The sequence below is a fragment of the Magallana gigas genome, chromosome 2 (genome assembly GCF_963853765.1).
Source record: "Magallana gigas chromosome 2, xbMagGiga1.1, whole genome shotgun sequence".
NCBI lineage: Eukaryota > Metazoa > Mollusca > Bivalvia > Ostreida > Ostreidae > Magallana > Magallana gigas.
In genome coordinates this window covers 61,312,493-61,381,930 of record NC_088854.1, presented here as the reverse complement: position 1 = coordinate 61,381,930, position 69,438 = coordinate 61,312,493, and the positions used below count along the sequence as shown (strand labels likewise).

Sequence of the window (69,438 nt, the reverse complement as noted above, 5' to 3'; positions counted from 1 at the left end):
AGGTAAAATGAACATTTTTCGAACGTCATTTATGTCATTCTTTTCGAGAGTTCTTCTAGCCTCTCCACGCAAAGCAAGAGCCATTAGTGTATTTTTAAATTTCTCTCTCAGCTGAAGAAATGTGGCGAGGGCTTGTTGTCTCACTTGCTGATTGGATAACGCAACTGAATGCATCTGGTGCACAGGAATTAATGCTATCCAACATTCCCACCCTCTTTCATAAAATAACTGGAACCCTAAGCTGTTTGAGAAGGTCATAAGTTCGCTTTTACTGTATTCTGTTAATCTGACATGCTTTTTCAAAATGCCTCTAACGTTCCGTAGACTTGCATTATCATTTGGAAACAGTGTGATATGTCTCACAGGCATTCTTATTGCGGCCAAAGATTTAAACTCCACAACGCATCCATCAATGTCAAAGGAATATCTCAACCATACTTCTCTTTCTACTTCATCGACTGTCAGGCATCTTCCAAAAATCCGATCATCCCTTCTTAAAAAAAGTTGTGGTGTTTCAGATACAGAATTGTACGCCTTGGCTAGGTTGAAATTCTCCAACACCGTTTCAGAAAAAGTTTGTTCCGTATCTTCCATATCCATCTAAAATTTTAAAAAAATATGACGTGTTTAGACACTAGTAATGAGCAAAGCTTAGAATTTTTTTTTATAATATCTAATTTTCAAGTCAGATGATGATAAGAAATAATTACCCGGCATTATATCTGAATTCATTTATTTCTTAACAAAAATATATATTAAACTATATTCTCAAAGATCAACCGTGGGTTAAACCCAAATATAGTCTAGGGTATATTCCGGGTTAAACCTAAATATAACTAAATATGACTTTACCATGGTTTAATCCAGGGTACACCCGGGTAAAACCCAGGGTATACACTGGGTTTAACCCAGGGTATACCCGGGTTTAACCCAGGGTATACCCGGGTTTAACCCAGGGTATACCCGGGGTAAATCCAGGGTATACCCGGGGTAAACTCAGGGTATACCCGGGGTAAACCCAGGATATACCCGGGTTTAACCCTGGGTATACCCGGGTTTTACCCAGGGTATACCCGGGGTACACCCAGGGTATACCCGGGGTAAACCCAGGGTATACCCGGGGTAAACCCAGGGTATACCCGGGGTATACCCAGGGTAAACCCAGGGTATACCCTAGTTGAACCCAGTGTATACACGGGTTTAACTCAGAGTAAAACAATGTTAGACCTTAAGCTTAATGAGCCAAAGTTCTTAACGTAATTATCTTAATTAAGTATATCAGAAAGTTTCATTAATATCAATCATTCACTACATTTGATGAATATCTTGCTACAATTGAAATTTAATTGTAAACTTTAGATCAATTCAATAGTCTATCAATTATTACCAGCAATAACTACCATTTTTATAAAATTTCACATCTATTGCTACTTAACATTTGAATGCAGGATAATGAGCTATTAAATAATGATATTAAAAGATGCAATTACCTTTAACAAGTGAAAAATCCATATAATCCCAGAGTCACAATCAAAAGAATGATAAAAAACCAAATCATCAAATATTTATGGAAAGAAATGATTGACAGTCACGTGAGTAAAGGGGCGGAGTCCCGCATTCCCGCACATGCATCTCGTCAAAGTGCCTATACCCTAACCCTAACCCTAACCCTAACCCAACCCCTAACCCCTAACCCAACCCTAACCCCAACCCTAACCCTAACCCTAACCCCTAACCCTAACCCTAACCCTAACCCAAACCCAACCCTAACCCCAACCCCAACCCTAACCCTAACCCCAACCCTAACCCAACCCTAACCCTCCGCAAACAATTTTTGATATCCATTGGTCTTCCATCTAGATTGCTCTGATAGTTGGCACAGTCTTTGAATGATAAGCATGTACAAAGTGTTCCTCTGTGGCCGATGATTTGTTGCAATCCCGCAGTAGACCAAAGAAGATCAACTTCTTCAGAGTCTGACAGTATGTTTGCAGCAACATGGATAGTTGCCTTTATAAGCGTTCAACAATTTCACCCTCTGACTTTTGAGTTCGGACCCTTGATGGTCATTAAGTTACAAAAGTGTCGCTACCGGTGTTAGCTATCTCAGAGACTATCGAAGATATTGCGACGGGACACAGAGGGTTAGAAACGGTTTTTGATGTTTTCTACAGATCCGCTAACGGTCAAAAATGAAAAACGGCAAAGTGGCCAAATCCCGAAACTTTAAGTTACGATTAACACTATTTAAGTTACGAAGCACACTTTTAAGTTACAAGGCACACTTGTTTAAGTTATGAAGCACACTTTTTTTCATTAAGTTACAAAAAGTGTGCCTTTAAGTTACGAAAAGTGTGCTTTTTGACCCATTCTCCTAACCCTAACCCTAACCCTAACCCTAACCCAACCCAACCCTAACCCTAACCCTAACCCTAACCTAACCCTAACCCTAACCCCAACCCAACCCTAACCCTAACCCTAACCTAACCCCAACCCTAACCCTAACCCTAACCCTCCGCAAACAATTTTTGATATCCATTGGTCTTCCATCTAGATTGCTCTGATAGTTGGCACAGTCTTTGAATGATAAGCATGTACAAAGTGTTCCTCTGTGGCCGATGATTTGTTGCAATCCCGCAGTAGACCAAAGAAGATCAACTTCTTCAGAGTCTGACAGTATGTTTGCAGCAACATGGATAGTTGTACGCAATGTAAATTGGGTATTGAAATCTGACAATGATAATCCACGGGTCATTTTTTCACCAAAGCGGAAGCAAAATATGATTGGTCTCAAAAGTCCAGTTTGGGTCAGTTGGTTTAAAGACGTTTGCAAAGCATCGAGTATTGCATAACAATCGTCAGGTAAAATGAACATTTTTCGAACGTCATTTATGTCATTCTTTTCGAGAGTTCTTCTAGCCTCTCCACGCAAAGCAAGAGCCATTAGTGTATTTTTAAATTTCTCTCTCAGCTGAAGAAATGTGGCGAGGGCTTGTTGTCTCACTTGCTGATTGGATAACGCAACTGAATGCATCTGGTGCACAGGAATTAATGCTATCCAACATTCCCACCCTCTTTCATAAAATAACTGGAACCCTAAGCTGTTTGAGAAGGTCATAAGTTCGCTTTTACTGTATTCTGTTAATCTGACATGCTTTTTCAAAATGCCTCTAACGTTCCGTAGACTTGCATTATCATTTGGAAACAGTGTGATATGTCTCACAGGCATTCTTATTGCGGCCAAAGATTTAAACTCCACAACGCATCCATCAATGTCAAAGGAATATCTCAACCATACTTCTCTTTCTACTTCATCGACTGTCAGGCATCTTCCAAAAATCCGATCATCCCTTCTTAAAAAAAGTTGTGGTGTTTCAGATACAGAATTGTACGCCTTGGCTAGGTTGAAATTCTCCAACACCGTTTCAGAAAAAGTTTGTTCCGTATCTTCCATATCCATCTAAAATTTTAAAAAAATATGACGTGTTTAGACACTAGTAATGAGCAAAGCTTAGAATTTTTTTTTATAATATCTAATTTTCAAGTCAGATGATGATAAGAAATAATTACCCGGCATTATATCTGAATTCATTTATTTCTTAACAAAAATATATATTAAACTATATTCTCAAAGATCAACCGTGGGTTAAACCCAAATATAGTCTAGGGTATATTCCGGGTTAAACCTAAATATAACTAAATATGACTTTACCATGGTTTAATCCAGGGTACACCCGGGTAAAACCCAGGGTATACACTGGGTTTAACCCAGGGTATACCCGGGTTTAACCCAGGGTATACCCGGGGTAAATCCAGGGTATACCCGGGGTAAACTCAGGGTATACCCGGGTTAAACCCAGGATATACCCGGGTTTAACCCTGGGTATACCCGGGTTTTACCCATGGTATACCCGGGGTACACCAAGGGTATACCCGGGGTAAACCCAGGGTATACCCGGGGTAAACCCAGGGTATACCCGGGGTATACCCAGGGTAAACCCATGGTATACCCTAGTTGAACCCAGTGTATACACGGGTTTAACTCAGAGTAAAACAATGTTAGACCTTAAGCTTAATGAGCCAAAGTTCTTAACGTAATTATCTTAATTAAGTATATCAGAAAGTTTCATTAATATCAATCATTCACTACATTTGATGAATATCTTGCTACAATTGAAATTTAATTGTAAACTTTAGATCAATTCAATAGTCTATCAATTATTACCAGCAATAACTACCATTTTTATAAAATTTCACATCTATTGCTACTTAACATTTGAATGCAGGATAATGAGCTATTAAATAATGATATTAAAAGATGCAATTACCTTTAACAAGTGAAAAATTCATATAATCCCAGAGTCACAATCAAAAGAATGATAAAAAACCAAATCATCAAATATTTATGGAAAGAAATGATTGACAGTCACGTGAGTAAAGGGGCGGAGTCCCGCATTCCCGCACACGCATCTCGTCAAAGTGCCTATACCCTAACCCTAACCCTAACCCTAACCCTCACATGAAATATCCACCAACCCTTCCCCAACCCGGAAATTTAAGGGCTAACCCCGAGCTAACCCTGATTTTTAGGGTCATCCCGGGTTTATCATCTAAAATCTAATCCCAGACCTTGATATTCGGGGATAATGTTGTACAGAGGTAGGTCACATGAAATATCCACCAACCCTTCCCCAACCCGGAAGTTTAAGGGCTAACCCCGAGCTAACCCTGATTTTTAGGGTCATCCCGGGTTTATCATCTAAAATCTAATCCCAGACCTTGATATTCGGGGATAATGTTGTACAGAGGTAGGTCACATGAAATATCCACCAACCCTTCCCCAAATCGGAAGTTTAAGGGCTAACCCCGAGTTAACCCTGATTTTTAGGGTCATCCCGGGTTTATCATCTAAAATCTAATCCCAGACCTTGATATTCGGGGATAATGTTGTACAGAGGTAGGTCACATGAAATATCCACCAACCCTTCCCCAACCCGGAAGTTTAAGGGCTAACCCCGAGTAACCCTGATTTTTAGGATCATCCTCCGTTTATCATCTAAAATCCAATCCCAGACCTTGATATTCGGGGATTATGTAGTACAGAGGCTGTTGAAATTAAACATACATTAAACTTTCCCAAACTTTGATTTTTAAAGGGATAAAGTTTTATCCACTATGTATAATTGATGTTCCGCTGGGCGGACTGTTGAAAAACTAACCAACAAATTATTTTGAAGATCATTCGTTTATTAGTTTTCATATTCATTGTTAAAACATACTCATTTTTTACTCTTATCAAAAATGACATCAACATAGATTTGATGAAGTTACTTTCCTTACATCAACATAATGTTTGATATAGTATATAGCTTCCTGCTTCTTTTATCTTTCATAACTTTTGCAAATTTCCTTGCACTAACAAAAGATTTACATAAAGGATAACATAAATGATAAGCAATACTTAGTGAACAGATGCTTTTCTTTTTACACAAACAATAAGCAAATTTCTATTGCAAATCATTCCCAACTAAGTTGTCTAGCTCTTGCTGGAGCTTTGTTCTTTCGCTGATTGCTCTTTTCTTCTTGACTATTTTCTTTACTTTGTCTTGTAAATAATTAGTGAAATCCCCGCAAACGTCTGGCTTCCATCCTTCGCTCCATATGCGATCCTCCACACCATCTTTTATCAAATTTTGGATATCTACCATTTTTGCTATTTTAACAAAACAACACTTTTTGAGTTCTCATTTTATCTCAAAGCATAAGCATTACGAATAAATGAAACTGGCATTCATTCTTTTATCTTAATTTAACTATAAACGTTTCCCCGTTGCTATACATGGAGTATATTATACTTACTTGGAGAAATGGTTTCCTGCAATCCCAGCCAGTAATGAATGTACGCTAGCTGTAACTTCGAAACTTTTTCCTGTTCTTTGCGGTAGCTCCTTTCGATGCTCTTGAACATTTCCGCGACTTCTTTTCTTATGTTTTCATTTAATTCTTCCACAGCTGTCGCGATCTTAGCTTCTGTTTTCTCTTCTTCAAATTCTTCATTGTCTATCATTTTTCTCTTTTTAGGATTTACTAGAGCCATTTCTAACTCGTCTATTCTCGAGTTCACTTTACTAATTTGGAAGGAAAGTGCGTTTTCAAATTCAGGCTTCACCTCTTTATCAATTTTCTTATGAATCTGGTCCAAATCAGCTTCTAACTTGGCACATTCTGTTCCTGAGTCCAATTTTTTTTCAAGGTTTTCAAGCTTAATACCAACTTCTCTTATTTTACGACTGAACTTCCCGAGAGTCTCAAGGACAAATTCTCTTAAGGCTTCATACTTTGGATCGTTTTCATCTATCAAATATGATTCAAAAACATGCATGTAAAGTTGTGATATGCTTGCTATATTAAACAATGTTTCAATATCTATGTTATAAAAATTACCTTCAGATAGCCAGTCATTCTCCATACTGCTATTTAATTCAAGACAAGTGAGGAATCTGTAATGCACAGGAACATCGTATAATAATTAAAATAAACGTATGTGACAAAATATTTTGTTTTATAAGAACAAAACCAATTGTGTTTGATTGAGTCATTTAAATCTTATCTATGGAAGTCTGTACATAATCGAAAATTGTAGCATGTTATATTATTATTTTTTTTATTTGAACTTCCTTTAGACAAACAAGAAATTAATTTTGCATTCTAAACATTCTTTATCATTAGGTATACTGATTACTTTCAATTAATGAATTGCTTACCTCTCCTAAGAAAATCACCGTCTGCACTGAAGGAGTGACAAGGAAACAATGACTGTGCTTTCTGTGTTAACGTTAGCAGTCGCTCTGAGTGATGGGAAAGACTAGTTAACACGCCTTGTGTATCATCAATCCATAAGCTCAACTTTCGTGTGTCGAGTAAGCATTTGCAACTGCCGACTATTAGAGTTTACTTTGTCCTGTAATTGCAAGTTATGGTAAAAGATTATCTTGCCGTTTTAAATTATAAAACAGTTCAAAAACAAGTGAAATAGTTCATACATACTTTTTTGTGCGTGATTTATTTAGTATGCTATGTTTGCGGACAAAGATCTGTCTGCGAACTTAAACCATTAATAAATTATTCACTATGATAAAAAAAATTCAAAACATTTTCAATTTTCTTATTCAACATAAATGGAGACTTTGTGAAATCATGACCTTGAAGAAAAAAACCCTTTCTCAGTATTTAATTGAAGTTCTTAGTTCATTAGGTTGATTCACAAGAAACTTTTAGCCATCTAAACAATTTTTTTATTCTTAAGTACTTCCATTCTCTACACAATACATTATCAAAAAATAGACTCGACGGAAACTATTAAAGAAGTTAAAAAAATGTTCTAAATTTCACAAACTCCCTGATAAATGTTTAATAAAGAAATAAAAGTCAAAGATTACTTTTTTCACATTTACTTCCAAATTAAATACTCAGGCAAAAATAAACTTAGACAAAATTTATTTGCTTTAGTGATTGCCGATGTAGAAATTCCGAAATCAACAATATCCTGCTTATAATCAAACATGAATTATAACTCACATAACTGTTAAATGTAAATGCAATTAAATTATGCTTCTTGCAGCATATATTACTTATTTGAAAGTCTTTGTAGTTTTGTTTCAAAAGCCCGAAATGTGCGGAAAGGAATATTTGATCTTAAACACTGTAATTTAAAGCGTTCGTATTTTTCACGAATGGTAACTTCTGCCAACCTTTGAGCATGCAGGAATTCCAACTCTTGGGCTGACCAGGGAGCTTTCAAGGATGTAGAAATCGGGAAGCAAGTGGAAGTTCTTCGATGTCCGATGTCTTTATCAAAAAGAATAGGGTCATCGTCAGCATTTTCATGATCGACGTATTTTGGGGGGAGTTCTTCGACTTTATTTTCATTGGTAGTAACCTCCTCTGATTGCTTTGTTTCTCCCTTCTTCGTACTTTTCTTTTCTGCTCCTGTCAACATTTCAAGTTTATGTGGGATGGTGAAGTGCAAGCGATTTAACTGCAAATTGCGAAATCTAAAGCTGGCCAATTGCAACTTTGACAATATCTCCAAGGCGATCAGTTTGTTTTTATCTACCGGTAGGTCGATCGTCAGTAAAGCTAACCTGTCATATTCGACATATTGGCCCTGCATCAAAAGTGCAATACAGCTGATATACGTCATTGTTATTACTAATAGTTCCATATCCATATTTTCTTTCTGGAGCCTTCGAAGGCACATTGTTAACCAAGGAAGAATCTTTGGGGTTTTCTTTATCTTACTTGGGTATATTAGCCCCCGTTTTTCCAATTCACCTCTTACTAAATCTGATATTGTGACAAGTGTGTTTTCTGTGATATCTGTAGAACGTTTGTCATATACAACCGTCCAAAATTTATCATTAAATGACCAAGTCAGTGTCATATTCCCATGCCTGTCATATGTTGTAACAGCTGGAAAATGTTTAAGGTCAAGTTCAAGAATACCAGCTTTTATGACTTCTGCCACTGATATATTACTTTTATCCAAGAGCAGGTACAAGCTGGAAAAAACCATTTGGGAATTTGTTCTTCTGTTTGTTGTTAACAGTTTGACCAGCGATCTAATTGTTACAGCACCGACTGTCTTAAATGTAGTCTTTCAAGATTTCATCTCTCGTAGGAAATCTTCAAAAAGAACGTAACTGGCAGCCTTGCCAGTTTCGTGCAGGTCATGTAGTAAGGCAACAACCAAATGTCGACCAATGACTCCATAGCTGCCATCCAAGTGATCGTGCAATCCCACTGAACGTTTTATCATCTTAGATATGACCTCAGATGTTGTCCATATTTCTTGTGGGGGAATGCTATATTCGTTTTGCATACAGGTTGAGTACACTTCTAAAGATAGAAATCCATAGTGGTCAGTTGAACTTCTACTGGGTCCAAGAGCTCCTGGTCCTAGATTGATAGAGTAAGATGTACTCCTTCCACAAAGTGGCTTTCCCCACAAAAGTTTTTCGGAGGCTAGTTCCAACTGATAGGATTGCCAGGTGGCACGCACATTTCCTGTTTTTTTATACTCGTTCAATAATTCTTTAAGTTCCTTGCAAATCCATAAACCCAAATGTCGAATGCATGTTAGAATATGCAAAGGAAAAGGCACCAACAGAGGTACAGTTTCTAAAAGTACTTCTAGATTGGTTAAATTAATAAAATCCAGAGCATTTATATGGTCAGCAACTGAATCCTGCGAAACAACAAATTCAATCCTACATGTACTTCTTCTTAGTAATGTCCAGTTGCTTTGCAATGTAGATATATAATGATCAGCGTCGCGTAGGAATGCCTCTGCTGTCGATCGTGGGAAACACATACCTCCAACAATGCAACCCGACACTGGATGATATCGACAATTGGGTTGGCGATGTGGAATGTCAGCGTAAAGTTGAACAAACTGCACCTCGTGTGGAAAACGACAAATCGTCCGCAAACAAGTTTTGATATCCATTGGTCTTCCATCTAGATTGCTCTGATAGTTGGCACAGTCTTTGAATGATAAGCATGTACAAAGTGTTCCTCTGTGGCCGATGATTTGTTGCAATCCCGCAGTAGACCAAAGAAGATCAACTTCTTCAGAGTCTGACAGTATGTTTGCAGCAACATGGATAGTTGTACGCAATGTAAATTGGGTATTGAAATCTGACAATGATAATCCACGGGTCATTTTTTCACCAAAGCGGAAGCAAAATATGATTGGTCTCAAAAGTCCAGTTTGGGTCAGTTGGTTTAAAGACGTTTGCAAAGCATCGAGTATTGCATAACAATCGTCAGGTAAAATGAACATTTTTCGAACGTCATTTATGTCATTCTTTTCGAGAGTTCTTCTAGCCTCTCCACGCAAAGCAAGAGCCATTAGTGTATTTTTAAATTTCTCTCTCAGCTGAAGAAATGTGGCGAGGGCTTGTTGTCTCACTTGCTGATTGGATAACGCAACTGAATGCATCTGGTGCACAGGAATTAATGCTATCCAACATTCCCACCCTCTTTCATAAAATAACTGGAACCCTAAGCTGTTTGAGAAGGTCATAAGTTCGCTTTTACTGTATTCTGTTAATCTGACATGCTTTTTCAAAATGCCTCTAACGTTCCGTAGACTTGCATTATCATTTGGAAACAGTGTGATATGTCTCACAGGCATTCTTATTGCGGCCAAAGATTTAAACTCCACAACGCATCCATCAATGTCAAAGGAATATCTCAACCATACTTCTCTTTCTACTTCATCGACTGTCAGGCATCTTCCAAAAATCCGATCATCCCTTCTTAAAAAAAGTTGTGGTGTTTCAGATACAGAATTGTACGCCTTGGCTAGGTTGAAATTCTCCACCACCGTTTCAGAAAAAGTTTGTTCCGTATCTTCCATATCCATCTAAAATTTTAAAAAAATATGACGTGTTTAGACACTAGTAATGAGCAAAGCTTAGAATTTTTTTTATAATATCTAATTTTCAAGTCAGATGATGATAAGAAATAATTACCCGGCATTATATCTGAATTCATTTATTTCTTAACAAAAATATATATTAAACTATATTCTCAAAGATCAACCGTGGGTTAAACCCAAATATAGTCTAGGGTATATTCCGGGTTAAACCTAAATATAACTAAATATGACTTTACCATGGTTTAATCCAGGGTACACCCGGGTAAAACCCAGGGTATACACTGGGTTTAACCCAGGGTATACCCGGGTTTAACCCAGGGTATACCCGGGGTAAATCCAGGGTATACCCGGGGTAAACTCAGGGTATACCCGGGTTAAACCCAGGATATACCCGGGTTTAACCCTGGGTATACCCGGGTTTTACCCAGGGTATACCCGGGGTACACCCAGGGTATACCCGGGGTAAACCCAGGGTATACCCGGGGTAAACCCAGGGTATACCCGGGGTATACCCAGGGTAAACCCAGGGTATACCCTAGTTGAACCCAGTGTATACACGGGTTTAACTCAGAGTAAAACAATGTTAGACCTTAAGCTTAATGAGCCAAAGTTCTTAACGTAATTATCTTAATTAAGTATATCAGAAAGTTTCATTAATATCAATCATTCACTACATTTGATGAATATCTTGCTATAATTGAAATTTAATTGTAAACTTTAGATCAATTCAATAGTCTATCAATTATTACCAGCAATAACTACCATTTTTATAAAATTTCACATCTATTGCTACTTAACATTTGAATGCAGGATAATGAGCTATTAAATAATGATATAAAAAGATGCAATTACCTTTAACAAGTGAAAAATCCATATAATCCCAGAGTCACAATCAAAAGAATGATAAAAAACCAAATCATCAGATATTTATGGAAAGAAATGATTGAAAGTCGCGTGAGTAAAGGGGCGGAGTCCCGCATTCCCGCACACGCATCTCGTCAAAGTGCCTATACCCTAACCCTAACCCTAACCCATTAGAATGCAGGATAATCAGCAATTAAATAATGATATTAAAAATGCAGTTACCTTTAACAAGTAAACAACCCATATAACCCAACAGAGTCACAATCAAAAGAATGATAAAAAACTAAATCATCAGATATTTATAGAAGGAAATGATTGACAGTCACGTGGATAAATAGGCGGAGTCCAGCATTCCCGCACACGCATCTCGTCAAAGTGTCTATACCCTAACCCTAACCCTAACCCTAACCCATTAGAATGCAGGATAATCAGCAATTAAATAATGATATTAAAAAATGCAGTTACCTTTAACAAGTAAACAACCCATATAACCCAACAGTCACAATCAAAAGAATGATAAAAAAACTAAATCATCAGATATTTATAGAAGGAAGTGGTTGAAAGTCACGTGAGTAAAGGGGCGGAGTCCCGCATTCCCGCACACGCATCTCGTCAAAGTGCCTATACCCTAACCCTAACCCTAACCCTAACCCTTACCCATTAGAATGCAGGATAATCAGCAATTAAATAATGATATTAAAAAATGCAGTTACCTTTAACAAGTAAACAACCCATATAACCCAACAGAGTCACAATCAAAAGAATGATAAAAAACTAAATCATCAGATATTTATAGAAGGAAATGATTGACAGTCACGTGGATAAATAGGCGGAGTCCCGCATTCCCGCACACGCATCTCGTCAAAGTGCCTATACCCTAACCCTAACCCTAACCCTAACCCATTAGAATGCAGGATAATCAGCAATTAAATAATGATATTAAAAAATGCAGTTACCTTTAACAAGTAAACAACCCATATAACCCAACAGAGTCACAATCAAAAGAATGATAAAAAAACTAAATCATCAGATATTTATAGAAGGAAATGATTGACAGTCACGTGGATAAATAGGCGGAGTCCCGCATTCCCGCACACGCATCTCGTCAAAGTGCCTATACCCTAACCCTTACCCTAACCCAAAACTTAACCCCTATACAGGGTTCAACAACAAGTTTATGGTTTCAGGTTTAAATGTGAGGTAAAACAACAACCACTATATATATCAATCCAGCTTTGACTCCGCCCTTCAAAGATCACGTAACATTTCGGTGACATTGACGAGTTGATACAGCAAATGATTTCGTAAATATGCCTTTACTCTAACCCTAACCCTAACCCTAACCCTTACCCAACCCTAACCCTAATCCAACCCTAACCCTAACCCTAATCCAACCCTAACCCTAACCCTAACCCAACCCCAAACCCAACCCTAACCCTAACCCCAACCTTAACCCTAACCCTAACCCTAACCAAACCCTAACCCAACCTTAACCCTAACCCTAACCCTAACCCTAACCCAACCCTAACCCTAATCCAACCCTTACCCTAACGCTGAACGAGAGCACAGGAATAAATGAGCAAATCTAAAATAAAACAAAGGCTACGATCACGATTTAAAACTCGTACCACATTATAACAGTATCAAGAAAACTCCAAATATAAACAAATAGTACTCCTAATATATGAGTTGCAACATCGCAAATACCCCTATACCCTAACCCTAACCCAGAGAGAGAGAGAGAGAGAGAGAGAGAGAGAGAGAGAGAGAGAGAGAGAGAGAGAGAGAGAGAGAGAGAGAGAGAGAGAGAGAGAGAGAGAGAGAGGAGGGAGGGAGAGAGAGAGAGAAAGAGAGAGAGAGAGAGATTTATTTCATAAGGTTTTATAGAGTTCAGGAAATATATAAGCAACATTTGTCAATAAACGCATGTATAAATGCATGCGTGTATCTATATAATTATGTAAATAAATACTAATCAGTCCTCCTTTTAAAGCCATGGAAAAAAACGTTTGTGCATTGCTAAATGTTGTGTGCATACAGTCATGGAGATGGCAGCATTTCTTTGATGCCGACAAAGCGACCAAGTGAACTCTAATGCGGTCGTACTGCAGGGGCGATTCGGCGGCATGTCTTTGATGCCGGCGATAAAACGAGCGTCTGAATTAAGCAAACTGCTGACAGAAACGAGCACTATATTTGTACTAAGAAAGCTGTTATTATTTTTATTTATGATAAAAATAAAACGGAAAACAATAAAAACCATCATTTTAAAGATAAAATCGTTAAACAAAACAAAATTAGAGAAGAAAAAAATAATCGGCACTCGGGGACGGAACCCGGGTCGCCTGGGCACAAGTCCAACATTCTAACGACTGAGCTACGCAGATTCTCGCTTCAGAAATTTGGAGCTCAAAATCTTGGGAATGCTCGAATAATTTTCTTACAAATTTTGTCATAAAAAAGATCTGAAAGTTTTATGAAAATCGGCTGAAGCATTTTTGAGAAAACGTGACTGAAAAAAAATTAATAATAATAATAATAATAGGGAAAAAGAAACAAATAAAAAACAATAAGGTCTTCCGTTGGAAACGTAATACCTTAATAATAATAGAGGAAAAGAATCAAAGCAATAACAATAATGACTTCCGTTGGAAACGGAATACCTTAATAAGAAACTGTACGAAAACAATAAGGTCTTTCGTTGGAAACAGAAGACGTTAATAATATGTATGACATTAGAATGACAGTTGAAAGATAAGGGTTCCTTTGAGAATAAGTCATTTAAGGTCATCGCTATTTACAATATTTACGTCAACAATATTGACATGTCCAGCAGGACTATAGTTGAAGGCTGAAAAAGAACAAGACAAGAACATGTTGGAGGACTATCTTTAAGATGCTTGATGTCGAGATGTTTATGTCGAGTTGTTGTTTTCTTTTTCTTTATTGTAATTAAAAGGCTAGATGCATTGTCCATATATGATTGTAAGAAATACAAGGAGTAGACTTAAACTTAAAATATGGTAATATACAAGACCGGGCCCTTTTTAGTGATTGGAGATATTGCGAATATTTACCGCGTTAATGTATTTGTTGGTACTTTTAAGTTTAAAGAACAGACGTGATTGTTGATTAGTTTCTTCTTTACGTACGGTTTAAACAAACCTATGGTTGGCAATTTCCATAACCACCGAACCAAGTCTGTATTCGGTGTTGAATAATCAAAATTTGGCATTTCTTCTACTTTTTCCAGCACATCATTTAAAAGTTTTGAACAGACAGAGTTAAGTTTGGTTTAAATGTGATGGAGACTTAACTTTACGTAAAGTGGATGTGAATATACAAACAAACAAAAATCAACCAAGTATTTATATAATTACAGTAAAACTCGTTTAGTGCGAACACGGATATTGCGAATTCACGGATATAGCGAAGTCATCTTGGATCCCCAGCTATGTAAATTAAATGAATATCTTATACGGTTATAACGAATTACGGATATAACGAAGTAATTTCTTAGGTCCCAGTGACTTCGTTATAACCGAGTTTTGCTGTACTTGTTTTTGCGATCAACATATATCAGATATATATTTTTTTGTTTAATAAATCGCACATTTTTGTACATTAATCTAAAACAACAGATTCTTCTTTACTACGTCATACAAGTCACTCAAGCCTAAAGTGTACATTCATTGTTTGATGTTCAAAATCTATATGCCGTTGTTCCCAACCATGTCAATATGGCATACTTTTATATGCAATTTTATTTTTTTATTTCAAACGGTATTGGTTTTTTTCTAAATCATTCTAAAGATATTCTACCTAATTCATAATACATTGCACTATAACAGGTATTTTTTAGTACACCAAGTATTCTCTTACAAAAATCAATATGTAAGTATCGACAGCTACACCTTTATGAGAATCCCATATATCAACACCTTAAACTGCACACTTTTTACATAAGTATCAATCACGTTTATCTGGTTAACTCTTTCATTTTACTTAGTACACTGAACAACTTTGTTTCCTTCTGTTTCACGGTGTTTCTGCGCAGATAAAAATTTATCATTATAATTAAACATTTCAAAATAGTTAAACTAGATCACAACTTTAACAATTTTACTATTGTATTCCCTTTTTCAGGTCACTGAGTCACGCACGTAACCTATTGCAATTGGTCTTCGTCCGCGGTCGTGTGTCGTCCGTTGTCCATCGTGCATCGTGCTTTAACAATTTTACAGTTTTGACTATTTCTTAAAAACTACAGGGCCAATTGTTACCAATTTTGGTTTGAAGCATCTCTAGGGTAAGAAAAATCTAAATTGTGAAATTCATGGTTCTATCACCCCTTGGGCGACACAGGTGGGCCACATATGTAAAAAAAAAAAAAAAGCCAAATTTTCAAAAATCTTCTTCTCTACTTTCACACATGTGAGGGAAAACCTGAATGCATAGTTATGATGTCCATGAAGTGCTCAACCAAAATTGTGAAATTTATGGTCCCTGGGAAATGAGTTTAGGCCCTAGGGCGGGGCCAATATAGCCATATAGTGAAAATGTATTAAATCTTTAAAAATCTTCTTTACGTCTACACATGTGTTAAAAAAACTTAATAGTGATGTCCATAAACTCCTCTACCTACATTGTGAAATTCATGGCCCATGGGTCAGGGGTTCAGGCCGTAAGTGAGGCAATATGGCCATACAGTGTTAATGCATATAATGTTTAAAAATCTTCTTTTCTACTAACACACATCTGTGGAAAGTAATTAATTAAATTACAATTACTTGCTTTAATCCTTCAATTGAATTACCATTACCATTACAAGAGTTCTCAAATGTAATTAATTAAATTACAATTACTTTGCAGATATAATAAATTAAATTACAAATTACATTTGTCATCAAAATTTACCAAATCCATGATTTAGCTACAACACATAAACATTTAAGGAGATATGTCCATAATGTGAATACAAGTTTGTCATAATCAAAATACCTCACTGTTTTAGAATTTGCTAAAATTGTAACTACTCTGATGTATAACAATTTTTGGAAAGACAAAAATATGTTGGTTTTACTGTTTATTTCAAAACGAAGGTAGTCACAATATGGAAGTGTCCCATTCCACTTTGATATTCAACTAGCATTGAAAGTCATTTCCCCTAATTTACACCTCTCATGTCTAAATTATTATCTGAAAATTTTCTCATTTGCATTTATATTCTGCCTAGACAGATAACCATGCACAACGCAAACAAAAGTCACACGGGTTTCATAATTTATTTTATGTGGAAAACGTTGCCGTCGTGAGTAATATTGGTAAAAAACTACAACAAATAGAAACTAGATGCTGTCATTAGACAGTAATACCCGCACCAAGTGTTTGCCCGTAAATAACACTGTTTTACACCAGTTTAATTAAAAATGAATGTCACATCCAAGCTCCGGTAATACATTTAAAAATTATAATTTTCATAACTGAAGGATGAGATCCCTTCCCATATGATAATACACATGAGCACCACTTTATGTGCATTTGGGGTTGAACTATTTGCAGTGAATTTTCAGTTAATCAATATAATCTTAACATTTTAATGTCATAGAAAGTATAATGGTCTATATAATTATTACCAACAAAATTAAATTATGCCCCCTCCCCGTGGCGGTTGCCGGTTTTAGATTTGCTTCTGTGTGCCTACATGTACATCATCGTGTCCACAGATTTAGAGAAGGGGTGGGAGTGAAGGTTCCAGACCCCCCCCCCCCACAATGAAAATTCTTTTATATCAATTGTAAAATTACCAAAAATACACATTGGACCCCAATGCTCTTACAGACATGTAAACACTCTCATCCATTGCACTTCAATGTTAGGTAACATTATTTGGGGGGTAAATATTTAATTAATTATAATTTAATATACTTTATTGTTTATCTCAATAGGAAGTATACATCACAATATGCAGGTGTCCTGCACCACCTTAAAACTGTTATTTACCTAATAAAATAGTGCATGTGGATTTGAAGAATAGGTCATAAAAATACACGCATGTTACAAATAACTGATCTTTGTCTGAAGTTACGTACACAACACAGGTCTGCAGGTCTCATTTACGGGTACTAGTTTTACCCAGCTCTTCGGATGTATACATACATGTCTGTGTTTTCCATAAGCAGAAAAGGATCAGTTAAGATCAGCTAAAGGAATTCATTATTGTGTTTTAATTGGATTATCATTATGATGTTGACCAATATAGGTAAGCATAATACATGTAGTAGCAGTAGCACAATATAATGAGATGCCAGCATACATAAGTTCTACTTTCACTTTCTAAATGTGATCTCCCTTTCAGCATACTGTATCATCATCTTTTAATAGTTAAATATTAAGCTTATCATCGTTACCTATCCTATCTCATTTGTAAAGTTTCTGTCATTTTAGTCGCAAAAGTTATTTTTTTCATTTGTCAGACTTGCACTATTGAGTTGACCCCATATTGACCCTGTATAAACAATTTCTTATTAAATTTGTGTATTACATTTTTATATGAGTTATAATAGGAAGGAAGGAGTATTTCTTTCTTTATGTATTATAATGCATCAAATACAATGTAGGTCATGACCTTATGGGACTGTTCTGACCCCCACGAAACAGAAAAATACAAAATATCTTCTAATGTCATTATGATGCATCAAATGGTGTAAAGTACATTAATGACCCCCAGGTGTTGTCTTTAACCCCCCCCCCCCCGCCTTTATGAAATAGGAAATGATGATACAGTCTGTATATTTTGTTAACTTCTGAGATCTGAGATCCACATCCCTATAAAACCATATAATTTATTCTTGCTCTGTGTCATTGCGCGTAAAATTGTATATAGATTATGCCCCCTTGGAGACACCCTGACATTCTAGAACTAAAAATAATAAAGTATTTTATCTTATTCATATGTTACAGTAGTGTTTGATCCATGTGGGTAATTCCTAGCCTAATGATGTCACTGCTTTGTTTAGGAGACTTTACAATTGCCCCAATAGGTGAATACACATGCATATAACATTTTGTTTATAAATCTATTAAAAATTGAATTAAGCAATTTCCAAAATGTCAACGTGCATCACGAGAGAAAAAGCAATCAAGAAATGCATGATTTAAAATTTGCTACTGTACACATGTAAGAATGTATTAAGAAGACTGAATCTTTAGAACCAGGTTAGATTGGGGTGGGTGGGGGGGGGGTGAATGTGGAGTATAAACATTTATAATTTGAATCATTTTTTGTTATTAATTTTAACTTGTCAATGAATACTAGTTATTGATCCCAAGGTAGAAATATGACCTCTGATCAAATCTCAATAGATCATTTGTCAAATATGCAAGGTGTAATGTAATTTTTTTGTAGAATAACATTTTTTACCAGTTTATAAAAGTTTTTAGACACCCAAATTATATTTTGATTTTAATAGATCATTCGACAATTAAGGGGGGGGGAGAGAGAACAGTTTATTATTGAGTTTGTTTAGGGGTGGGGGTTCCAAGTCATATATATTTGACAATTTTTTAATGTAATATAAAATAAGACTAAGCCATACTACAGTCATGAACATGAATAGTATATAGAACAAAACACAAACTAATACATGTATATATATACAAAGGAAGTTTACAAAACATAGATGATTGATCTATTATAAACAATCTGGGTCCTTAAATTGAATCATATATCATGTACATATTATATTATTGTTTCTTTGTTCAAAGAATTTCAGATGGTATGTAGGTCAGGATCCCAAGTGCTCTTCCTGAAATTATCAAATATCATAAAAACCATTGAGATCCCCACCTTAATCCAAAGATATTCCTTCTTAGGTCATGGTGCATCAGATCATTATGGCGTGTAAGTCATGACCCTAAGAGGTCATCCTGACCCCCTTAGAATCAGAAATTGTCAATTATCTTTAAATTATTGATGTTTGATGATCCTATCTCTATTTAATCTTTATTATTAAGTCTCCCGAATGAAATTTGGAGACTTATTGTTTTTGTACGGTTCTTAATACATGTATAATTATTCTTCGTCTTCTTCGTTTTCTTCTTTCCCGCTCTGATTTTGTTTCTCAGAGATGGCTGAACAGAATTGTACAAAACTCTAGGATATGATAGGCATGCATATCTAGTTGTGCACCCTGGTATGATTTTTCTCATTTTGGGTGAGACAACCACTTTTCGGGGGGGGTTAAAGGGTATGGGATCTAACATTGAACCTAAATGTAGAAAGAATCGTAGACTCTATTGTAAATGGTAACTTGAAAACGGACAAAGATAATAATATAGGGTTTTCATAATCATATATTGACTGTTACTGGCAATATATAGGGTTTATTAGATCAGACCCCTGTGGTCATCCCCACCCTCAGGAATTTGAAATTACCATATATCTCAGAAACTGTTATAATCATGACCCCTAAACCATATATATTCATGTTTCTGATGTCAAGGGGCATCAAATGTTATGTAGGTCATGGGCCCTGTGGGTGGTCCTGACCCCCTCAAACAGCAAGTCCCTGAATATCTTCAAAACAGTTGAGATCCCCACCCTTAAACCATATATATTCTTGTTCCTTGTGTCAAGGGGCATCAAACTGTATGTAGGTCACGGGCCCCGGGGGTGGTCATGACCCACCTCGAACAGGAAGTGCACGAATATCTCGAAAACGGTTGAGATCCCCACCCCTTACCCATATATATTCGTGATCCTTAAAGGGCATCAAAATTAAGGTATGTGGGTAATGGGCCTCAGGGTTAAATTAAATTTTTCAAAACCGTAATGCACATCTATAGTCATTAGAACAGTCCCTATCACATCCCAAGATATGATGTGTCTATCCATTAAATCATAAAAGGAGTTCTAGGATCTATGGGTTTTTTTAGTGATAAACGTCAATTTTCTGCTACTTTATGACTCCCTGGATGAAATTTAAATTTTTAAAACCTTAATGCACATCTATAGGACAGTCCCTATCATATCCCAAGATATGATGTGTCTATCCATTAAATCATAAGAGTAGTTCTGGGATCTATGGTTTTTTTAGTGATAAACGTCAATTTTCTGCTACTATTTGACTCCCTGGATGAAATTTAGATTTTTAAAATCTTATTGCACATCTATAGGACAGCCCCAGTTAAATCCCAAGAGATGACGTAGTTACCCTAAAAGTTGTAAGAGGAGTTCTGGGAACCATACTTTTTTTGCAAAAAAACGTCATTTTTTGCTGCTCACTGAGCAAAAAAAAAAGACTTACTTAGTGGCTCGAGGCACGCATCTAACAAGATTGAAGACGATAGACAAAGTGAGACCGGACTGGTCAGTAAGGCTGACAGGAAGTGAGTGATTGACCAGATATAGTTAACTTGTACCAAAAATGATTACCGGATATACTTGACTCAGAGTGGTTAATTTGTACAAAAATATTTATGAAGAATTTTAAAATTTAACAATAGACAACACACACCCCGTCTGATATGAAAATATCACAAAATTGCATATACCGTACTCTGTTCACAAAAATGTTATTCATGAAACTGTTTTTCTAAATTGTCACAACACAATAAGCATTAAATGGAATGACACAAAAATATAATTTCAGAAATCGGACGCACATATATATGCGACTGTCCATCTTTGATAACACGAACTTCAAGTTTACGCACAAGTCCATCTTTGCTAATGTATTCATTTTTCCAACGACACCAAAATTTCTCCGCTAGAGACTGAACAAATTTCCATTGAATGTTATAAACTTCGCTGACACTAAGATTTTTAAAATCCTCGATTGAATCAACGGTTTTTTGAGTGAGCAAAACAGCTGGAGACAAAACGCAAGGTGCTTCAGGGTCGGTGGATACAGGTACCAGTGGACGGGCGTTGACTGTCGATGTCGCTTCAGCCATAAACGTGCTAAGGACTTCATGAGTAATTCTTGTGTGCTTAGAATCCAGTAAGATTGAATCAATGATTTGTCTGATTACACCAATTAAGCGCTCCCAAGCGCGTCCCATGTGAGAAGAGAACGGAGTGTTAAATTTCCAAACTGCTACTTGCAACTGTAAGAAGGATTTAATCGAGGGGTGTTCTACAAAAACAGCATTTATTCCAAGTTCACGAGTTCCACCAATGAAATTTGTCCCTCTGTCTAAATAAAACTCTTTCACTTTTCCTCTAATTGATGTAAAGCGACGTAAGGCGTTGATGAATGACGAAGTAGTCATCTCCTCAATTACTTCTATGTGGACACCATGGCATGATAAACATGCAAACAATACGGTCCATCGTTTAGAGTTGCCACGTGTTCGACGCGTGACAACATCCCAAGGTCCAAAACAGTCGACACCAACGTAGGTAAATGAATGGTTAGTCGTTCCTCAGGTAAGTCTGCCATTTTTTTTAGAAGCAAGTCTACCACGAAGTCGACGACACTTTACACAATCGGATAGAATGGAATATACAAGTCTTTTACAGCCCGTTATTCAATATCCTGCTGATCTAATGGCCCCGGCGGTTAGATGGCGTTCTTGATGACGAATAACTTGAATGAGGATTAGATTCTTCTCTCCCAGAGATAACTCTGAGCTTAGTTTAAGTCTCCCTCCAACACGCAGAACTCCAAATGAATCAAGGAATGGGTCAAGTCGCGACACTTTGCTGTTTCTGGGAATTGGTTGGCCACTATTCAGGTTTTCTATTTCCTTACTGTACGACTCCTGTTGAATTTGTTTAATGATGAACATTTCGGTTTTTCTGTAGATATCTGGTTCGTCTTCACTTTTACTGCTCACTTGAAATTTATCTCTGACAAAACGTTTCAAAGTCTTAAAGGCCACAACGAGATTTTTCCAGGTCGAGAATCGAGCAAAACGACGGGAGTCAAAGACGATCTCAGTTTTAATTTGAGTTTTGCAGTTATGATCATATCCGATGAAATTTCAACCATTGGGGTTCAGTTATCCAGCACTGTAGAGATGTAGTAATTGCTGTATGTGAATATCTTGTTGCAACATCAGCTGGATTTTTGTCAAATGAGACGTAAGACCACTGAGACGGAGACGAGACTTTGTGAATTTTTTCCACACGGTTTGTAACATACACAAAAAATCTACGGATTTTGTTACAAATGTAAACCATTCTACTGTCAGTAAAGTAATGAAATCGTTCTTGATGAATCAATCTTCAAGTAGTCACAAACTGCTTCTCCTAACTCTGTGGCAAGAACTGCTGCCCATTAGAAATCCAAGAGAAGTTTCTCCAAATTCGTCCGTCACTTGAAGATATGCCACCGCAGCTATTGCGTGTTCTGATGCGTCTGAAAAGACATGAACATCCCCGTGACGAGCCAAAGAAATGGAAGTGGCACCAATCATCCGGGGAACTCTAAAGTTATTAACAGATTGTAATGAATTAATCCAGATTTGCCATCTTTTCAAATGTTCCTCCGTAAGTGGTTCATCCCAGTGACATCCAGGAGATACAAGTTCACGGTGTAGAAGTTTTCCACTGATAGTGACTGGAGAAATAAATCCCATTGGATCAAATATACTGTTCAATGTCGATAGAAGGCCTCTGCGGGTCTAAGGTTTTTCAGCATTAGAGATTTTGAACACAAACATATCACAGTTCAAGTCCCACTGCATTCCTAAACTGTGTCGTACAGGTAAGTTGCATATTTCTGCACAATGATTTAGTTCCTTCAAATCGCTTCCTAGGTCATCTATAGGCAACAGCTGGAGATGGTGTGTTTCCGAAAACGTGAGCTTTTATTCGGTATTGTATTTTTCAAAGTTGTTATCCTGGTACTAAAGGAATCTGAGGTAATCACGATGATCGTCATGAACACGAAATGCATAAAACATTTGCTGAATGTCACCACTGATCGCAATTGCATTTTCACGGAAACGCATAAGGATCCCAACAAGGTTGTTCATTAAATCTGGTCCAGACATTAAAACACTGCTCAATGAAACGTCGTGAAACACAGCCGACGAGTCGAATACTCCTCGGATTTGATCCGGTTTTTTCGAATTGTACACCCCAAAAAGAGGTAAATGCCAGCATTCCCCAGGTATGTCGGAAGGACCAACTTCTGCTGCCCCACTAGCTAAGACTTTTGACATGAATGCAAAGAAGTGTTGTCGTTTGTGATGATCTTTTTTTTTAAACTTGTGTTGAGAATCAAAGCACGTTTCCAGGCCTGTGAATAATTGTTAGGCATCACTGGTTTTGACTCCTTGAAAGGTAATGGTGCGGACCAAAAACCATCAGTGTCTTTGTGGAACTCTGCGTCCATAAGAGCTACAAACTTGCGGTCCTCAACAGAAGGTCCAATCTTGTTGTCAAATGGTGTTCGTATGAATATGTCATCATCATTGTCCTTGACATTGATATTGTTGTGACACACTGGAAAGGTGGTGCACCTTCCGTCATTAAGAATATGCGTTTTGTTGACATTCACTTCCTTTGGAGGATGAACTTTACCAATACAAATTTCACTAATGACGACCCATCCTAGTGGAAGACGTTGAGCAAAGGGTAGACCTTGGCTGCCAGTAATTTGGTCAAGCACATGATGTACATCAGGTAAGTCACGTCCTATGAGCAGTTCAACATTCACATTGCGATCTAGGGGTGGTATGAAAGGTGCAATGCATTGTAGATGCGGTTGTGATTGAGCGACTTTGGGAGTAGGTATTTCAAGTTGTTCACTAGGAATAGAATCACATTCAATGACTTCCGGTAAGTTGAATGTAGTTGTACCATCCAAGGCTTTGACACATAATCCGTTCACACGGCGTCCAGCGACTGTCGTTACACCGGAGCATGACGTAAGAGTGTAGGGTGTACATTCTCCTGTAACTCCGAGTCGATCTATCAAATAAGGGGACACCAACGTCCGGTTGATCTGGTCATCGATTGTCGCATAAACACGGGTAACTTTCGCAGGATTTGATTGACAAAACACGTCCACTAAAACGATCTTCCCGCATGAACGACTCCCATGTTTTCCTTCTTCATACTCCCCGCCATTGCTTAAGGCAGTTTTCGCTGTTGAGACTGGTGTAGGGGATTCTGGTTTTGAAGGACGACGATCAATGTGCATCGCTGTGACATGATAAGGATTACTACAAATATCACATTTAATGTCCGCTGTACAATTTTTGGACACATGGCTTTGTGAGGCACAACATCGGAAACATAATTTCTTATCACGTAGAATGTTTTGACGCTCACGTAGCGATTTTCTTTTGAAGCCACGGCATTCGTTCAAAGAATGTCCAGCATTGTGTATGGGACAACGTGTTAACGGAGTTGATGATACAATTTCAACTTTACGAGAAGTGACTGCGCCAGTAGGTCTAGGTTTGCTGTATGCCATGTTTGTGTTTGTGGACGGTTGACATACACGTCCAGGATCGTTACGGATTTCACACATTTCACGGATGAACTCGACAAAAAAGGAAAATGGAGGGAATGCTACATCATTCCGTTTTTTATATCCAGCTGCTTGAGAGGTCTTCTTGTCTTGTAGAGATATGGGTAGTTTGGCAACTATGGGTAGTACTCCAGTAGATGAATTGAAGTAGCTCAAACAAATTTCGTATTTTGGATTAGTCATCGCCGTTTCAATTTCGGTGAGAATGTCCACGAGATCGTACAATTTGGCATGATCTTTATTAGAGAGGGTTGGGAACGAGTGTAGTTTCTGTTTTAGAGCATGTTCCACCATCTCAGGTCTCCCATATTTATCGTTCAGTCTGTCCCAAATAAGCTTTACACCTAGGCTAGGATTGTGGGTGTTTGCGGAGCGCAGTGTGCGTGCAAACTTTGATGACTCTGGACCCAACCATTTCACAAGTAAATCCATTTCCTCAAACTCTGTGACTAGTATAACACTCCGGAATGAAGAACTTCAAGAATTGAAATTTTCTGGACGATCATCAAAGTTGGTGAATCTTGTGAGTAGAAAATCCTTGAGTAGCAAAAACTTTGAAAAGTCGGCCATTGTCGAAGTGTTGCGGGCCGTTGTGGTACTAGATTTGGAGCAGTAATCATATGAGGCAATGGATTTGTAGTAACACAAACTTGACGCATTGAATGCGAGGGAACGAACACTTGCGAAGCTGCATTCAATGGAGCACTCCGTTGATCAACTGAATTTGGAACACGCATCTGAGGCACTGAATTTGAAGGAACACTCACTTGAGACACTGAATTTAAAGGGACATTCACTTGAGATACTGAATTTAAACAGACATTCACTTGAGACACTGAATTTTGAGAAGCACAAACTTGAGGCACTGAAATCGAGGTAGAACAAACTGGATTCACTGAATTAGAAGGCGGACACAATTAATGCATTTGATGAATTGGAATTGAAGGAACACAATTTTGATTAACTGTATTTAGATATACCAAATGTCGGTCATCCTCCTCTGGATGTTGAACACTGATTGGTGGATTCTGTTCCAAATATGGTAGATTTTGTTGAATGTGGCCATCCTCGGTATTTGATGGGTTATGGTCGTGATTGAGAATAAACGCACTCGTCATCTGTTCCCTTGAGTAGATCGGAAGATCAATCTTTTCTTCTTCTGTGAAGTCCGCTTCTGCTGAGATGATTTCTTTCTCCTGTCTGACGATACTAATTTTTGCTTCGATATCAGTTTTTTGTATAAAAAGCTCACCTTCTTTCTTGATCAGTTATAGTTTCGCCCTTTCAGCTTGCGTTTTAGCTCTTTGAAAACTTGATACATTTGACGACACATGACTTAGTGTTTCAAGGAGTTCAAATTTGGTCTCCTTCAACTCATCACTTGTTCTTTTTACAATTGAAAAACTTTTGTTCATTGAAACTTCTAATTCCTTTAACAAGTTGAATGCCTCCTCTGTATTTTGAGACAGTAGATATTTCTTATAGTCTTCACTAGATATACAGAAATCTTTGAATTTCACAGAAATTAAACGTTCTACTTCTCTTATTTTTGGAAGTCCTTTACGAATGTTCCAGATGTTACAAGAGCATCCTCTACTTCCGCCCAGGTTTCCTCGGTTTTACTTTTCAGCTTTTCACACTGTTCGGTACTGTGAGTTCAGTAAGGCTGACAGGAAGTGAGTGATTGACCAGATATAGTTAACTTGTACCAAAAAAGATTACCGGATATACTAAACTGTACTGTACAGAAATATTTCTGAAGAATTTTAAAATTTAACAATAGACAACACAATTTATGTCCACTATTTTTTTTCTTCATGAACACAACCTAAATACAGATTAGTCTTAGGTAGACGGGAGACTATAATTGTTATCAAAACACAATTAACAACCGTTGTTTCATACCTTATTCTTAAAGTTTTGCAATAAGGGAACCACCCTGTGGACATGTTTAATATCCAAAACTTAAAACCCATTTGAAGCCACACACTTAGGCTCTAGGTATTATAGGCAATTAATTACAAAGCATGACTTAATAGTTTATAAATTAAATAGTGATTTTTTAAAAACTAATTCAATGATAATTTACACATCAATTATTACAATACGAAGGGAAATAAGTATTTTTTTTTAAAAAAAAGAGATCAAGGAAATAATCAAATACAGGTACTTCATGAAATTTGCGAAACTTATGACTAAATATTTAACCACTGAAAAAGTTTATTTTGTAAAATATTTGATACGGTAAATAAAATAATAGTTCAATGGTTTTTAACAACCTTTCCTTAAACCATTGATATAGTTGGCGTATAAATGTACATCTTAGTTTAATAGAAAAGTTATTAAAAAGTTGAAAAGTATTTGGAATTACATGCCTTTTTAAAAAGTAATTAAATTACCATTAAATGTAATTGAAAATTTGGTCAGTTACACATTACTTTCAATTACATCAAAATTTGTAATTAATTACACTAAATTACCATTATAAATTACCATTACCCCATCCCTTAATTAGGAGGTCCTCTACTAAATTTGTAAACTTCATGTCCCCCGGAGTATAGGTTTTGACTCTAGGGCGGGGCCAAAACGGATCATTACATTCACGCTACATCAATGGATGATCTTTATTTTATGTTTCCACAATATCACATTTACATGGATAAACTCAGAAACGATAAAACAAATGCGTGTAAATTTTCATTGGAAATTTATTCTGTTCATCAAAGAAAATAAACTCCAACACACATTGCATTTTGAATGTCAACATGGTGTGTAAAACACGTTGTTGAAAAAATGTTAAATACTGCAATTATAGAATTAATCTTTTCGAAGAATGGTATTTACAGCTTCAAATTGGATTGTTATGAACAATTTGACTGTTATTTTCAATGCAACTTTATTTATGATCTCCAAAACCGTTTTTGGAGCGTTTCTGCAGTGAATTTTCTGCTACATTACGGGTATATGGGAGGCATTTTATTTGTGGTGAAGGCCTTTCCCGAGACACAGTTAGATTATTCCAGCTCAGCAGAGTGTAATGAAATTAATAGCAGTATTGTAGGCTTAAATCTTGATTATACAAAATGTCAACAATATACGTTTTGTCGATGTATCAATTTCATAAATGTCCGATGTCATATAGAATGTCAATGTCTAGTAGTGATGATGCATATAATGTTTAAAAATTATCTTCTCTGCTCCCACACACCTGTTAAGGAATCTGAATTATGTAGACCAAGAAGTCATCTACCAGACTTATAAATTTCATGTCCTCAAGGTAAGGGTTCTGACTGTAGGGCGGGACCTAAAATAATCATATAGTGTTAATGCATTTAATGTTCAAAAAATTGTCTTCTTTACTTCTGCTCATACTGAATAAAAACTGACTGCGTAAAAAGGAACAATAATAAAGCTATCTATCAAAATTTATTAAATTTCATGTCTCCCAATGTGGAGATTTGTATCTCGGGTGGGCACTGTATAGGGTAGGGGTTTATATGTAGTGTGTAGCCAAAATGGTCATTTAGTATTAATGTACATTAATGTTTATTTTAAAAAAGTCTACTGACACAGAATAAAACCTGACTGCATATAACAACATTAAGTTGTCATCTTCTGTAACATTCCATGTCAACTACATGTAAGGCAAGGGTTATGGCTGGGAGAGGGGGTATATATTTGTCTTATTATTTTAATCTGCACTGGAATTTCAATGAATGATTAAATTCACATATTAAGAACAGAGAAAATGAAGCTGTCTATCAAAGTTAAGATATTGTGAAACCACTTCGAAAGAATTCAGGGGGAGTTGATGGAATTCTTCCCTTGTTTCTTCATAATGGAGTTACTTGTATCTTCATTTGCTTGTACATATTTAGTAATTAATCATTGAATATAATATAATTAAGAAGTTGAATGATCAAAAGAGTTATAAGTATTTTTATCATCTGAAACAAAAACAGTTTTTGAACTTTCTATAATTATAAACCAATCAACTTGTTTATAGTAAAGAAATAATTGGCCAACCGAAATCACTGATAAGCTGTACTTGTAAACTGATTTTGGAATAAACACCAGATGGTGATGAAATGTTAATGACGGGTGAATATCCAAAAGCTGGAACAAGAGTACATAATAGTTTTTTATATTTCTTTTTATTTGTTTACATGCTCACAGAGAGAGCGTCTGTCTGTCCCTGGTTATGGGAAATTGGAGGTTGTTTTAAAAAACATGTATATACATTAGCCACCTTATTTTAGTTTATCTATGAAATATACACACATAAAACCTATATTGAAAGTTAACAAATATGGGAAAATTATTTTCTATCAGTTTCTAGCACCTCTTTAATATAAGGTCATGCACTCTGTTATAGTCTTTAAGTTTTCGCTAAAATTATAGGTTTCATAGTCCTATCTGAAAGATTTTAGGCGGGAAAGTGTTCGTCATTATTGTATCATACTTTTTCTATTCCAGAACGAAACTTAAATGCATATATGAGACTCCTTAATAAGTTTGTGTAGAGGCTATGGTACTCATGTTACCGTTAAGGCCTATTGGTCTCTTGTTTCATTATTATTCCATTTTCTATTTTTCAAAACTACAATTTTTGGGGGGTTTTGTACATTTACAGTTAAATTCAAATTTCTGTGTATATACGGAATGCATTAAGCATCATCATATTATAAACTTTCAGCCGAGTCTGCTATAATAACAGAGTAATCCGCATATATTATTAAAACATATTTATCATTTGTTTTTCAATTGATGTAAAATTACAACTTAAAAATATTTTTCAAAACCATTTAGATGCATATAGACAAATATAGATGACAATATTTTACCTTGAAGTCACCTGCTGAGACATTAATGCATCTTACCCTATCCTCAGTGTTTAATACCCTCCCGCATTCAGATCATGTTTAAGTTTTGGGCATAAAACCTTTGCAAGGATTTAAATCTGAATGTAGGACGATATTATGCATTGCATCTTTTGCATTTTTTTAATATAGATCATTTCATAGTATATATGTACACTACATGCAAATAGATGCATACCATATGCCAATTTCATATCAACATACTTTACCCCCTTTTGACTTCTACAGAGAGTAGGTGAGTAGGTAGACACAGTTTTACAAAGATAATCCTTATAAATTCCTCACTCCATCCTCTGTATACATATCTACAAACCAGGCATGGATGTCTAAAGAATGAATTATTCGTCACATGTAGTTCCGCTTCGGTATTAACCAATGAGGCTCTTACCCTATCCTCAGTGTTTAATACCCTCCCGCATTCAGATCATGTTTAAGTTTTGGGCATAAAACCTTTGCAGTTCATCAATCATACATGCCCCTTCAGTTCAGTAGCCTAAAAAAAAATAATAACCTTCTTCCAATACTCAAAAGAAAACAAACATTTTTATGAACATAACAAATTTTAATTTTTATCACCACATCAACATAGATGAAATATAATAAATCATCTAATAAAATATAATATATATATGATTAAGTAAAACATATTATTTCCCAATGTTCATTTATGTTTCAAATATGCTTTTTAAATAGACATAATTTTAGTTTCATATATGAGTATGTCCTTCAATTATGGTCACAAAGGAAGACAAATAACATCCTCTATCAGCATTAATCACACTCACATACATTATCATTAAATGTTCCATTCTTCACTGAAAGGCTTTACTCAAAGAATCATAATCTGCCTTTCCTTTATACTAAGATTCAATCCCATTTCCCTGAAATACAGATTCTGCTAACTTTGTAGCAACAACACCTGAATCAATCATTGTATGCATTTTACTATAATACTCTGTGCTTGACTTGCCAAACCAACCAGTGTATCTCATCACCTGATCTACATTTTCAGCAGATCCTGACGAAGCCATTGTAATTGCACAACCAGCTCTGAAACTATGAGGTGTTTCGCCCTCGTAAATACCTAAAGTTGAAAGATAATATAACAGTTTTTCATAAACTACAGAGTAACTAACATTTGTATCTAAAACTCTTCCATTGTCTGACACAATCCAAACAAATATCCCTTTGAAAGATCCTCCTTCAATTTGTTGGCTAATATAAAATAATCTAACAAACCCTTGACCGGACATACCACTATGTCTTCACACCTTTTTATTACAAAAGAATTGTTTTTTCCCTTTTCACCCCTCAATGTTTTACCAAATGTATGCTGGAATACCAAACCAGAACCATTCTCTAGAATCTTGACCTCCTGAGAAACTACATTGGACAAATCACCAGCCCTGTCACCTGCAAAGAACTGAACTTTTATCCATGCTTGATCTCGAATCAAAACAATTTTTTCTTTGAGAGTCAAATCACATCTATCTAATTCTCTATTTATAAATAAAGTCATTGCCTTAACTTTTGATTAGAAAATTGGTTTTGCTTGTTTTGTTAATACGTGTGCTTTTGCTTGCTCCTCCCTAATTAACTTGAGGTATTCTTTCACCATAGGTGTAGCTGCCGGGTTTCCCTTTGAAAGCAATACATCCCATATCTTTCCACGCCCAAATTCATACAAAATGTTATTCAACTTGTGAATTAAATTTTTCACTGTTCCTGAAGCAAGTCTCTTAGGACAACCACAATCAAAATCACCTTTCAAACCTTACTTTTCACAATATATCTTATGGATTGTAGTCTTTCCCTTTAGATCTTTCCAAACTAAAAACCTCCGGATATCAATTGTAGTGCATGACAATAAAGTTGGAGACCCAGGAGATGCTTTTAAAAATCCAAGAAAAGATTCTACAAGACTGTTCCTTTTTTTACACTTTAAAGAGGTGACAATTTTCCCGTCCACTTCCAAAAGCCTCCTATCTATTACGTCCCAGTCAATCTCAATGTGTCCTGGATTATCCTGCAATAAAAACCAGATGCAGAAATAACTTCAAATAAGTCACACAAGTAAAACCCTAGAAGCAAACAACGGCCACCTCAAACCTACATTATCCAACACAAAACTGTTCTTAGATGGAATCTTAACCATTTCTTTTCACCGTTTACACCAATACAAAATGACCCTATAGAATAAGCTAACAACTTTGGCCACCATATAGGTAAGGGTTCCATCATAGGAACTATTATCGTACACATGACCTTTTGCTGCTCGAGTAAACAAATAATAGGAAAGATCAATCCGAAGGAAGGAAAATCATAGGGGTTGATTTCCTTTCTAATATCTTGACAAAAGACAATAATACCTGCTGATAGAGGAGTTGCACAAGGTGTAAACTGTTTTAAAGGCATACCCTCTTTTGAACTCATTGTATTTGAATCTATTGCCATTAAATCTATTGAATGTGGACCATATGCTGTCTCCGCCAACCTCCATGCCTTTTGGCTAAGCATAGTGTCTGCTGCACTTAAGGGTATTGTTTACTCATGGTTTGAGTTCTCAAATTCGAATTGTTATAAAGTTCAATGTCATGATTAAAATTTGTTCTAAACACAAAAAGTATCTGCGAAATGAATTATTTTTGACATAACATTCGATATTTCTACTATATTATGGAATTATGCCAAAACAAAAATAGACTTATAGCCAAACAGAGGAAATTCGGACTAAATTTTGCAGATTTTGTTTTCCGCTTAGATATTTATGGAAGTACTCTAATATTAAAAGATTTTATATTTAAGTCTATATAGTTTTGCATATTTTCTGTTAGTTTTACCTCATTTATTCATTATAATAACCATATGGACCGAATTTAAAAAATATTGAAATATGCTTAAAAACGAGAAAAGACACCATATCTCAAAATTTTGATCATTAACCTCATATAAATTATATGCCAACAGAATAAGATCGATATAAGTAGTTTAATACTATAAATGTTTTTGTATTATTATCATTCAATTTTTTGTAAAATTGGATCAAATATGGGTAGGAATTTAAAAAGTGATAGAGGTAATTCGGACTGGAATATTTATAAAAATTGTGAACAAAAACTTAATGTTTTGTATGTATTTAATATCACTGCCATTCATAAATTGTATTTCATTTTCAAAAGTGTTGAGCAATTTGTATCATTTTCATAATTAAGAAAATCTGAATCATAGTGTAAAATTTTAAGGGATTTTCCTTTAATTTTCCAAAAATATACAATGGCCATTAACTCAAAAAGTAGGTCATTGACCTACTTTTTTGAAAATGAAAATTAACACTACAATAAAAGGTCTATAACGCACAATAGTTGGTTTTTCATTGTCATCAGTGGAATTTTTTTTCGTTCTGAGTAAACGTCATCCTTAAGATTCTAAAAGGTTTATCTGCCTCATTCAACTTTGAGGACACAAATGTTAAGCGTAAATCAATATTTTTGTAACAATAAACTGAAAAACATCTTTTATGATATATTGCAACATTACACAAAATTAAAGGTGATATTTAATATTAACTTTTTTCAGTTTCTCGACACCTGGTTGGTTAAATGTTTTATACTAAACTTCACTGCATGTAAGGTTAATTTTCAGTACATAACTTCTACTTAAAAACAAAGAAACAAACCGTTATATCATCTTTACCTCTCTTTATGTCTCAATTATAAGTGAACTTTATTTAGCTCAGTACTGTATATAATTTACGTTTAAATGCATCTTTTTATTAAAAAAAGCAAAATAAATTTCTTATTATAAAAATTTATTGTACAAAATAAAACTCAAGTATATATAACCTGCATAATGTTTTGCTGAATATAAAATAATTGTGGTGATAAATAAAAGAAATCATGCAGTTCACATCTGTTGTTTGCTTTAATTAATTAATAAAATGCATATACGAATACACACTATAAAAAAAATGTTTAAAAATGTTAAAAAGAAATAATGATACACACAAAAACGTGTGCTCGACTTCACGAAAATATGAATATGAATGCAGTATGTATTTTTCATGTGTCCAGCTTCACACGAAAACATGTGTGCTCGACTTCACGAAAATGTGAATATGAATGCAGTATGTATTTTTCATGTGTCCAGCTTCACACGAAAACATGTGTGCTCTACTTCACGAAAATATGAATATGAATGCAGTATTTTTTTCATGTGTCCAGCTTCACACGAAAACATGTGTGCTCGACTTCACGAAAATGTGAATATGAATGCAGTATGTATTTTTCATGTGTCCAGCTTCACACGAAAACATATGTGCTCAACTTCACGAAAATGTGAATATGAATGCAGTATGTATTTTTCATGTGTCCAGCATCACACGAAAACATGTGTGCTCGACTTCACGAAAATGTGAATATGAATGCAGTATGTATTTTTCATGTGTCCAGCTTCACACGAAAAAACATGTGTGCTCGACTGCATTTGCCTGACAAAAAATACATATACAATTATTTGATACTCAATATAATTATGCAACCACATAAACTTAAGACTTTTTTACTTAATTCAATCACAGATCAGCTAAGAAATCGTTCTCTTGGTACAATTACAATAACATTTCTTTCACCACAAACAATGTCAAAAGCATACACTGCTTTACACCTTATTCTCTGAACAGGAATAAATGATGCTAGACCTTCTTGTTCAAAAATATTGTTCCTCCACACAGTCACTGGGTTTCCATAATAAAATTTCATACCTTCCTCTAACTTTCCATACCACTGAACTTTCGCTATTACATGGACAGAAGATTTACCATTAATAATAACATTATGCAAATAAATTTTTAATATTTGACCTGGTCTTGAATCAAGTTCCATATCATCAAAATCTGCAATTTTGCCATCTTCAGCACACCAATTTGCTACAACAATAGATGAACGGCTACTCCGTCCATTCTTAACTCCTAGCACTGAACCAAAAATAGATACATCTTTTACTGATCTGCATGACATACATACAACCATTGAACTATGTGGCACATTTGGGTATAATTTTAAGTACATCTGTTGAAGGTATTCAGTCTCTTTTTCACTTAACGTACAGTTTTTTTTAGAAGAAAATGACAAACATTTATCTGTATCAAATGTCCAGTCCCATACATCATAGTGTGTGTGCCTTGATGACATTTCATATATAAAAACAAAATTTGAAGCACTTTTCATCTGTAGCAAAGAACCCCTGTCTTTTGCATCATACAATGATAACATTTTCAAAAAATCTGGACCGAAGTCATCATTTACGTTTTCGTTACAAGAAATATCAAAAACATGCATACTTTTTTCAAACTTTCGCATCAACTGCATTTCTATACATCTTTTATTGGTTGGAAATGATCCAAGAATGCCATTTTCTCTTTCAAAACTAAATAACAAAAATGAGTACACCGGTCCAAATCAAAAATACACCTTTGTAAGTGTGCATGTAAATGCATGTTCATGGTAAGACCTTTAAAAAAAAATTATACATCTTGAAATATTAATATTAAAACACAGTCTTCATGAACATTCATGAATATTCATGCAAACACCTATATAAATGTGGCATCTTTAATTTTGAAAAAGAAAGATGTGATATATTATAGTTTCATTATTTATTCAATTCTAAGAAACATGTAAATTCATTGACAACAACGAAGGTCTCAGACATCATGATCAAATGGTCATTACTAGATCCTTAATTTGACACTTAATTTCTTCATTGTTCAATTTATATTTAAAAAAAAAAATGACATAATTTATCGGTGAAAAATCAATCTTTGCAGTTGATACATTATTGCTGTTTTATGTTGTTAAAAATCTTGTAAACTAAAATGAAAAAGTGAAATAATTTAAAAATTTGCATATTTCTTTGGAAAAAGGATTGTATACGTTGATTTCCAACTTGTTTGAAGTATATCAAGTTTATTAAAGACATGGTCGGTTGTCAGTCTATCATAGAAGCATATATACACACAAGACGAAGTGCGTATGATCCTGGGAGAACGACAGAGAAAATGTTCCGAGCACATTCGGTTGAAATTTGGACCCCGTCGAGTTTAGAACCTCTGAGGTTTCTTTGTAAAAGGCATTACTGTTGCACATATTTGAAAGCGATTCATTGTAAGAAGTTACAAATCCGTAAAATATTCCGTTGAGAACTTCCAACAATGCATTTATGATTAGCTGTTTAAAGTCAGACAACTACCGTTACTGCACTCCGAGTTTCGAGGAGTCCGCCATTGTTTATGAGGTGTTATGTCGATTCGCCTCCGTTACAAAAACACACTGAACTTCAATTTGTCAATTAACTTAATGTTAAGCAATAATGAAACTATTACTTTAAAACATTAATGCAAAATTAAAGAAATAAAGTATGAAACAATATTTAATTGAGTGTAAATTATTTTTTAAGTTCCGAAACCTTGAGGGTTCAAAAACGGAGGGGGTTGAAATTTAACAGACACAACTTGTGTAAACTGAACGATATTAAATCGTACGTTTCTTCAATCTCTTAAAAATATAACAAAAAAAACTTAAGCATTTTATAATTAGTTTCATTTAAAGATATTTTTTGATTATTATTAACTGATGTTCAAAAAAAATATTTAACGAAATGAAAGAGTCTCAGAATACACTGTCAGCGAGTTGTTTTGATTTTATTACGTCACTTCCGCCCAGTGATTACGAATTTTGAATGAAAGCAGACGGATCTTCAACATGAGCGATGGATTATTAAGCATGGAACATGCAAGAAGATAATGCAGCAGATGTAGTTCAAAGTAATGGTATTAAAGGTAATATAGTATGTATATATTGATATAAATTTTATGTAATAAGGGAGTCAAAATGTAAGATTCGTTTTTTTCAAACATTTCAAAATGGCGGTTTTTAATTTGTAGTGAAATTCTTTTTTGACTAACTTATAAGTTTTAACTACATAATTGATAATAACTTACACATTTGATATACCTCAATCGGTTCAATTATAAGGTAAAGTTATATGCTGATGTCATTTGAGTTAATACAATTATTTTTTTTACTCTAGACTTGTGCAGTGAAACCAGAATATTGGACAGCCCTAAAGATAGTGATAATGGAACATAAATTTCAGTAAGTAATAAATAAATTCTATTGTAAGTAATTGAAAATTTCTAATAGAACGGCCAGTATCATTTAGAAATTTGAAAACAGTTATAGTTTCATCGTAATAGTCCAATCCACACTTTGCAAAAGTTGTTCCCCTTTGCGGGGTCAACCCAAAGGTCAAAAGGAAAAAAAAAACAACTTTTCCCTTCTTTATGCAACCAACTATTTAGGCGTCCTGTGAAGAAACCTCTTTGAATTTAATTTATTTATTCGATGTGTGGGTTTTTCATCTTGTTTCATCTTGTTTTATTTTTCTGCGATATCACTTTTTCTAGAGTAAGCACTCTCATTCTTAAGCTCTAGTGCAATTTCAGCATTATCTTACTTGATAAATATATTTGAAATAAAAATAAAATGAGATGATTGAATGATTAGTTGATGTTCCAAATGTTTTAAACAACATGTCATAATTATACTGCTATTTGTCATATTATTTTTGTACAGTGCAGAGGTACAACTCTTCTGCCACCGAAGGGGCTATATGTGAAGCCTGAAGAATTGCCACCAAGAAGTATTGTCACCAAGACACTCTGGGTTTGTAGAAAATAATCATTTAAAGGATGGAGCATTTTACCTACCATGCAGTAAATGCACATTGCAATATATGGAATACAAGTGAAATCAACATGAGCAAAGGCAAGGACGATGCAAAAAAGGAAGATTTCATAAAGAACATATTGATAGTTTTCAACTAGTTATCATATTCTGATGTCGCTTATATTTCAAATCATTGCATATTGGTATGTCAATTCTAATATTGTAACATTCCTTTAAAGCTAATGAGTTAGTATTGATATCATTACCTGTTGTTTTGCAAACTTTATTAAACTTGCTGATTATTTAAAGTGAAAGTCAGTACATAAGAATTATGTGATACTAATGATATTGTCTCATTATTCTTCAATTTATTATAATAAAGTATTTTATATTTGATTTTTTAAGAGATTTTACCTTTTTATATACAAAGTGTAGAAGGTAAGAATGTTCATGAATAGTTCATGAATTTTATTTATGAATTATTCATGAATAAAATTCATAATGATATTCATGAACAGTTCATGAAGATTCATTAAACTTATTCATGAACAGTTCATGAAGATCCGATGAACTTATTATTGGACATTCATCAAATGATGAAGCTTCATGAATATAATTGTTCATGAATTATTCATGAAAAAGTATGTTCATGAATATTCATCAACATTTTCTCATGAACAAAAATAATAAGTTCATGGGATCCTCGTGAACTTTTCATGAACATTTCATGAATATAAATCATGAATCATTCAAGGGAAAATCATGAATTGTTCATGATCATCTCGCAGGGGTATAGCTCAAGAGAGCTCTTGTCTGGCATCTGTCCGTCGCTCCTTTTATATATTAAACAATTGTTATTGAATTTATGTTTGTTTCGTTTTATTTTATAACCATATGCACATTTCTTTAAGTCTGGAATTCGGAAATCGCCAACTAGAAAGTCCCCAAGAAAAAGGACAACGTTAACTCCTGCTTCAAATCAAAGTCAAACAGGCAGAAATTTGGTAGGTATCCTTTCAGCTAAAACCAGGATACCCAATAAATGGAGAAAGTATCATAATTCATTATTGTGGTGGTACAAGCATTCTTATCGAAAATGTATTTATGTGGGGTTTTTTTTTATATAAATGCAGGGTTCAAGAACCCAAAGAAATGATATGACTCAACAACCAAATGTGCATGTAACACCTGGTGATGAAATATCCAGTGGTAATATTCGTACTTTCATTTTTTTTAAAGGGACAGGGGCTTAGGGGTAAAGTTGCTTTAATTTTACAAGATATCAAAATCCATTAGTGGATACTTTCATTACACTTAATATTATTGTTTATAGTCTGTGTAAAAAACAACTTTCTTTGTTAAAGGAAAATCACTTAAGCAACAACTTCAAGAAATCATTGGAAACCAAAAGGAAATGATGCAGGGGATCACAAGCTTGAAAAAAGACCTTTCAACCATTAAAGGAGAGATGGAAATAAGAAAAGCAAATGAACCTGTAGAGATTCCAAGTAAAATAAGAGTAAGTCATACTATTTTTTATAGATTTTATATATGATAATTTCAATTAATGTTTTTGTAACAGAAGTTTCAAAAAGTTTATCACAGAGTTAGAAGTTTCAATTTTGGTACAAAACCTGACATCACAATACTCTAAGAATGACGTCATCATGCTCAAGGGGAGATATATTACGAACTGACTGTGTATGGAATATACACGGTCTTCATGTGACTGCTATTAACCGATTTCCTTACAATTTAGTAGGAGGTAAGATATATACAGTCAAACTTTGTTATCATTTAAAAACTTTGTGATATCCGAGTATTTGAGGGTAAAATACTTGAAAAATAAGTGGTTGGGACTTAAAAATCACTTCGATAAGTTCATGTATTCCAGATATCAGTGTTCGAGATATCGAAGTTCAACTGTACATGCACACTGAAGAGCATGACCAAGTATCTTAAGTATTCTGAATGCTTTCAGGTTGCAGTTAAAGATTTTTACACAAGTGGCCTTGAGAGAGACATGACATGGAATTTGAAAAAGAGGTATTACTAGATTAACTCTTGCAAGAATCCAAATGAAATTAAATGAAAATCTAAAAATCAGTTTCCTAAATGTTTTGATATTTGCTCACAGGTATACAGATGAAGACAACTTTGAACTTACCAATTACATTAAAACAAGTGTGCAAGGAATTGCCCCAGATACCTCAGAGGAAGTTATACATGGTAAATTTTAAATGTCATTTATACATTTTTTTAAAGTAAAATATCTATGATCTGTGAACACAACTGTTATATTAACAGGCAGTTGATATAAAATTAAAACCATAGACGAATTTGCAAAGTTGGTAGTGTAACCACAACTGTAAATATGAATGAGGTTATGTGCATGTATATGCATTTCGTGATACAGTTATTTAATACGATTTATTTCTCAGTCAACTGAGAAGGTGAACCAGCTTACTGTGGCCTGATAACAATATTGATTCAAAACTACTTGATTTTTTATATTGAGAACATTTCTTATTGATTGATTTCTTTTGCAGGTGCCATCAAAAGATATTTCACCTCAAAGAAGGAGGCAGAAAACAGAGTGTCAAAAACAAGGCAGAAATTCACAAAAAGAGGCAGGCAACCTATGAGAGAAAAAAGGAGGTAATATTAGATTGAGAATGGTTTTAACATGTCATATTTCAACAGTTCAGATATTTCTAAATAATTAAGGTCTTCCGTTTCCAACGGAAGACCTTATAGTGATTGTAATGTTTCCTATTATCATTTTTTTTGTCCGTTTTTTGTCCACAAGATTTCTCAGAGATGGCTGGATAGATTCTCTTGAAATTTTCAGGACTGATAGAAAATGATAATATCTCTAGGCGTTTTTTTCATTTTTTCAAAGTTCACTTCCTGTCGTCCGTTTCCTGTCCCGCAACAAAAAGCTATGTACAATGAGATCTCAGAAACGATAAAGACTTGAACCTCCAAACTTTGAGGGATGATAGACCTATAGTTGTAGATGTGTTTAAACTATTTTGTTTTGTTCGTCGTAACTTCCGGTCGTTACCGGAAGCACTTAAAAAATAACTACTTTTTCCCATAAAATTCCTTTTCCATAAAATAAATATAAAAGTATAAATACATACATAGGTTATCTATGCGATGTTAACTCAACAAAAAAATTCTACTTCCGGTGAGATATCTCAAACATCTCAGGTAGCTTTTTTGAAACACATTTTGTACAAACGAGATCTCAGAAACTATAAGTGATCAAAGCACAAAACTTCCATGGATGATAGGCATTTGATTGAAAATGTGTTTAACCGGTTTCGTTTTTTCTTCCGTCACTTCCGGTCCACACAGGAAGAGTTCAAACAAATCGAACTGTTTATCAATTTAACTTTTTCCATTGATATGTGTAGTGTGCTGGATGAGAAATAAAGTACAAAGGGCAAGTATACAATAAATATTAAATACAATCTAGATTGAGCACTTCCGTTTGTCCGTTTCCTGTCCCGCGTTGAAAAAGCTTGTATCAACGAGATCTCAGAAACAGTTAAGACTTGAACATCCAAACTTTGTGGGATGATAAACATATAGCTGTAGATGTGTTCACACTATTTTGTTTTGTTCGTCGTAACTTCCGGTCGTCACCGGAAGCACTTCAAAAATAACTACTTTTTCGCATAAAACTCCTTTTTCATAAAATAGATATATAAGTATAAATGTATGCATAGGTTGTCTATGAACAATTATGTTCAAAAGGCAAGTATACAAAAAATATTTAATACAATTTACATTGAGCACTTCCGTTTGTCCGTTTCCTGTCCCGAGACAAAAAACCTTATTTCGACGAGATCTCAAAAACAGTGTCGACATGAACAATCAAACTTTGTGGGATGATAGACCTATTAATGTACATGTTTTTACGCTCTTTTATTTTGTTCGGCGTAACTTCCGGTCATCACCGGAAGCAATACAACAATTTTGTTTTTCTTTATTTATTTCGTTTACATGGAATGAATATATCGGTATACAATCTTAGATGTGTCATCCTTATAATGTTAAATATTCAAATAACTGTTACTTCCGGTGATATATCTCAAATATCTTTATGTAGCTTTCCTTTTTACAAATTTGATGCCCGCAAGAATTTTGTCACTGTAAGTGATTGAGACACGAAGCTTTCATGAATAATAGACATTTGATTGATGATATGTTTAGAGGGTTTTATTTTGTCAACTGTCATTTCCGGTTTTCACCGGAGGGATTCAAATAAATCATGTTTTGAACAAGTTTAACTGACTTTCTTGGGTGTTTCATCTAGCCTGATAAACAGTGATGTACGCTAAGCAAATGTATGAGAAATACTAGCTTTTGTTGTTATTATTCACTTACGATTGTCCGTTTCCGGTCCCGAGACAAAAATATTGTTTCATAGAGATCTTAGATTTGGCAGAGACATGAACAACCAAACTTTGAGGAAAGATTGACTTGTGATTGTACATATGATTAACATTGATGTTAAGTTCGGTGTTACTTTCGGTCGTCACAGAAAGTACTTAAAAAATTTGTTTCTTTTTTATTCTCGTTGTTTTTATTGGAAGTAACGTCTGGATATATCATTCACAATAATTATCATATCCACTTTTTTTTATGTGAGAGAAGCAATGTCTTACAGTTAAATTGATACATGTATATCAAAACGGAAGACCTTTTTGTTGCTTTTGCAACAAGAGTCTAGTTTTTATTCTAATTATTGGGATTCTACCTTTATCATGATTGTGTGATACGAGAAGCTGATTTAAGAGGCATATCAAGCTTTTTGTTCTTTTTTTTTTTCAAAAGAATTTAAACTATTTTAAAATTCATTATCTTTGTTCATCATTGCAGAAACTTAGACGTCGGCTGTCTGCCTTGGACAAGAAAACAAAATGGTCCAAGGACAAGAAGGAGCTTGTGCGTGGATTACTTTCCAGCAAGTCAGCACATAAGTACATGAGTAGCGACGAGGAAGGGGATGATGGCTTTATTTCCCACCCTTTTTCCTGGGAAAGTGAAAGCTTCCGGAGTGTTAAAGACAGTCTGGACAAAAAGATCCTGGAGACTTGTCCAGTCAGGAGTAAAAGACTGCTTTCCAAAAGGACTCGTGGAAGTCTTAAGGATGAAGAACGCTTCCTGAACAGTTCATGTGGATTGTCTCCTTAAGGTTGACATCTATAATTCAGGACTGGGAAAATTGTTCTAAACAGTCTAAATATTCAAATAGCCATCAGTTTGTTTGTTTTTTTGCATTGAATAAATGTCATCCTTTATGAACTATATATATATATATATATATATATATATATATATATATATATATATATATATATATAACCGAATCTCGTCACATAGTGGCAAACCGTCTGAGGTGTCACATACAGGCAAAGGGTTGATTTTATGGGGAAAAAGCATCTTTTAAGAAATAATTCATGATGACATCGGAAGTTAAGAAGAATTTAAGCAATGATCATATAATTTTTGGTAAGGAAGAAAATTAATTAAAAAATTATTTAACTTAAACAATTTTTTTTGCCACTATGTGATAAGAAGTTTTTACGGAATTTTTGCCATTAAGTTTAAGTGTCACATAATGGCAAACGAAGGGAGAAAACCACTCCGGCCTTATTCTTGACTGACCATTTTTTTTCATTTACATATCGGAGGGGGGGGGGGATAAATCTATTTTAAGTAGGAATTTTCACTTGTTTAAAATAAACTAAAATAGTTTCTAAACGATAAGTATTTATTCATTTATTGAATGATTATTATTACCAGCAATTAATGTCAATACTAATTGAAATCTTTGTTTTGGTCAACTTATAATCATTGTTGGCCTTTTTAAACAATGTGTTGAATGACCACTGTGTGCCTAATGTAACTATTTGTTTAAATTTAAACGTATGTCGAACGCTGAACTATAGCATAAATATCGCAATATGCATGATCGATTTGATTGTATCCTGCGATGACCAGCATCGACAGATTTAATTAGGAGCACACAGAAAAAAATAATTATGCTAATATGTCATGTATTCTAATTTTTTCTATTTAGTTTCTATATAAATGCATCAGTTTATTCGGCTCCAAGACTTCTTCGATAGATCTATTTGTGATCATCATTGTTTGCTAAATATACTTCAAAACAAAACACGTCATTTCCGACTTGAATGTGGGTCAGATCTAAAAGGCTGCGTCGGGAGCGGATCGAGTGTGCTTTAATGCAAAGAAGATATCTAAGCACATTTATTAAGTGATATTTTTTTTCAAACAGATGAGTTAACTATTGTTATTAACTTATATAATTGGTTAATAAATTAATTCATTAATCAATGATTTTTTTTATTGATAACTAATTAATTGATTGATTAAAATATTTTGATGAATAATTGTTTTAGGAATTATAATATTAAGATATCATATTTTTTCTACTATTTTTGCGAAAAGATTCGTGCCTTTTTTTATTTCTTCAATATTTTTCAAAGCAGAAGAAAGATTATATTTTATTCGTTTTTTAAAATCAATTTGATAAGATACAAATGATTTTTGGAAATGCAGAAATGTTTTACATTCTTACAATATCTTGCTGCTTTCAAAGCAGCTGATATAATGCTGGAAAATAAATAATCTGTTTTTCAAGGAATGTGTTTAGATTTAACTTTTTTAATAACATTAAGGTCATTTATTTTTCAAATAAGAAAGTTTTTTAACCCTTGCAATAAATTGTTTTATTTACCCGAATATTCGAGTTTGTGATTATCTGAAACAAACAAAATTTTCTACACAAAAAGTTTACTGTGTTTATTTTTTTTCCTTTAATTATTCAAAGCCTGCATTTGTTTCTTAAAAAATTCAAATTATAAAGTTAAACTGGCTAAATGTCTAGAGTAGTGGACAGAAAAAGAAGACTTGCAGCTGATTGAATAAAATGCAATTTATTTTCGACGTTTGATTGTTTGTTACGTATGCAGTTAATAGATGCAGTTAAGAAATTTTCACTTTTTGAATATTTTTTTGTTAAATGTAAACCATCAGGCGCATATTAGTCTTATTTCCCGAACGGATTCTCGCAAAAACAAACACTTATATATTTTACTGGGCAATTATGAGATCCTCTTAAGGGACACATGTAGAATTTACCCGTGTTTACCTGGATATCAATATGCAGTAAAAATACTGTGAATTCAAATTAAAAATTCATGAAAGTTTCTATTTTAATGAAGGGTTTTAAGCAAAAAACAAATGGAGTTTTCAGTCATTTTTTTTTAAGTTGAAAAAACATTGTTTTACACGTGTATACAATGTCAAGTAGTAACTTTACTAAAACATTTTTAAATTCAAAATGCTCTGATCTAATTCCTGGTTTTTATAGATATTTTATAATATATTTTAAAACTGCACCAGATATATTTCGTCCAATTTCGTAAGCCATATACACGTATACATCTTTGAAACTGTATGGAATCATTTGCTTCTCTTTTACAGATTACCACTCTGGAATATCTGGAGGAAAAACAATCTGTAAAATTTACTTTAGATGGATAACATACGTAATTCGGTATATACACAGAGAGAATGATACCACCTAGTCAGTCTTTCCCTTTAATTTTAAAAGCGGGGAGATAATAATTGTCTGGAAATTCCCAGATATCCAATGAACATACTTTTAATTATTATTGTCAAATTAAAAAGATAGGGGGAAAGATTGCGCAAATGCCCATTAAGTATTGCCGTAAAATGCAATTTAATTTTTCTCTCAATTAAATATATGTAATAATATTTGCAAAAGAAAAATTTCTAATTATATTCAGTTGTTAATATTTTATCAAAGGATTAAAAAAAGTTGCCAAAAATTTTGGCGTTATCGAACCCACAAGATAGAAAGCTTAGATATGTAAGAATATCTTGTGTCTCCTTTTCTAACCACTTAGCCATTCAGCCAAAACAAAGTGAGATAATTAAATGCTATGTCTGACTTTGTCCACGAATTTAGGGACTTTTATTTTTGACTTTTGACGAGTATTTGGATACAAAATGATGTATTTATTGTATAGTTGGTCATTTCTCCCCATTTTTGTTGATTGAAATTGGTTTGTGGTCTATTTGTCCTTATTTAGACTACATTTATCAGAAAAATATGGAACACAGACAAACTGTATTAAAATAGGCATTCATGTTTTGAAAAACGTCGTTAGTTAGATGTTTTGATACCTACTCGCCAGTTTGAATCATATTTCAATCAATGGCCATATCTCAGGGCTACAGATCGATGATATGTTAAACATATCTTGTGGTGAATAATTTTTTGAATTATCAGATTTGTTAATAATTTAATTTTTAGCATCTTATCCGTCCTAGTACAGGCATTTTACATCTTCTTTGCTTTAAATACTGTATATACTACCAGTACACGTTTTTTTTTCAACTGGTCTCACCGTTTTTGACAATTTAACAAAGTTACACGAGACCATCACAGTATTTATAGGCTATAGCTTTTGTACTATCTTATAGAATCGGGGATTTTTTTCTTCTAAAAACTGCATAAGCCTTCTGGAAATCAATCACAACATTACATTGAAAAGATCACAACATATACACATTAAAGACCTTAGCTTTTTGAGGTCACATCATTTAAACATTTGATTTGTAAGTCTTATGATACAGTTACATATAACTGAGAGGATCACAACAGTTATTAGTTACTTTCCAATAAAGATATACATATAAATCTTGCCTTTAAATAAGTCATCCGAGAGAAATACCAGTGTTAAACATTAGTATCTTTGGTTTTTGATACAATCAAGGAGATCACAACCTCACCTTGTACAGTAGGAGCCAGATAACCATTACACCTAAGTGTCCTAGACTACTGATAGAGTCAACTAAAAAGAGCATAATAAATACATGTTAGTACAAAATAAGTTTGATAAATTTCACTTTAAGGATCACAACACTTACATATCAGTTCTCTATAGTATTGATAGAATGCATTAAAAGAGTCATAACAGTTACTGACAAGTACCTGTCCTATTGACTGAATTCTCTTAGAGGAATAAAACAGTTATTCATTAAGTTTACTTGGCTATTGAACCGTTCCACTGAGATACTCACAACAGCTTCAACTTAGTACACGTATCAAAAGCTATTAATGTAGTCTTCCGAAAGAATCACAACATTTACACATTAGTATCAGCTATACATTGCTACCTAAACTAAAAACAAAGTCCACTTAAATGATCACAACAGCTGCACATTTGTACACTAATTTATTGAAACAGTCTACAAAGATGATCACAACGGTAATATATTAGTATCCTAATCTATTGATAGATAATCATAAATGTTTTTACATAATAACTTTTGCTATTGGTACAAGATACTTAGTAAATCACAGCATTTTTTCATGATAACGATTACGTTCGGTTAGAGGATCACATCAAGTAATTACTTTTAGATATTAATAGAGTCCATTGTGAGAAACACAACATTTTAATTAGTACCTTATGCATTTAGTACATTCTAAAGAGAGGATCACATAGGTTACACATGAGTACCCCAGAATAATAATAAGGTCTATTGACGGGATTACAACATAATAACATTGCGCCCTAAGCTATTGATACAGATTACCAAGAGTTGCACCACATTAATAACTAAGTCTAATGATATAGTCATCTTAGAGGATATTCTTGCACTGTAATTTATTGATATATGCACAGTCAAGTCAAAGGATAACAGCAGTTTTTTAATTAATGCTAGCTATTGACACCGTCAACAAACTGAGGGATCATGTCATTTCTACAGTAGTACATTCGTACTTTAGAATAATGATAATGATACAGTCTATTGTCAGGATCACAACACATACAAAATGCCTTTAACTTTTCATACATATAACTGAAAAGATAACTACAGTAACACATAAGTATCTGAAGGATCCAAAACAACTGGTACAGTCCACTGATAGGATTACAGCAGTTAAAAATACTCTATACTATGAGCATATTGATAAATTGAACCGAGAGGATTACAACACTTTCACATTAGATTCCTAGATATTTTTAATGTGTTTTGAGAGAATCACAATTAGTACACATTGGTATCCTTTACTATGGATTCAATCAAATGAAAGGCAAACCAAAGCAATTGATATCTGCCATTGAGTTTTGTATTAGTACAGTTTACTTAGGGGATCAACATATTTACACATTTGCTCATTATGTTATTCATTGATTTAACTGAAATAATCACAAGCCTTATACATTAGTACTCTAGGCCATTGAAACAATCTAATGAGAATATCATAACCGTTATACACCAGTAATAGGTTATTGATATTGTCCACTGAGAAGACCACAGCAGCTTCACAGTGTTACTATTGATGAAGTCTACTGAAAGGATAACAACAGCTACAGATTGGTACTCTGTGCCATTGTAACCGTCCAAAGACGATTAAAAAGGTTATACATTACGACGCTGTAATAATAATAATAATAATAATAATAATAATGAAGTCTTTTATCTAAACAAGATAGCCCAATTAGTAACAGTGCACTAGTCTTCTTTGTGATCCTGTAAAAAACATTTGTATAAAAAGAAGTATAAGACACATAAATAAACAGTATACATCAAATATACACTCACAGCAATAGATATATATATATATACAGTGATTTGATATCATAATCTGTAAAATGTAAGTAAATAGTAAAATAGTACTGTTTTAGATACTTTCTTTTAAAAGAAGCAATGCTGTTACACGTCCGAACGCCATATGGCTGTCGATTCCCTAAAATAGCTGTTGATATTCTAAACGAGCGCTTCTAATGTTAAGTCCTTGATTTTGATACATATAACAAACCACTTACACTACTTCTTGTTTCTCTATTACTTACTTAGTTTACTTGGTTATGCTATTGTTAGAGTCCACTGAGAGGACCATAAACGTTTTAAATAGTATCATATGCTATTAATACAGTGTACTGAGAGGATAACAATAGTATCCCAGTGTAATGCTAAATGTCCGTTGACATGATCACTAAACCTACATATTGGTTCCGTATATGCTAATGATACAAATTACAAAGAAAATCACACATACATTTCATGACCAAATGGATAAGTACAATTAGAGGATCACAACAGTAACGCAGTGTTGCAGTAAATATTACTACAGTCTACTGAGAAGATAACAACAATAACAAACTAGTAGATTGTTCTCAAACAATTAACTGTCTTTCCGCCTCATTATTTTTTATGTTTGAAATATTTTAGTTTCAATAGAATTAAGAAACCATTTTCTTTGCGTTTCGTCATTAAAACGTAAAAAATTAAATATGCATATTTCTAAGTTTGATATTTTTCCATCTAGGTTAGGTCACATTTAGGTGCAACTTTTTAGCAACTCAAAAATCAATTTAATCCTAAAGATAGATGTAACATTCAACGAATGCTTGTTGTATGTTGAATAAAACCTCTAATGTATACATCCAAAGATGAGACTCTTCAAATGACAATCAGCTATAAAAATTGTTTTGTAAAGTCTGGGACTTCGTATCCCAATAGAAAACGCTTATTAGTATTTCTATTGATCAATTTTAGAGTAAAAACATGAGAGTAAGATAGTTTGAACCTTGCAGTCATCATAACTTAAAATGTGATTACTTTTGAGTCTCTTAGATTTTTAAATATTTCCTTAGTCAATATATGGAAATTACACTACTGAACCAAGAATTATATACATAATTGAAAGATGTCAGATGATAGTAAGATAAAATTAATAGAACACGTTTTAAATGATATTTCATACCATGTTGTAAAGTGTGATTTTTCACAGTTTTGCAGGCGTCTGAAGTAGGTAAAGTCCCGTGCTTGCAGGCTGCTTTACATGCTCAGGCCAGAAAGCTACAAACCTGCCACAGACAGACAAATTTTTCACACGGTAGCGCCTTTCTGATAAAGTTGTTGTTGCTTCTTTGAATATCTGCCCAGCTTGGATGCTGCACATGACATTTTTCGTCATAAGCATACTCTAGAATCTCTAAACTTGTTGTAATACTGGTTGAATCTTTATATTGAAATCGTACTATTAAACCAAGGATTTTGAACATAATTGAAAGAACATGTCAGCTGACAGTAGGATAAACGTAATGCAATATAAAATTTGTTTTGTAAAGTCTCGGACCTCGTCTTCTTATAGAAAGCCCTAATTTCTATCGTTCAATTTTAGAGTTAAAATATTGAGAGTGAAATAGTTTGAACCTGGCAGACTAGTCATCATAACTCAAACTAATCTCTAAATTTTTTTTTATACTACTTGAGTCTATATTTTAAAATTACACTTTTGAACCAAGAATCATACACATAATTGAAAGATGTCAGCTGACAATCAGAAAAAGTTTGTGCGACTCGTTTTAAACAATAATTCATACCATTTTGTAAAGTGTAATTTTTCACAGTCTTGCAGGCGTCTGATGTATGTAAAATCCCGGACTTACAGGCTGTTTTACTTGTTCAGACCAGATCGCTAAAAATTGCCACAAGCAAACAGATTTCCAACACATTGGCGCCTAAATGATAGATCTGCTGGTAGCTTCTCTGAACAACAACTAAGCATGAATGCAACACCTGAAATTTTTACTGTAAATTTACTAAAGCATAAATTTAATTTGAAATAAGAATGTACACTCAAACGTAAGCGCTTTTGTAACAATTATCTCTATCAAGCTGGATCCAGATACAAATATGTTAATATGTTCCCATTACAGACGATATGTCAGACGAGTCATTATAACTCAAATGTTATAACTTCCGAGTCTCTATCAATTTTCAAATAAAACTTTAGTCTATGTCTGCAAATTACACTTGAAAGATGTCAGCTGACAGTAAGATAAAGCTAATGGAACAGGTTTTAAACAATATTTCATACCATGTTGTAAAGTGTGATTTTTCAGTCTTGCAGGCGTCGTCTGAGGTATGTAAAATCCCGTACTTGCAGGCTGCTTTACATATTCAGGCCAGATTGCCACAAAACTGCCACAGGCATACACATTTTCAACACAGTAGCGCCTTTATGATAAAGTTGTTGTTGCTTCTTTGAATAACTGCCCAGCTTGGATGCTGCACTTGGCATATTTCGTTTTAAACATACTGTAGAATCTCTAAACTTTTTGTAATTTTGGTTGATTCATTATATAGAAATAATATTATTGAAATAAGGATTTTGAACATAATTGAAGAAACATGTCAGTTGACAGTAGCATAATAGTAATGCAATAAAAAATTTGTTTTGTAAAGTCTCGGACCTCGTCTCCTTATAGAGGACACTAATTTCTATCGTTCAATTTCAGAGTTAAGATATGAAAACAAGATAGTTTGAACCTGGCAGACGAGTCATCATAACTCAAACTGTAATTAATTCCAATATCTCTAAAAATTTGGTTAACACTGCTTGAGTCTATGTTTGGAAATTACACTTTTGAACCAAGAATCATAAACATAATTGAAAGATGTCGGCTGACAGTAAGATAAAATTTGTGCGACTCGTTTTAAACAATAACTCAAATCAGTTTGTAAACTGTGAATTTTCACAGTCTTGCAGGCGTCTGAAGTAGGTAAATTCCTGGACTTGCAGGCTGTTTTACTTGTTCAGACCAGATCGCTACGAATTAGCACAGGAAAACAGATTTCCCACACAGTGGTGCCAAAATGACAAATCTGCTGGTATCTTCTCTGAACAACAACCAAGCATGAATGCTACACCTGGAATTTTTAGTTTAATTTGAAATAAGAATGTACACTCAAACGTAGGCGCTTTTGTAACATTTATCTTTATCAAGCTGGATCCAGATACAAATATTTTAATATGTTCCCATTACAGACGATATGGCCAACGAGTCATCATAACTTAAACTGTTATTACTTCCGAGTCTCTAACATTATTCTAATATAACTTTCGTCTTTATCTGCAAATTACACTTGAAAGGTACATGTATCAGCTGACAATAAGATAAAAAAAAATGGAACAGGTCTTAAACAATATTTCATAGCATGTTGTAAAGTGTGATTTTTCACAGTATTGCAGGCGTCTGAAGTATGTAAAATCCCGTACTTGCAGGCTGCTTTACATATTCAGGCCAGATTGTTACGAAACTGCCACAGGCATACACATTTTCAACACAGTAGCGCCTTTATAATAAAGTTGTTGTTGCTTCTTTGAATAACTGCCCAGCTTGGATGCTGCACTTGGCATATTTCGTTTTAAACATACTGTAGAATCTCTAAACTTTTTGTAATTTTGGTTGATTCATTATATAGAAATAATATTATTGAACTAAGGATTTTGAACATAATTGAAGAAACATGTCAGTTGACAGTAGCATAATAGTAATGCAATATAAAATTTGTTTTGTAAAGTCTCGGACCTCGTCTCCTTATAGAGGACACTAATTTCTATCGTTCAATTTCAGAGTTAAGACATGAAAACAAGATAGTTTGAACCTGGCAGACGAGTCATCATAACTCAAACTGTTATTAATTCCAATATCTCTAAAAATTTTGTTAACATTGTTGAGTCTATGTTTGGAAATCACACTTTGGAACCAAGAATCATAAACATAATTGAAAGATGTCAGCTGACAGTAAGATAAAATTTGTGCGACTCGTTTTAAACAATAACTCAAATCATTTTGTAAAGTGTGATTTTTCATAGTCTTGCAGGTGTCTTATGTAGGTTAAATCCCTGACTTGCAGGCTGTTTTACTTGTTCAGACCAGATCGCTACAAATTAGCACAGGTAAACAGATTTCCCACACAGTGGTGCCAAAATGATAAATCTGCTGGAAGCTTCTCTGAACAACAACCAAGCATGAATGCTACACCTGAAATGTTTAATCTAATTTGAAATAAAAATGTACACTCAAACGTAAGCGCTTTTGTAACAATCATCTTTATCAAGCTGGATCCAGATACAAATATTTAATATGTTCCCATTACAGACGATATGGCCAACGAGTCATCATAACTTAAACTGTTATTACTTCCGAGTCTCTAACATTATTCTAATATAACTTTCGTCTATATCTGCAAATTACACTTGAAAGGTATCAGCTGACAATAAGATAAAATTAATGGAGCAGGTCTTAAACAATATTTCATACCATGTTGTAAAGTGTGATTTTTCACAGTATTGCAGGCGTCTGAAGTATGTAAAATCCCGTACTTGCAGGCTGCTTTACATATTCAGGCCAGATTGTTACGAAACTGCCACAGGCATACACATTTTCAACACAGTAGCGCCTTTATGATAAAGTTGTTGTTGCTTCTTTGAATAACTGCCCAGCTTGGATGCTGCACTTGGCATATTTCGTTTTAAACATACTGTAGAATCTCTAAACTTTTTGTAATTTTGGTTGAATCATTATATAGAAATAATACTATTCATCTAAGGATTTTGAACATAATTGAAGAAACATGTCAGTTGACAGTAGCATAATAGTAATGCAATATAAAATTTGTTTTGTAAAGTCTCGGACCTCGTCTCATTATAGAGGACGCTAATTTCTATCGTTCAATTTCAGAGTTAAGATATGAAAACAAGATAGTTTGAACTTGGCAGACGAGTCATTATAATTCAAACTGTTATTAAATCCAATATCTCTAAAAAATGTGTTAACACTGCTTGAGTCTATGTTTGGAAATTACACTTTTGAACCAAGAATCATAAACATAATTGAAAGATGTCATCTGACGGTAAGATAAAATTTGTGCGACTCGTTTTAATCAATAATTCAAACCATTTTGTAAAGTGTAATTTTTCACAGTCTTGCGGGCGTCTGAAGTAGGTAAAATCCCGGACTTGCAGGCTGTTTTACTTGTTCAGACCAGATCGCTACAAATTGCCACAAGCAGACAGATTTCCAACACGGTGGTGCCTAAATGATAGATCTACTGGTAGCTTCTCTGAACAACAACCAAGCATGAATGCTACACTTGGAATTTTTAATTTAATTTGAAATAAGAATGTACACTCAAACGTAAGCGCTTTTGTAACAATTATCTTTATCAAGCTGGATCCAGATACAAATATTTTAATATGTTCCCATTACGGACGATATGGCGAACGAGTCATCATAACTTAAACTGTTATTACTTCCGAGTCTCTAACATTTTTCAAATAAAACTTAGTCTATGTCTGCAAATTACACTTGAAAGATGTCAGCCGACAGTAAGATAAAGCTAATGGAACAGGTTTTAAACAATATTTCATAGCATGTTGTAAAGTGTGATTTTTCACAGTATTGCAGGCGTCTGAAGTATGTAAAATCCCGTACTTGCAGGCTGCTTTACATATTCAGGCCAGATTGTTACGAAACTGCCACAGGCATACACATTTTCAACACAGTAGCGCCTTTATGATAAAGTTGTTGTTGCTTCTTTGAATAACTGCCCAGCTTGGATGCTGCACTTGGCATATTTCGTTTTAAACATACTGTTGAATCTCGCAGTACAGTTAAGGCGGTCAATAAAAATATGGACAATATTTTGTGATGAAAACACGTATACTTTAGTTAAACTGGCATGTCCTTTTTAAAATCAATAACAGTCACTCAAATGCAATATATTTCTAAAATATATATATAACAGTACAATATTTTATGTTGATAGTGGTCACGTGATATGGCAGTCGCATGGTACAAGCAGATGTATTTGTGGTTTTGAGGTCATTTAAAAAATTCAATATTGCAAGGGCATAATCATGTCAAAATTCACAACTGAATTATGAAATAACTTGATGTTATATCATAGATTTTAAAAAACGGTGCAAACTTTTTAAGATAAGAATATTAGTTAATAGAAACCGTAATTTATAATGCATATGTTGAATATTTTTGAAGGTCACAGGGTTAATTTCATTAAAAAATAATTAATTTGTAAGATTTTACAAGGATCGTAGAAGTTTTTAAGTTACATAGCATATTTCAAATTCACATGTAAAAGTTTGTCGGGATCAGGTAAGTGTATGCCCTTGCAATTAAGTGATTTATTTAGGTACTCAGATTTTAGATATACGATATTTTATACAAAACTGAGATGGCTTCTTTATACGATGCATACTTTTAACAAAATGAAAATAAGACTATATAGGTAGCATTCTACTAATAATAATTTTAAACAAAATATTCATTTATACTTTTCCGTTAATGTATGACATTTATTTTTCTTCGCTATAAAACTGCACGATAGCCTTCAATGATTTAACTTAATGCGTCATTTTGAAGCATATGACTTCATATTTTGTAGTACAGCGAGAACGACATCTCGCTTATTTTTCAGTGTGTACGATATAACGGACATCAAAATTGTAAGTAATAGCATTTGTTGTTTTTAATTAAAAGATTAGTATAAGTTAATTTTTCTAATAAATAGATTAATAAGTACTTTCGAGGTTTGTAATATACTGTGATGTCATAATGCACATTTCTCGTACTTTTTATCTGAACGGAGTTTTTGACAGCCTTAACTGTGCTGCGCTCTAAACTTTTTGTAATTTTGGTTGAATCATTATATAAAAATAATACTATTGAACTAGAGATTTTGAACATAATTGAAGAAACATGTCAGTTGACAGTAGCATAATAGTAATGCAATAAAAAATTTGTTTTATAAAGTCCTGGACCTCGTCTCCTTATAGAGGACACTAATTTCTATCGTTCAATTTCAGAGTTAAGATATGAAAACAAGATAGTTTGAACCTGGCAGACGAGTCATCATAACTCAAACTGTTATTAATTCCAATATCTCTAAAAATTTTGTTAACATTGTTGAGTCTATGTTTGGAAATAACACTTTGGAACCAAGAATCATAAACATAATTGAAAGATGTCAGCTGACAGTAAGATAAAATTTGTGCCACTCGTTTTAAACAATAACTCAAATCAGTTTGTAAAGTTTGAATTTTCATAGTCTTGCAGGCGTCTCATGTAGGTTAAATCCCTGACTTGCAGGCTGTTTTACTTGTTCAGACCAGATCGCTACAAATTAGCACAGGTAAACAGATTTCCCACACAGTGGTGCCAAAATGATAAATCTGCTGGAAGCTTCTCTGAACAACAACCAAGCATGAATGCTACACCTGAAATGTTTAATCTAATTTGAAATAAAAATGTACACTCAAACGTAAGCGCTTTTGTAACAATCATCTTTATCAAGCTGGATCCACATACAAATATGTTAATATGTTCCCATTACAGACGATAAGGCGAACGAGTCATCGTAACTTTAACTGTTATTACTTCCGAGTCTCCAACATTATTCTATTATAACTTTCGTCTATATCTGCAAATTACACTTGAAAGGTATCAGCTGACAATAAGATAAAATTAATGGAACAGGTCTTAAACAATATTTCATAGCATGTTGTAAAGTGTGATTTTTCACAGTATTGCAGGCGTCTGAAGTATGTAAAATCCCGTACTTGCAGGCTGCTTTACATATTCAGGCCATATTGCTACAAAACTGCCACAGGCATACACATTTTCAACACAGTAGCGCCTTTATGATAAAGTTGTTGTTGCTTCTTTGAATAACTGCCCAGCTTGGATGCTGCACTTGGCATATTTCGTTTTATACATACTGTAGAATCTCTAAACTTTTTGTAATTTTGGTTGAATCATTATATAGAAATAATATTTTTGAACTAAGGATTTTGAACATAATTGAAGAAACATGTCAGTTGACAGTAGCATAATTGTAATGCAAAATAAAATTTGTTTTGTAAAGTCTAGGACCTCGTCTCCTTATAGAGGACGCTAATTTCTATCGTTCAATTTCAGAGTTAAGATATGAAAACAAGATAGTTTGAACCTGGCAGACGAGTCATCATAACTCAAACTGTTATTAATTCCAATATCTCTAAAAAATGTGTTAACACTGCTTGAGTCTATGTTTGGAAATTACACTTTTGAACCAAGAATCATAAACATAATTGAAAGATGTCATCTGACGGTAAGATAAAATTTGTGCGACTCGTTTTAATCAATAATTCAAACCATTTTGTTAAGTGTGATTTTTCACAGTCTTGCAGACTTCTGAAGTAGGTAAAATCCCGGACTTGCAGGCTGTTTTACTTGTTCAGACCAGATCGCTACAAATTGCCACAAGCAGACAGATTTCCAACACGGTGGTGCCAAAATGATAGATCTGCTGGTAGACTCTCTGAACAACAACCAAGCATGAATGCTACACCTGGAATTTTTAGTTTAATTTGAAATAAGAATGCACACTCAAACGTAAGCGCTTTTGTAACAATTATCTTTATCAAGCTGGATCCAGATACAAATATTTTAATATGTTCCCATTACGGACGATATGGCGAACGAGTCATCATAACTTAAACTGTTATTACTTCCGAGTCTCTAACAATTTTCAAATAAAACTTTAGTCTATGTCTGCAAATTACACTTGAAAGATGTCAGCCGACAGTAAGATAAAGCTAATGGAACAGGTTTTAAACAATATTTCATAGCATGTTGTAAAGTGTGATTTTTTACAGCATTGCAGGCGTCTGAAGTATGTAAAATCCCGTACTTGCAGGCTGCTTTACATAGTCAGGCCAGATTGCTACAAAATTGCCACAGGCATACACATTTTCAACACAGTAGCGCCTTTATGATATAGCTGTTGTTGCTTCTTTGAATAACTGCCCAGCTTGGATGCTGCACTTGGCATATTTCGTTTTAAACATAATGTAGAATCTCTAAACTTTTTGTAATTTTGGTTGAATCATTATATAGAAATAATATTATTGAACTAAGGATTTTGAACATAATTGAAGAAACATGTCAGTTGACAGTAGCATAATTGTAATGCAAAATAAAATTTGTTTTGTAAAGTCTCGGACCTCGTCTCCTTATAGAGGACGCTAATTTCTATCGTTCAATTTCAGAGTTAAGATATGAAAACAAGATAGTTTGAACCTGGCAGACGAGTCATCATAACTCAAACTGTTATTAATTCCAATATCTCTAAAAAATGTATTAACACTGCTTGAGTCTATGTTTGGAAATTACACTTTTGAACCAAGAATCATAAACATAATTGAAAGATGTCGGCTGACAGTAAGATAAAATTTGTGCGACTCGTTTTAAACAATAACTCAAATCGGTTTGTAAAGTGTGAATTTTCACAGTCTTGCAGGCGTGCGAAGTAGGTAAAATCCCAGACTTGCAGGCTGTTTTACTTGTTTAGACCAGATCGCTACAAATTAGCACAGGAAAACAGATTTCCCACACAGTGGCGCCAAAATGATCTGCTGGTAGCTTCGCTGAACAACAACCAAGCATGAATGCTACACCTGGAATTTTTAGTTTAATTTGAAATAAGAATGTACACTCAAACGTAAGCGCTTTTGTAACAATTATCTTTATCAAGCTGGATCCAGATACAAATATTTTAATATGTTCCCATTACGGACGATATGGCGAACGAGTCATCATAACTTAAACTGTTATTACTTCCGAGTCTCTAACATTTTTCAAATAAAACTTTAGTCTATGTCTGCAAATTACACTTGAAAGATGACAGCCGACAGTAAGATAAAGCTAATGGAACAGGTTTTAAACGATATTTCATACAATGTTGTAAAGTGTGATTTTTCACAGTATTGCAGGCGTCTGAAGTATGTAAAATCCCGTACTTGCAGGCTGCTTTACATAGTCAGGCCAGATTGCTACAAAACTGCCACAGGCATACACATTTTCAACACAGTAGCGCCTTTATGATAAAGTTGTTGTTGCTTTTTTGAATAACTGCCCAGCTTGGATGCTGCACTTGGCATATTTCGTTTTAAACATACTGTTGAATCTCGCAGTACAGTTAAGGCGGTCAGTAAAAATATGGACAATTTTTTGTGATGAAAACACGTATACTTTAGTTAAACTGGCATGTCCTTTTTAAAATCAATAACAGTCACTCAAATGCAATATATTTCTAAAATATATATATATATAACAGTACAATATTTTATGTTCATAGTGGTCACGTGATATGGCAGTCGCATGGTACAAGCAGATGTATTTGTGGTTTTGAGGCCATTTAAAAAATTCAATATTGCAAGGGCATAATAATGTCAAAATTCACAACTGAATTATGAAATAACTTGATGTTATATCATAGATTTTAAAAAACGGTGCAAACTTTTTAAGATAAGAATATTTGTTAGTAGAAACCGTAATGTATAATGCATATGTTGAATAATTTTGAAGGTCACAGGGTTAATTTCATTAAAAAATAATTAATTTGTAAAATTTACAAGGATCGTAAAAGTTTTTAAGTTACATAGCATATTTCAAATTCACATGTAAAAGTTTGTCGGGATCAGGTAAGTGTATGCCCTTGCAATTAAGTGATTTATTTAGGTACTCAGATTTCAGATATACGATATTTTATACAAAACGAGATGGCTTCTTTATACGATGCATACTTTTAACAAAATGAAAATAAGACTATATAGGTAGCATTCTACTAATAATAATTTTAAACAAAATATTCATTTATACTTTTCCGTTAATGTATGACATTTTTTTTTCTTCGCTATAAAACTGCACGATAGCCTTCAATGATTTAACTTAATGCGTCATTTTGAAGCATATGACTTCATATGTTGTAGTACAGCGAGAACGATATCTCGCTTATTTTTCAGTGTGTACGATATTACGGACATCAAAATTGTAAGTAATAGCATTTGTTGTTTTTAATTAAAAGATTAGTATATGTTAATTTTACTAATAAATAGATTAATAAGTACTTTCGAGGTTTGTAATATACTGTGATGTCATAATGCACATTTCCCGTACTTATTGTCTGAACGGAGTTTATTGACAGCCTTAACTGTGCTGCGCTCTAAACTTTTTGTAATTTTGGTTGAATCAGTATATAGAAATAATACTATTGAACTAGGGATTTTGAACATAATTGAAGAAACATGTCAGTTGACAGTAGCATAATAGTAATGCAATAAAAAATTTGTTTTGTAAAGTCTCGGACCTCGTCTCCTTATAGAGGACACTAATTTCTATCGTTCAATTTCAGAGTTAAGATATGAAAACAAGATAGTTTGAACCTGGCAGACGAGTCATCATAACTCAAACTGTTATTAATTCCAATATCTCTAAAAAATGTGTTAACACTGCTTGAGTCTATGTTTGGAAATTACACTTTTGAACCAAGAATCATAAACATAATTGAAAGATGTCATCTGACGGTAAGATAAAATTTGTGCGACTCGTTTTATACAGTCATTCAAACCATTTTGTAAAGTGTGATTTTTCACAGTCTTGCAGACGTCTGAAGTAGGTAAAATCCCGGACTTGCAGGCTGTTTTACTTGTTCAGACCAGATCGCTACAAATTGCCACAAGCAGACAGATTTCCAACACGGTGGTGCCAAAATGATAGATCTGCTGGTAGACTCTCTGAACAACAACCAAGCATGAATGCTACACCTGGAATTTTTAGTTTAATTTGAAATAAGAATGCACACTCAAACGTAAGCGCTTTTGTAACAATTATCTTTATCAAGCTGGATCCAGATACAAATATTTTAATATGTTCCCATTACGGACGATATGGCGAACGAGTCATCATAACTTAAACTGTTATTACTTCCGAGTCTCTAACATTTTTCAAATAAAACTTTAGTCTATGTCTGCAAATTACACTTGAAAGATGACAGCCGACAGTAAGATAACGCTAATGGAACAGGTTTTAAACGATATTTCATACAATGTTGTAAAGTGTGATTTTTCACAGTATTGCAGGCGTCTGAAGTATGTAAAATCCCGTACTTGCAGGCTGCTTTATATAGTCAGGCCAGATTGCTACAAAATTGCCACAGGCATACACATTTTCAACACAGTAGCGCTTTTATGATAAAGTTGTTGTTGCTTCTTTGAATAACTGCCCAGCTTGGATGCTGCACTTGGCATATTACGTTTTAAACATACTGTAGAATCTCTAAACTTTTTGTAATTTTGGTTGAATCATTATATAGAAATAATATTTTTGAACTAAGGATTTTGAACATAATTGAAGAAACATGTCAGTTGACAGTAGCATAATTGTAATGCAAAATAAAATTTGTTTTGTAAAGTCTAGGACCTCGTCTCCTTATAGAGGACGCTAATTTCTATCGTTCAATTTCAGAGTTAAGATATGAAAACAAGATAGTTTGAACCTGGCAGACGAGTCATCATAACTCAAACTGTTATTAATTCCAATATCTCTAAAAAATGTGTTAACACTGCTTGAGTCTATGTTTGGAAATTACACTTTTGAACCAAGAATCATAAACATAATTGAAAGATGTCATCTGACGGTAAGATAAAATTTGTGCGACTCGTTTTAATCAATAATTCAAACCATTTTGTAAAGTGTGATTTTTCACAGTCTTGCAGGCGTCTGAAGTAGGTAAAATCCCGGACTTGCAGGCTGTTTTACTTGTTCAGACCAGATCGCTACAAATTGCCACAAGCAGACAGATTTCCAACACGGTGGTGCCTAAATGATAGATCTACTGGTAGCTTCTCTGAACAACAACCAAGCATGAATGCTACACTTGGAATTTTTAATTTAATTTGAAATAAGAATGTACACTCAAACGTAAGCGCTTTTGTAACAATTATCTTTATCAAGCTGGATCCAGATACAAATATTTTAATATGTTCCCATTACGGACGATATGGCGAACGAGTCATCATAACTTAAACTGTTATTACTTCCGAGTCTCTAACATTTTTCAAATAAAACTTTAGTCTATGTCTGCAAATTACACTTGAAAGATGTCAGCCGACAGTAAGATAAAGCTAATGGAACAGGTTTTAAACGATATTTCATAGCATGTTGTAAAGTGTGATTTTTCACAGTATTGCAGGCGTCTGAAGTATGTAAAATCCCGTACTTGCAGGCTGCTTTACATAGTCAGGCCAGATTGCTACAAAACTGCCACAGGCATACACATTTTCAACACAGTAGCGCCTTTATGATAAAGTTGTTGTTGCTTTTTTGAATAACTGCCCAGCTTGGATGCTGCACTTTGCATATTTCGTTTTAAACATACTGTTGAATCTCGCAGTACAGTTAAGGCGGTCAGTAAAAATATGGACAATTTTTTGTGATGAAAACACGTATACTTTAGTTAAACTGGCATGTCCTTTTTAAAATCAATAACAGTCACTCAAATGCAATATATTTCTAAAATATATATATATATAACAGTACAATATTTTATGTCCATAGTGGTCACGTGATATGGCAGTCGCATGGTACAAGCAGATGTATTTGTGGTTTTGAGGCCATTTAAAAAATTCAATATTGCAAGGGCATAATAATGTCAAAATTCACAACTGAATTATGAAATAACTTGATGTTATATCATAGATTTTAAAAAACGGTGCAAACTTTTTAAGATAAGAATATTTGTTAGTAGAAACCGTAATTTATAATGCATATGTTGAATAATTTTGAAGGTCACAGGGTTAATTTCATTAAAAAATAATTAATTTGTAAAATTTACAAGGATCGTAAAAGTTTTTAAGTTACATAGCATATTTCAAATTCACATGTAAAAGTTTGTCGGGATCAGGTAAGTGTATGCCCTTGCAATTAAGTGATTTATTTAGGTACTCAGATTTTAGATATACGATATCTTATACAAAACGAGATGGCTTCTTTATACGATGCATACTTTTAATAAAATGAAAATAAGACTATATAGGTAGCATTCTACTAATAATAATTTTAAACAAAATATTCATTTATACTTTTCCGTTAATGTATGACATTTTTTTTTCTTCGCTATAAAACTGCACGATAGCCTTCAATGATTTAACTTAATGCGTCATTTTGAAGCATATGACTTCATATGTTGTAGTACAGCGAGAACGATATCTCGCTTATTTTTCAGTGTGTACGATATTACGGACATCAAAATTGTAAGTAATAGCATTTGTTGTTTTTAATTAAAAGATTAGTATATGTTAATTTTACTAATAAATAGATTAATAAGTACTTTCGAGGTTTGTAATATACTGTGATGTCATAATGCACATTTCCCGTACTTATTGTCTGAACGGAGTTTATTGACAGCCTTAACTGTGCTGCGCTCTAAACTTTTTGTAATTTTGGTTGAATCAGTATATAGAAATAATACTATTGAACTAGGGATTTTGAACATAATTGAAGAAACATGTCAGTTGACAGTAGCATAATAGTAATGCAATAAAAAATTTGTTTTGTAAAGTCTCGGACCTCGTCTCCTTATAGAGGACACTAATTTCTATCGTTCAATTTCAGAGTTAAGATATGAAAACAAGATAGTTTGAACCTGGCAGACGAGTCATCATAACTCAAACTGTTATTAATTCCAATATCTCTAAAAAATGTGTTAACACTGCTTGAGTCTATGTTTGGAAATTACACTTTTGAACCAAGAATCATAAACATAATTGAAAGATGTCATCTGACGGTAAGATAAAATTTGTGCGACTCGTTTTATACAGTCATTCAAACCATTTTGTAAAGTGTGATTTTTCACAGTCTTGCAGACGTCTGAAGTAGGTAAAATCCCGGACTTGCAGGCTGTTTTACTTGTTCAGACCAGATCGCTACAAATTGCCACAAGCAGACAGATTTCCAACACGGTGGTGCCAAAATGATAGATCTGCTGGTAGACTCTCTGAACAACAACCAAGCATGAATGCTACACCTGGAATTTTTAGTTTAATTTGAAATAAGAATGCACACTCAAACGTAAGCGCTTTTGTAACAATTATCTTTATCAAGCTGGATCCAGATACAAATATTTTAATATGTTCCCATTACGGACGATATGGCGAACGAGTCATCATAACTTAAACTGTTATTACTTCCGAGTCTCTAACATTTTTCAAATAAAACTTTAGTCTATGTCTGCAAATTACACTTGAAAGATGACAGCCGACAGTAAGATAACGCTAATGGAACAGGTTTTAAACGATATTTCATACAATGTTGTAAAGTGTGATTTTTCACAGTATTGCAGGCGTCTGAAGTATGTAAAATCCCGTACTTGCAGGCTGCTTTATATAGTCAGGCCAGATTGCTACAAAATTGCCACAGGCATACACATTTTCAACACAGTAGCGCTTTTATGATAAAGTTGTTGTTGCTTCTTTGAATAACTGCCCAGCTTGGATGCTGCACTTGGCATATTACGTTTTAAACATACTGTAGAATCTCTAAACTTTTTGTAATTTTGGTTGAATCATTATATAGAAATAATATTTTTGAACTAAGGATTTTGAACATAATTGAAGAAACATGTCAGTTGACAGTAGCATAATTGTAATGCAAAATAAAATTTGTTTTGTAAAGTCTAGGACCTCGTCTCCTTATAGAGGACGCTAATTTCTATCGTTCAATTTCAGAGTTAAGATATGAAAACAAGATAGTTTGAACCTGGCAGACGAGTCATCATAACTCAAACTGTTATTAATTCCAATATCTCTAAAAAATGTGTTAACACTGCTTGAGTCTATGTTTGGAAATTACACTTTTGAACCAAGAATCATAAACATAATTGAAAGATGTCATCTGACGGTAAGATAAAATTTGTGCGACTCGTTTTAATCAATAATTCAAACCATTTTGTAAAGTGTGATTTTTCACAGTCTTGCAGGCGTCTGAAGTAGGTAAAATCCCGGACTTGCAGGCTGTTTTACTTGTTCAGACCAGATCGCTACAAATTGCCACAAGCAGACAGATTTCCAACACGGTGGTGCCTAAATGATAGATCTACTGGTAGCTTCTCTGAACAACAACCAAGCATGAATGCTACACTTGGAATTTTTAATTTAATTTGAAATAAGAATGTACACTCAAACGTAAGCGCTTTTGTAACAATTATCTTTATCAAGCTGGATCCAGATACAAATATTTTAATATGTTCCCATTACGGACGATATGGCGAACGAGTCATCATAACTTAAACTGTTATTACTTCCGAGTCTCTAACATTTTTCAAATAAAACTTTAGTCTATGTCTGCAAATTACACTTGAAAGATGTCAGCCGACAGTAAGATAAAGCTAATGGAACAGGTTTTAAACGATATTTCATAGCATGTTGTAAAGTGTGATTTTTCACAGTATTGCAGGCGTCTGAAGTATGTAAAATCCCGTACTTGCAGGCTGCTTTACATAGTCAGGCCAGATTGCTACAAAACTGCCACAGGCATACACATTTTCAACACAGTAGCGCCTTTATGATAAAGTTGTTGTTGCTTTTTTGAATAACTGCCCAGCTTGGATGCTGCACTTTGCATATTTCGTTTTAAACATACTGTTGAATCTCGCAGTACAGTTAAGGCGGTCAGTAAAAATATGGACAATTTTTTGTGATGAAAACACGTATACTTTAGTTAAACTGGCATGTCCTTTTTAAAATCAATAACAGTCACTCAAATGCAATATATTTCTAAAATATATATATATATAACAGTACAATATTTTATGTCCATAGTGGTCACGTGATATGGCAGTCGCATGGTACAAGCAGATGTATTTGTGGTTTTGAGGCCATTTAAAAAATTCAATATTGCAAGGGCATAATAATGTCAAAATTCACAACTGAATTATGAAATAACTTGATGTTATATCATAGATTTTAAAAAACGGTGCAAACTTTTTAAGATAAGAATATTTGTTAGTAGAAACCGTAATTTATAATGCATATGTTGAATAATTTTGAAGGTCACAGGGTTAATTTCATTAAAAAATAATTAATTTGTAAAATTTACAAGGATCGTAAAAGTTTTTAAGTTACATAGCATATTTCAAATTCACATGTAAAAGTTTGTCGGGATCAGGTAAGTGTATGCCCTTGCAATTAAGTGATTTATTTAGGTACTCAGATTTTAGATATACGATATCTTATACAAAACGAGATGGCTTCTTTATACGATGCATACTTTTAATAAAATGAAAATAAGACTATATAGGTAGCATTCTACTAATAATAATTTTAAACAAAATATTCATTTATACTTTTCCGTTAATGTATGACATTTTTTTTTCTTCGCTATAAAACTGCACGATAGCCTTCAATGATTTAACTTAATGCGTCATTTTGAAGCATATGACTTCATATGTTGTAGTACAGCGAGAACGATATCTCGCTTATTTTTCAGTGTGTACGATATTACGGACATCAAAATTGTAAGTAATAGCATTTGTTGTTTTTAATTAAAAGATTAGTATATGTTAATTTTACTAATAAATAGATTAATAAGTACTTTCGAGGTTTGTAATATACTGTGATGTCATAATGCACATTTCCCGTACTTATTGTCTGAACGGAGTTTATTGACAGCCTTAACTGTGCTGCGCTCTAAACTTTTTGTAATTTTGGTTGAATCAGTATATAGAAATAATACTATTGAACTAGGGATTTTGAACATAATTGAAGAAACATGTCAGTTGACAGTAGCATAATAGTAATGCAATAAAAAATTTGTTTTGTAAAGTCTCGGACCTCGTCTCCTTATAGAGGACACTAATTTCTATCGTTCAATTTCAGAGTTAAGATATGAAAACAAGATAGTTTGAACCTGGCAGACGAGTCATCATAACTCAAACTGTTATTAATTCCAATATCTCTAAAAAATGTGTTAACACTGCTTGAGTCTATGTTTGGAAATTACACTTTTGAACCAAGAATCATAAACATAATTGAAAGATGTCATCTGACGGTAAGATAAAATTTGTGCGACTCGTTTTATACAGTCATTCAAACCATTTTGTAAAGTGTGATTTTTCACAGTCTTGCAGACGTCTGAAGTAGGTAAAATCCCGGACTTGCAGGCTGTTTTACTTGTTCAGACCAGATCGCTACAAATTGCCACAAGCAGACAGATTTCCAACACGGTGGTGCCAAAATGATAGATCTGCTGGTAGACTCTCTGAACAACAACCAAGCATGAATGCTACACCTGGAATTTTTAGTTTAATTTGAAATAAGAATGCACACTCAAACGTAAGCGCTTTTGTAACAATTATCTTTATCAAGCTGGATCCAGATACAAATATTTTAATATGTTCCCATTACGGACGATATGGCGAACGAGTCATCATAACTTAAACTGTTATTACTTCCGAGTCTCTAACATTTTTCAAATAAAACTTTAGTCTATGTCTGCAAATTACACTTGAAAGATGACAGCCGACAGTAAGATAACGCTAATGGAACAGGTTTTAAACGATATTTCATACAATGTTGTAAAGTGTGATTTTTCACAGTATTGCAGGCGTCTGAAGTATGTAAAATCCCGTACTTGCAGGCTGCTTTATATAGTCAGGCCAGATTGCTACAAAATTGCCACAGGCATACACATTTTCAACACAGTAGCGCTTTTATGATAAAGTTGTTGTTGCTTCTTTGAATAACTGCCCAGCTTGGATGCTGCACTTGGCATATTACGTTTTAAACATACTGTAGAATCTCTAAACTTTTTGTAATTTTGGTTGAATCATTATATAGAAATAATATTTTTGAACTAAGGATTTTGAACATAATTGAAGAAACATGTCAGTTGACAGTAGCATAATTGTAATGCAAAATAAAATTTGTTTTGTAAAGTCTAGGACCTCGTCTCCTTATAGAGGACGCTAATTTCTATCGTTCAATTTCAGAGTTAAGATATGAAAACAAGATAGTTTGAACCTGGCAGACGAGTCATCATAACTCAAACTGTTATTAATTCCAATATCTCTAAAAAATGTGTTAACACTGCTTGAGTCTATGTTTGGAAATTACACTTTTGAACCAAGAATCATAAACATAATTGAAAGATGTCATCTGACGGTAAGATAAAATTTGTGCGACTCGTTTTAATCAATAATTCAAACCATTTTGTAAAGTGTGATTTTTCACAGTCTTGCAGGCGTCTGAAGTAGGTAAAATCCCGGACTTGCAGGCTGTTTTACTTGTTCAGACCAGATCGCTACAAATTGCCACAAGCAGACAGATTTCCAACACGGTGGTGCCTAAATGATAGATCTACTGGTAGCTTCTCTGAACAACAACCAAGCATGAATGCTACACTTGGAATTTTTAATTTAATTTGAAATAAGAATGTACACTCAAACGTAAGCGCTTTTGTAACAATTATCTTTATCAAGCTGGATCCAGATACAAATATTTTAATATGTTCCCATTACGGACGATATGGCGAACGAGTCATCATAACTTAAACTGTTATTACTTCCGAGTCTCTAACATTTTTCAAATAAAACTTTAGTCTATGTCTGCAAATTACACTTGAAAGATGTCAGCCGACAGTAAGATAAAGCTAATGGAACAGGTTTTAAACGATATTTCATAGCATGTTGTAAAGTGTGATTTTTCACAGTATTGCAGGCGTCTGAAGTATGTAAAATCCCGTACTTGCAGGCTGCTTTACATAGTCAGGCCAGATTGCTACAAAACTGCCACAGGCATACACATTTTCAACACAGTAGCGCCTTTATGATAAAGTTGTTGTTGCTTTTTTGAATAACTGCCCAGCTTGGATGCTGCACTTTGCATATTTCGTTTTAAACATACTGTTGAATCTCGCAGTACAGTTAAGGCGGTCAGTAAAAATATGGACAATTTTTTGTGATGAAAACACGTATACTTTAGTTAAACTGGCATGTCCTTTTTAAAATCAATAACAGTCACTCAAATGCAATATATTTCTAAAATATATATATATATAACAGTACAATATTTTATGTCCATAGTGGTCACGTGATATGGCAGTCGCATGGTACAAGCAGATGTATTTGTGGTTTTGAGGCCATTTAAAAAATTCAATATTGCAAGGGCATAATAATGTCAAAATTCACAACTGAATTATGAAATAACTTGATGTTATATCATAGATTTTAAAAAACGGTGCAAACTTTTTAAGATAAGAATATTTGTTAGTAGAAACCGTAATTTATAATGCATATGTTGAATAATTTTGAAGGTCACAGGGTTAATTTCATTAAAAAATAATTAATTTGTAAAATTTACAAGGATCGTAAAAGTTTTTAAGTTACATAGCATATTTCAAATTCACATGTAAAAGTTTGTCGGGATCAGGTAAGTGTATGCCCTTGCAATTAAGTGATTTATTTAGGTACTCAGATTTTAGATATACGATATCTTATACAAAACGAGATGGCTTCTTTATACGATGCATACTTTTAATAAAATGAAAATAAGACTATATAGGTAGCATTCTACTAATAATAATTTTAAACAAAATATTCATTTATACTTTTCCGTTAATGTATGACATTTTTTTTTCTTCGCTATAAAACTGCACGATAGCCTTCAATGATTTAACTTAATGCGTCATTTTGAAGCATATGACTTCATATGTTGTAGTACAGCGAGAACGATATCTCGCTTATTTTTCAGTGTGTACGATATTACGGACATCAAAATTGTAAGTAATAGCATTTGTTGTTTTTAATTAAAAGATTAGTATATGTTAATTTTACTAATAAATAGATTAATAAGTACTTTCGAGGTTTGTAATATACTGTGATGTCATAATGCACATTTCCCGTACTTATTGTCTGAACGGAGTTTATTGACAGCCTTAACTGTGCTGCGCTCTAAACTTTTTGTAATTTTGGTTGAATCAGTATATAGAAATAATACTATTGAACTAGGGATTTTGAACATAATTGAAGAAACATGTCAGTTGACAGTAGCATAATAGTAATGCAATAAAAAATTTGTTTTGTAAAGTCTCGGACCTCGTCTCCTTATAGAGGACACTAATTTCTATCGTTCAATTTCAGAGTTAAGATATGAAAACAAGATAGTTTGAACCTGGCAGACGAGTCATCATAACTCAAACTGTTATTAATTCCAATATCTCTAAAAAATGTGTTAACACTGCTTGAGTCTATGTTTGGAAATTACA

The 69,438-nt window shown here is 33.9% G+C and overlaps 2 protein-coding genes and 1 pseudogene across 2 annotated transcripts; 1 reads left to right on the top strand and 2 right to left on the bottom strand.

The window, feature by feature from the left end:
* Positions 1-23,466: 23,466 nt before the first annotated feature.
* LOC136271823 (uncharacterized) lies at positions 23,467-25,230 on the bottom strand. The gene has a single exon (XM_066072358.1). The coding sequence runs from the start codon at positions 25,228-25,230 to the stop codon at positions 23,467-23,469; it is 1,764 nt and encodes a 587-aa protein (XP_065928430.1).
* A 5,162-nt stretch (positions 25,231-30,392) lies between these two features.
* LOC136272574 (uncharacterized) lies at positions 30,393-31,833 on the bottom strand (annotated as a pseudogene).
* A 6,985-nt stretch (positions 31,834-38,818) lies between these two features.
* Positions 38,819-42,667, top strand: LOC136272573 (uncharacterized). Its single transcript, XM_066074314.1, has 5 exons — positions 38,819-38,921; positions 39,384-39,448; positions 39,540-39,631; positions 39,952-40,060; positions 42,296-42,667. The coding sequence occupies exons 1-5, from the start codon at positions 38,820-38,822 to the stop codon at positions 42,402-42,404; spliced, it is 477 nt and encodes a 158-aa protein (XP_065930386.1). The 5' UTR covers position 38,819; the 3' UTR covers positions 42,405-42,667.
* The last annotated feature ends 26,771 nt before the right edge of the window (positions 42,668-69,438 follow it).

Coding starts and splice junctions, on each gene's coding strand:
- LOC136271823 (XM_066072358.1), bottom strand. CDS start 25,230: ATGGATTTACTTGTGAAATGGTTGGGTCCAGAGTCATCAAAGTTTGCA.
- LOC136272573 (XM_066074314.1), top strand. CDS start 38,820: ATGCAGGGGATCACAAGCTTGAAAAAAGACCTTTCAACCATTAAAGGA. Junction 38,922..39,383: donor AGATTCCAAGTAAAATAAGA/GTAAGTCATACT, acceptor GAATGCTTTCAG/GTTGCAGTTAAAGATTTTTA. Junction 40,061..42,295: donor CCTATGAGAGAAAAAAGGAG/GTAATATTAGAT, acceptor TCATCATTGCAG/AAACTTAGACGTCGGCTGTC.